This window comes from Diceros bicornis, chromosome 27, assembly GCF_020826845.1.
Source record: "Diceros bicornis minor isolate mBicDic1 chromosome 27, mDicBic1.mat.cur, whole genome shotgun sequence".
NCBI lineage: Eukaryota > Metazoa > Chordata > Mammalia > Perissodactyla > Rhinocerotidae > Diceros > Diceros bicornis.
This window is the reverse complement of record NC_080766.1, coordinates 45,292,803-45,363,084: the sequence shown is the minus strand read 5'-3', so window position 1 is coordinate 45,363,084 and position 70,282 is coordinate 45,292,803. Positions and strand designations below refer to the sequence as shown.

General features: G+C 54.3%; 2 protein-coding genes across 15 annotated transcripts in view; both read right to left on the bottom strand.

Annotated features, from left to right (window-relative positions):
* Positions 1–11,623: 11,623 nt before the first annotated feature.
* On the bottom strand, positions 11,624–35,558 carry COL6A1 (collagen type VI alpha 1 chain). Its single transcript, XM_058523308.1, has 35 exons — positions 35,383–35,558; positions 34,493–34,622; positions 32,654–32,854; positions 31,484–31,643; positions 31,189–31,317; positions 31,069–31,089; positions 30,881–30,901; positions 30,757–30,801; positions 29,885–29,938; positions 29,292–29,336; positions 29,138–29,164; positions 28,887–28,913; positions 28,750–28,794; positions 28,394–28,447; positions 28,128–28,190; positions 27,270–27,332; positions 27,111–27,164; positions 26,981–27,016; positions 26,763–26,825; positions 25,356–25,418; positions 19,609–19,671; positions 18,818–18,880; positions 18,442–18,492; positions 18,255–18,290; positions 17,529–17,591; positions 17,244–17,309; positions 16,677–16,712; positions 16,022–16,058; positions 15,718–15,726; positions 15,218–15,351; positions 14,816–14,925; positions 14,378–14,561; positions 14,098–14,278; positions 13,191–13,220; positions 11,624–13,063 (listed from the first exon to the last, which is right to left on the bottom strand). Exons 1-35 carry the CDS (start codon positions 35,477–35,479, stop codon positions 12,441–12,443), a joined length of 3,084 nt encoding a protein of 1,027 aa, XP_058379291.1. The 5' UTR covers positions 35,480–35,558; the 3' UTR covers positions 11,624–12,440.
* Positions 35,559–68,227: 32,669 nt separating this feature from the next.
* Positions 68,228–70,282, bottom strand: part of PCBP3 (poly(rC) binding protein 3) — a 263,795-nt gene continuing 261,740 nt past the window's right edge. For all 14 annotated transcript variants that reach the window (XM_058523305.1, XM_058523292.1, XM_058523293.1 and 11 more), the window contains one exon: positions 68,228–70,282. This exon is cut by the window's right edge and continues 1,888 nt beyond it. The gene's annotated coding sequence lies outside the window, so the exon portion shown is untranslated.

The window sequence follows — 70,282 nt, the reverse complement described above, 5'->3', positions numbered from 1 at the left end:
CGTCACGTTTCTAGTCTCTTTTAATCAGAAACAGTTCCTTGGCCCTTCTCTGTGTGTATGACTGTGACATCTTTGAATAATGTAGGCCAGTTATTTTGCAGAGAGTCCCTCAATTTGGGGTAGTTGGAGCTTCCTCATGATTAGATCCAGTTATGCATTTTTATCTTTATGTTATGGCAGGAGCACCACAGAGTGACATGTGTCCTTTCTATTGTGTCATACCAGAAGGCTCATGACGCCTGTAAGTTTCAGAGTTTTTTATATACGGATGTTTGGTTTTTCCTGCATCACTAGTTGAAAAGAGTTTTCTTTCCCCATTAGCTTCAATCTTTGCTTTCCTCTCCCCTTTTAGTCACTGCTTTCCTTTTGGCCTCTTGCACTCTCCCCTGAACGTGTGCAGTTCAGGGATCAGCCAAGAACCTGGAGCTAAAATGCAGATGTGTGGATGGACACCCTGCCCCCTCTGTGGCTCTCTCCTTTCACAGAGCCTCCACACAGACACACATGTCGCACACACGAAGAGTAATTTCAGGTGGATCATAGTCCTCAGTGTAAATGCTGAAGCTGTAAGTGTCAAAAGGGAGTATCCTCGTGACTTGGGGTGAGGCAAAGATCTTTTTAGGACACAAAAAGCAGTAACCATAGATAAAAACTGAATATTAGACATCATAAAATTGCAATTTCTGCTTATCAAAAGACTACATTGAGAAGATGATGACTAGACAAGTCATGGAGTAGAAAAAAACTATTTGCAAAGCACGTCTACCAAAGGACTTTATCCTGACTATTAAAAGAACTCATGGACAACCAGGTACACAGAGCCACAAAACTAAACAATCCGATGAAATTAGACAAAAGATAGCGACAGGCACTTCACAGTGGAGCAACTAGTCAATAAGTACATGGAAAAGTATTCAACTTCATTACTCAGCAGGAAAAGAAAATGAACACACCAGTGAGATACCAGTACATACTCACCAGAGTGGCTAGAATTAATAAGACTGGCAATATCAGGCGTTGGCACAGATGGAGCAGCCAACCACGTACGTTTCTGATGGAAATATAAAACGCTACAAACATTCTGGAAAACACTTAAAAAGTTAAACAGATACCACACAATCCAGTAATTTCTCTCTTAGGTATTTATCCAACAAAAATGAAAACACTGGTCTAAACCAAGACCTGTACAGAAAAGTTTACAGCGGCTTTGTTCGTAAGGGCCCAAACCTGGAAACAAATGTGCTTATCATCAATGTGTCAGAACCCCCATGCAGTGGAAACAGACTCTGCTCTGCAATAGAAAGGAATGGACTCCTGATGCATGTGACAACACGGGTGGACCTCAGAGACATTGTTATGCTGAGTGAAAGAACTAGACACAAGAGAGTACATACTATACGATTCCACTCACATACAACCCTAGCCACATCTAATCTACAGTGTCAGGAAGGAATCCGTGGCTGCCTGGGGTGTGGAGCGTGCCCGAGATTGGGGATGCTGTGGATGTTCTTGACCGTGGAGGGTGCCATGCAGGAGTACACGTTTGTCATAACTTGTCTCACTATACACTTAGAATGGGCTCACTCTATCCTATGTAGATATGTTTCAATAAAGTCGATTTAAGCAAAAGAACACAGAGGTCATGATCTTCATGTTGTACAGGATAGATTTGGAGACAAGAAAGGTTAAAGGAGAGGAAGAAGAACGTTAGAGTGTGGGCTCTTCCTCATGATGACTGCATGATGGCAACAGCTGTTGCAGCAAATGACATAGCAACGACTGTCACAAAGCAGAAACCACAGGAGATCATAGGAGAAACAGAGAGAAATCCTGCTTCTAGGAGATTTAATACTCCTCTATCAGTCCAAGACAGATCAAGTGGACGAAAGTGAGTGAGGATGCAGAAATCCCGCACAGTGCGGCTGGGCAGGTCCCATGGACAGCTGTGGAAGTCTGTGCTCTGATCAGAGAGATGCGCCTTTTCTTTCCCAGTGCACAGAGAATAGTCATGAAAACTGACCACAGATTAGCTGCCAATAAAAATCTCAGTTCCAGGTAGTAGAAGTAATGTAAACAATATGATAAAACTAGAAATCAAAACAAGAATTTTAAATGTCCTCTTGTGTGTGTGTTTTATTTTATTTTATTTTTTGTCCCCAAAGCCCCAGTGAATAGTTATATGTCATAGTTGCACATCCTCCTAGTTGCTGTATGTGGGACGCGGCCTCAGCATGGCTGGAGAAGCGGTGCGTCGGTGCGCGCCCGGGATCCGAACCCGGGCCACCAGTAGCGGAGCGCGTGCACTTAACTGCTAAGCCACGGGGCCGGCCCATGCCTGTGTATTTTAAAACTTTGTTTAAAAACTCTTATGTCAAAGGGTAAACTCAAACTAATTTCAGAATTGCTGGGAAATGCTGATAATGAGAACATATCAGAATCCAGGGAGCGTAGCTCAGGCAGTGCCTAGAGACAGACTTATATCAAGAAAAGCAAAAGAAACAAAAATAAATGAATCAAATGTTCAACTCAAAAATTTAAAGTAAGAACAACAGAGTAAACTGAAAGTAGCGATTAATAAGGCAAAGCCAGATGTTAAGTTGGATAACAGAAAAACAGTATAATTAACAAATAAAAACCTGGTCCTTTGAAAACAATGAGAAAAACAGAGAAATCACTAGCTAACCTAATCCAGAAAAAAAAGGTAAAACCGTAAATACACATAATAAAAATCATACCTAAAAGGAGGAGGAGATGACTATCAAGATGGAGAAAATTAAACAAATCTTAAGAGATTACTCATAACTCTAGGCCAAAACACTTGAAAACCTAGATGAAAAGATTATTTTCTATGATTCACCAAACTTGAGTAAGTAGATATAGAATGTCTAAGCAGATACACTCGCATAGAAAAATTAGAACTGCTCCTCTCCGCCTCCCATCCCCAAGTCACCAGGCTTCAGAGGGAGGTAAGAAGAAAATTACATGATCATCTCCATCTATGCAAAAGAAGGTTTATTCCCTCATCTTTTATGGACAATAGAAAAAAACAGCATCTTAATGGGGCGCCCTGTCGTCACCGTACTATTTAATATCCTATTGGAAGCATCGTCAAATGCAGTTACAGACACAGAGGCATAGGAATGGAAAGGAAGAGGTAAATGCTCTCTAGTGCAGATTGTAGTTCTGGTGAAATCAGTAGTCCTCAGAGAAACAATGGCCAAACAAGAGTGAAAATAGATGAACTAGTCAGGAATTAACAAGAAATATGCAAAACTAAATGAAGAAAGCTTTAATTTGAAAGACATTGAAGTAGACAAACAAATGAAAATACAGGGCATGTTCCTTGACAGGAAGACTCGGTATCACGATGAGGTCAGGTCTCCTTAAGTTAATTTATAGCTAAAAATACCAAAGGGTTCTTCCTCTCCTCCGAGGCCTAGAAAAATTGATTCTAAAGCTCAGATGAAAAAATAAATGAAGAAGAGTCAGGAAAATGCTGGAAAAGATTAGCGATGGCAGGGGGATGGACTACCCCCAGCAGAGGTTAAAGAGACTCTCAGTGTCCGTAATCAAAAGTGTGGTGCTGGTGCGTAAATTGACTGCTTAGCAGACAGACTAGAAGATCCAAAAATGGACCCACATGCATATGTGGGTTTAAGTGTGGTAAGGGCAGCATCTCAAGTTGCAGGAAAGATGGACTTTTTAATAAATGGTATTGGGTGATTGGATCGCCACTTGTAAACGTAAAGTTGGTTCCTTACATCACACTATACGCCACAGGAGAAACCCCAAATGGATGGAAGATCTAAGTATAAATCAGGAAACCATGTAAGTACTAGGAGAAAACATGTGAATTGCTTTATAACCTGGCTATAGGGAGATCCTTTCTAAACGTTGTTGAAAATTCAGTATCAACAGAGGAAATGATCAATCAATCAATAAATTCAACTATATTAAAATACAAAACATCCCCTGACCGGAAAAAAAAAAAAAAGCAGAAGACCGACAGCTGAGAACAGACACCTGCACGTTGTCACTGAGGCTGATCTGCATCAGATGAGCAGAGTCTCTGGAAACGGAGAAGAAAAGCCAAGAAGAATGGAACAGGCAAGAGCCACGAACACACCTTTTCAGAGAAATGGAGGAAAATGGGTGTCAAGGGGCCTCAGCAAGTGAATTGTGCTCAGCATCATTTATAGCGAGAGAGATGCAAACCCATGCCTCGAAACACCAGCTCTCGGCCCTCAGGTTGACAAACCCAGAGGTGTGACAGCTTCTTCTATTGGCGAAGCCATGGGGGAGGTACAGTGACATCGTTGGTCACCATGCAAACGGCACAGCCCGTGGAGGGAACTGGCCGGATCTAAACACAGTTACAGATGCGCTTCCCTTGTTCTGTGCTGAGGAGGCTCGCACGGGCAAGAGCAGGAAATGACACAAGGTCTGGAAACCACCCAGTGTCTCCCTGTGAGGTGCTGCCTGAAACCACGGCAGATCTGCAAGATGGAAACCCAATGGCCGAGAGGAAGGAAGAGTGATCAGGAGTAATCTCCAGTTTGTGCTGTTAAGTGAAAACGCGGAGTGCAGATCTGTGAATACAGTGCACTCTCTTTTGGGTAGAAATGTTGCCAAGAAAGGAAACACTGACAGAACTCACCAGAAACTGCTGAAAATGGGTGCCTGTGGGAGCCAATGGGAGTGGGAGCTGAGGGACACTGGGGAGTACAACCTCTCTAGGGGACTCTTCGACCTTTGACTTTTGAACCAGGTCAATGTTTTACCTATTTGAACAACTATATTACAAAGAAAAAATTCCTGATATGGAGAACAAACAGAAAAAGTGAACCTCACCGTGCATCTTATTGATAACATAACCCCGCAGAGGGGCAGTCATGTCAGGTACTTTTAGAACACTGTCCCTTCATCTCCCATCTTCAGTGAGATACAGGACAGAAAGGACTGGAGAGAAGCCTCAAACTTCATCCAGAGTTTAGGGGGGAAAATAGCTTGTAAAAGACAGTTTTGGAAAATTGTGGGAATTTAATTGTGTCCTGGGCGTTAGATGCTGTTTAGCACCGGTTTTTAGCTTGGTTACGTTTTGAACTTGATTCAGTGGCGGCGTTATGCTTCTGTAGAGAGCAGTCCTTAATTTTGTAGTGATGAATACTGAAGTATTTCTGTGTGAATCGTCCTAATGTCTGTAACTTACTCTAAAATTATTCAACATAAAGTAGTTAAAGCAAGAATGGCTGATGGTGACAGGCTAACACTGGGGAATGGGCACAGGGTGGTCATTGCTTCTGTGTGTCCGAAATGCTTCATAAATGAAAACCAGAATGAGGATTATGGACCGAGCGGGGAGGATCTGCTTTCGACAGGGGATGGGGGGCGGGGGGCGTTTAAGCTGATCCTTGAGAACGGAGGACTGAGGGTGAGAGGGAGGGGCTGCGTCTAGGCAGGAGCAGCCACAGGCTGCTTTGGGGCCACAGGCAGTTGACCCAACCCCTGACTGCTTATTTTTAGCGTCTTTCCTTACTAGAGAAAAGCGTCCCCTCAGAACACTAGCAAACTGTGAAGAGGCCTGTTCTCCTAAGGATCCATTCTTCTTCGCAGCCAAGTTTGAGCTCCCCTCCTACATAAACCAGATGCTCTGGGTGTTCAGCCAGCAGCTTCACTGGAAACAAGGACGATGTCTCAGAGACGGCACAGCTGCTCCCCTGACCCAGACGAGCACCCACCCACGGGGTCCCGGTACAGGAGAGGGGTGTGGGATCCTGGGCAGGGGAGAGGAGTGTGGGGTCTCAGGCAGGGGAGAGGGATGTGGGGTCGCAGGCAGGGGTGAGGGGTGTGGGGTCCCAGACGGGGGAGAGCTGTTAGGGTCTCGGGCAGGGGAGGAGAGTGTGGGGTCTCAGGCAGGGGAGAGGGGTGTGGGGGTGCCGATAGGGACGTGGGGTTGTGAGTGGGAGCAGGCCGGCAGCCTGTGGCGTTAGCTGGCAGCCCGGTTGGGTGGCGGTGGCTTGACTCTCGGGCTAGGTTCACTTTGTCATGTTATTACTTCCCTCCAAGGCTTCTCAGATGCAGACTGTAAGATCTCGAAACCAGTCGCTGGTGTGTCAACAGTGAGCTGAAAGCTCTCCTCTCTGAGTGGAACGTAAACCAAGGGCACCCCACACCACTGGTCTTGGACCCCATGAAGCACAGTCAGTAGGGCAATCCTCTGGGGATGTAGATTTCCTGAGGGAGCATCCTCTCAGCCCATCCCCAGGGCCAAGGCCTGCGTGGGGCAGGTCTCTCTTGTTCTTTTGGCCAAGTGTTTCTGAAGAATCCAGAGATTTAGAAGCCAAAGTGATATAATCCATGTTCGGGATTTGAGGAGCAAAATCAAGTTATAAGCCTTGTTTTTATAAACATGTCAATTCATCCTTCATTGACCCTGGCGCCATTTTGGAGCCCCTAGTAGATTTTCACAGGCTCAACCAGAAAATAAAGTTTCGAGGTGTGCAACCCTGGGCTGCATGGTCGCAGATGGCAGGGTTGAATATATTGCATTTCATTAGAAGTGTGTGTCCTATAGCTACTATAACAAATTACCACAAACTTGGTGGCTTAAAACAACACGAAGTTTTTCCTTTATGTTCTGGAGGTCAGAAGTCCAAAATGGGTCAGGAGGGCTAGTTCCTTCTGGAGGCTCCAGGGAAGAATCCATTTCCTGCCTTTTCCAGCTTCTAGAAGCCGCCACATTTCTTTGCTCGTGGCCCTTCCTGCGTCTTCAAAGCCAGCAGCACAGCATCTTCTGGTCTCTTGGACTCTCACCCCTTGTCTCGTGATCATACCTCCTCCCACTAATGAGGACCCTGTGTTGACCCTGGACCTGCCCAGATAATCCAGGACAATCCCCCAATTGGAGAAGATCCGAACTGTAAAGGGAGGATGGAAACCCGCAGGAGGGCACTAAGACGGGAGCGGCCCCTGCTCCAGTGCAACCTGGCAGCCCAGAGGGGCAGGTGGTCGCAGGGCCCTGACAGGAGGCCATCGGAAGGAGGATGGCCCAACGTGACCCCGAGGGGAAGAAACTGCCCCCACTCCTCCCAGGAGAAAGAAGGACTCACCATCGTGGGCTGAGGGGCCTGACTCCAGGAGTGAGGGGTGTGGAGAGGAGGAGTCCGTGAAGATATGACAGAGGTGACAAGGATTGGGGGAGGAGAAATAAAGCCCGGGTGTATGGTTTCCTAACTAACATACATGCATAACAAATTACCATCAGTGAGCAGCTTCAACAACACAAATGGACCGGTTCCCATGGGTCAGAGGTCTGGGGACCGCTCAGCGGGGTCCTGCTCACGGCCTTACAGGCTGGAACCAAGCTGTCGGCCGTCGCATCTGGGGCTCCGGGCCTCTTCAGACTTGCTGTTGTTGGTGGGATTCGGGTGCCCATTCTGCTGCTGGCCACCCCCAGGTTCTTGCTGCGTGGCCCCCTCCACGGGCAGTTCTTAGGAAGGCCAGCAGGAGAAATCTCTTGACCCACCCAGAAGAATCTTCCATTTGATTAACTCAAGTCAACTGACTAGGGACCTTATTTACTCTGCAAAATCCCTGAGCGTATAAAGTGACATAATCCCACCCTGTTCACACTCAGAGGAGGCGTATGTAGGCGTGTACACCAGGGGTGGGGTCAACGTGAATAAATAAATACCGTGCTCTACCTACAAGGGCGGTGTGGCTACATTAATAGAAGCACAAAGTGGGAGTGCCCACGGGGACTTCCCTCCAGGTGGGCAGACACATGGCCACAGGGAGCAGGAAAGGAGGATTCAGAGCTCTAGCAGCCAGTGTAGACGGGAGAGCCAGCAGCAGCGAGTCAGCCTGCTTTTAAAGGTAAAGTGTCTGTATAGAGACACGTGCAGAGCTTACACGTACAATTCTAGGAAATGCACGCCCGCATAACCCACACACCACCAAGACAGGCCACATTTCCATTATCCAGAAAGTTCCCGATGCCCCTCCAGCCAATCCCTACCCACAGAGGCCATTGCTGGCTGATTTTTACCACCACTGATTAGTTTTGCCTTCCGCCAGCTTCCTGCGAACGGGATCCCGCGTCACATGCTAGTTGGCCTCTGGCTTCTCTCACTCGGCACAATGCCCGTGAAACGCACTCGTGTCATTTGCACCTTTTTACTGCGCATAGCGCTGCGGGCGTGGACCACCGCGGCCTGCTTGTCCTTCCTGCTGTGGGTGGGCAGTCGGCTTGCTTCCAGGTTTTGACTCCTACAGATAAGGCTGCTGTGAACATTCTCCTCTGGGTCCATTTGGACGTTAAGAGTTCATTTTCTCACAGGTCTTGGCCATTGCTCAGGAGTGGAGTGGCGGGTCGTGTGGTATGTGCGTTGTCATTTTAGGAAACTGCTGACGAGATTCTAAAGAGGTTGTACCATTTCACACGGCTGCCAGCAACGTGCAGGCCTGGGGGCCACCTCCTCCTGCCGTTGTTGGTGTCAGTCTAGTATCAGATGTTCTGCGTCTCGGCATGGTTCACCTTGTATCTCCCTGAGGAGGCATCCAGTGTCAACTGGAGAGGAGGATTCCTGGGCTCTCGGGGACTCTAAGTGTCACTGTCTCAGCAGCTAAAAGACAAGGAGCTGCTGAGTTTAAAACCCTGCCTCGGGGAGGGCACCACTTTCCAGAAGTCACACCCCTGGTGTCACCACGGCCAACTCTTTAGCCCAGCAGATGGGGACTTGGGGCAGGAGATACCCCTGCAGGTCTTGGCCAGTGGACTGTGCAGCCAACAGCCCTCCGGTGGAACTGAAATGACCCAAACACTTCCCACATGCTTTCAAAAGTCATGGATGGAAAATTGTCCCTTCCTGCACCTCCTTAACATGAAAAATGCTTTATAAAGACCAAGTATCAGTTGTAGTAATAAGTGTGAATGTGTTTGATTTTTCCGTAAAAAGCAAGGACTATCAGAGAGGGTGAACAAATGCCCTACAAGCTGTTTACAAAACCTACCCCTCAGACAATGGGTCTCGACAGATTGAAAGACAATAGAGGAAACTTCACTCAATGCAAATGGAGGAAAGCAAGGGCTGCAGCCCCTCTGCTGTCCACGCAGGACTCACAGCAGAAGCCACGGGCAGCGAGGCTGTTTCCTCTGACGAAGCTGCGAGCTGGCCGGGTGGAGCCATGACCTGCCGGGCGCAGCAGCAGCAGCACTGACATGTGAACAGCACAGGGAGAAACTGGCTTCACAGAACAGTCCGGAATCCTCTGAGGATTGTGGGGTGGGTGGGAATAACGGGATCTCAGGGGTGGGCTGGGTACACCCTGGATGGCCCAGCGCTGGTGGAGGGGTCCTGGGGAGATTCCTGGATCAGCAGGGGCCTGACTTGATGGGGGAGCAGGTGGGGCTGGCAGGGGACTTCCTGAGCAGTCCCTTGGACCCCATGGCCCCCGTTCCCTTCGAAGACCACCCTTCCGTGAAGGAGGAGGGAATTGCAGCCAGAGGCTCCTAAGGGGGTGGCGGGGCTGGGGAGAGGCTGGGCATTCTCCCCCGCAATTCTGGGTGGGGACAAATGGGGTGGGGGTGGCAGGACCCCTTGACAGCGTTCTGCACCTCCCGCCGACCCCGTGGGGTGTAGCCTCAACTGTGCACAGAAAGGAGGGGATGGCGCAGGGAGCAGGTGTCAGAGCCATGCGCCGGGGGCTGTTCCCAGCCAGGAAGGGATGGGGATTACTGACCCACTTACAGTAACCCGGTAACTGGCTTCGCACCCCACTCAGTGACCTAAAACGTTGCTTTTACAGACTTGGAAGGGACACAGGCATGATGGGGCCTGAGGTTTCCTTCATGACAAACTTTTAAAAAGTTGAGTTCCGTAGAGTGAAGGAGGAGGCTTATGTTTCCCAGGGGAACGTGGGGAGGTGGGGGTGGGAAACGGAGCAAGTGTGGCCTGATTGCAGCGTGTCTCTGCCAGCCCTTCCAGGTAGAGACGATTCACACCGAAGTCGCAGAGATGAGTCCCTTCTTGAAGGGGAAACGCACATTTTTGATTTCTCACTTTCCTTCCGGCAGCTGTCCCCGGGGTGACCATCCCCAGGCTGGCAGGGAGACCTGCGGGTGAGGAGAAACCCCAGACCCGCCACCTGGCCTACCTGACCCGGGGTGCAGACCTGGGGTCACCCAGGAGGAGCCTGTGCACGGTGGGCAGGGGGACAGGGTCCTGCTAAGACTCGGGGGAGGCTGGGCACCCTCCTCACCAGGCCCAGGCTGTGTCTCCCCTAAAGCCGCCCCTCCTGGCCAGCCCTCTGGCCTCCCACGGTGGGCACGTCCAGGCCGAGCTGGCTTGGCCCAGAACGGAGGAGTGTGTTATGTCTGCCCCGGGGAGGGGCGGGTCCGCAGGCCTCACCATAGCCTCTCAGGTGGGCGTATGGTGCTATGAACCCATTATGCAGTTGATGAAACTGAGGTGAAGGGGCAGGTGATGGGCTCAAGGTCGTGCAGCCTCGGGCAGTAGGGAAGAAGCCGGGCCCTGGGGCAGCCGCTTCACGATGTGGGGGACGCCTGAAGGCTGGGGCTCGAGGGGGCGGGGGTGGTGGTGGACCGGCACGTGTTGGGTTCATGCTTCAGGACGACGGCCCGGTGGATGGAAACAACCCACCAGCAGCTGCGTGGTTCCTGTCGCATCTGTGTGACATCAGTCCAGGGGCTGAGACGAGGGGTCTCCCTGGATCCCTCTGCAGACTGTTCCTGACATGGCTAATTCTACATGCAAGTGCTGTTCTACCCTGAATCAGAAAGGTCTCAGGGCGCCCTGCCCGGCCCTGCTCATCTGCTTTCCCACAGCTCACTCTCATGGCCGTGTTTCGTGAGGCATTTGAGTGATGGGCATCCCGTCCCTCAGCCCTCTCAGGTTCCCTCCTGGCTGGGACGGCATGGAGGCCTCGCCAGCCGCTTCTCCTGGGCCTGATGCTGTTGGGTGTCCGGTCCCGTCCTTCCCTCCTGCCCTCCCTTATGCGATCCCACATCCTCCCCTCCTCCCGTGACAGGAAAGATGAGCACCCAGGATCCCGAAGGCCGCGTGTTTGCTCCCGTGAATCTGAGCCAAGCTGGGCTCTGCCACCCCATAAGCCTCCACCCTTCCCGAGGCAGAGCCCCCCCCCCGATGACTGAGTGGCCACTGCCGCCTCACGCCGAAGGTGCGAGGGCCCAATCTCCCAGGCCTCTTCCCATGTGGTCTGCTGGATCCTGACGCCCTCCAGAATTCCCAGGGTTCTTTCTGGTGCCAGAATGCTGGCCCCCTGGGGTTTAATCCGGTTGGGTCTGGCCAGCTACCCCAACCCCCCGAAACCGAATCTGCTTCTGATTCTGCCCCCCGGGGTGTCGGGGCCCCTCCCAGCACCTCCCCATCTGCAGATGGTCTTCACGCCACCGGGGTCTTTCCCCAGGCCCAGAAGAGGGGCATCACTGGCTGGCGTCCGGCCGAGGCGCCTCTCCCGACCGTCACCAAGGGGGAGATAGGCACTCCAACTGGACACTCGACCATCCCCCAGTTCTCCGCCTGTCGGTGTGCGGAGCGTGAACACGGCAGGATTTTAACTCCTCGGACAGAGGACCACAGAGAAGAGTAAAAACCTTTATTTGGAAACGTCGCCAACATGGACACAGTGAGAAAAACACAGGAAGGAGTAAAAATAAAACTAACAAGTAAAGAGAGTCTTCAAGAAAATGTAGAACCGATCTCTCCCACAAGGAAAAGGAGCTTTGCCTTGATTTTAATGAAAGACATCACTTTGTGCCACCTGATGTCGCGGGTGCCCAGGCCTCTGTAAACGGGGGCGCAGACAGGATAGCACCTTTGTTCTGGGGGTGTGCAAGGACAAGGGGTTGAGGCGTTGCTGTTTTCTGCTTTTCTCTGGAGATGTGGTCCCCGTGTCCTCTGCCCTGAGCTCTCGGCCCTGGGGCTGTGGGAACTGAGGTCCGGGGTGAGCCAGGAGAACCTCGTAAGAAGGTGTCGACTCCTCGGGGTCTATGTGTAAAACATCCTCTCGACCTCGGCTTTCCAAAAGAGACACGTTGTCCACCATCCCCCATGAATTAACTACTGGGCTCTGATGTTGAGTGTACGCGAAAGGCTAAGTGGAGAATCCTGTAGAATCAGCGAGAAAAACCAAGCTACGAGGAAAGTGGGGAGGGGAGGCAGGGCGCAGCTGACCCTCCAGAAGGGAGAGAGAAACGATGCCTCGGGGCTGGGGGCGGGACGGGGACATTAACTCCGCAGTGGGAGGGGACAGGGGCAGTTCAGGTGCAGGGGGAGGGACGCGGAGGGGTGGCAAACACAGAGCGGCTTTTCAAGCTTTTCCTTTAAAAAACTCTAGCTAATGGGTGGCCAGGAGTCCTGTCACATTTTTCCTCTCGTGGCGATGGGGAGGGCCGCCGGCTAGCCCAGCGCCACCTTCCGGGACACCGTCTGGTAGAGGACGCCGCGCAGCAGGGCCTGGTAGCTGGGCACACGGAACAGGTGGCGCTCGCCATAGGCCACGTCGTACTCGGCCGTCTTGCCCGTGACCAGGACGCGGACGTGCGGCTCGTTCACCTGGCTGCCCACCACCACCACGAAGACCTCAATGCCCGCCCGCTGGGCCTCCTGCACGGCCGTCTCGATGGCCGCCGCCGTGGCCCCCTGCGAGTTGCCGTCAGAGAAGAGCAGCAGCCTCTTCTTGGCCGCCCCGGACGAGGCCTCGCGGTAGAAGCGGGTCACGTAGCCGAGCGCGTCGACGACGTCGGTGGCATCGTTGATGAAGCCCATGCCGTCGACCGTGCTGGCCAGCACTGTGTAGTTCTGCAGGAACTGCAGCGCCGCGCGCTCCGGCCGCTGCTGCCCGGTGCCGCTGTACTGCGCCACCGAGACGCGCACGGGCTGCGCCGGGTCTGCGCGGCCCGCCGTCAGGAAGCGCTCTGCCAGCCGCTTGGCGAAGCGCTTGGTGATGTCGAAGTTGTGGCTGCCCACGCTAGCCGAGCCGTCCAGCAGGATGGTGATGTCGGCCGGGGAGGAGAACGTGACTGCGGGCGGGGTGGCCGTCAGCGCTGGGCTCCTGTCACCTCCAGACCCTCCGAAGCCCCCTCCTCCCCAGGGCCCCTCCTCCAGGAGCCCCCTCCTCCCCGGGGCCCCACACCCCCAGGCACTCACTCGGGCAGGTGTAATCTGGACACTTCTTGTCTGTAAAAGAGAAAAACCCCACACAGCGTGAACCCAGGGACCGCAGGGACCCCCGTTCCATCCAGACTCCCCAGTGAGAGGACACCAGAGCATCTCCGTGGAAGGTGCCGTGTGGTTGTGTGCACAGGGGACAGGGGACAGGGCTTACTGCCTGGCCAGCCCCTACCCAGCCCACTCTGCCCACCAGGAAAGGGTGTCCCCTTATTTAAGACTGGGCCCTTGAAGTGATGGGTTGGTCCCTCAGGAACCATTTTGTGGTCCTCACACCAACCCAGCGAGGGGTGGAGCAGAGCCTTGGCCCCTTCTGAGAAGGGGAAACCGAGGCTCAGAGAGGAGGAAGGGTGGTCTACAGACACCCTGTGCCACGCTGTCCCTGGCTGACACGACCATGCGCCCATTGGGTGGGGAGGGGGCCTGGAGTCTGAGCCCAGCAGCCCTCTCTCGCTGTCGACCTGAGCACAGAGCTGCCTGCACTGTGGACTCGGCTCTGACTGCTGGGCTGAGCCTAATGGACATGTTCTGAGGTGGGCGCCTCTGCGTGGTCCTGGGCTCCAAGGACACCACTGCACGTGTGCGTGAGTGCACATGCTCAGAACATGGTGGCACGTGTGCTCACAGGCTCTAGGACAGAGAACGAGAGACACGGTGCAGCCCACACTCCGGGGAGCACCTGCATGGACCCTGGGCCATGTGGGAGCCGGGCCATGGCATCCTAGAGGGGAGTGTGAGGCAGCTTGTGGGGAGGCAGACGTGTCTGGCCCCTGTGGCCGGGAGGTCACAGGGAGCTGAGAGTGGAGGGTGTGTCAGACACTTCGAGGCCGCCTCCTGGCACAGCTGCGTGGGGCGCTCGGCACCAGCTGCCCCTGCCCGTGCCCACCTATGCAGATCTGCGTGGTGATGTTCTTCAGGAAGGCGTCCTCCAGCAGCTCTGCGTAGTTCTCCTTGACGAGCGAGATGCCCGGCCGGCCCTGGGGTGCTAGGCCTTGGCAGGAAATGACGTTGAGCTGGTCGGAGCCTGCGACGGAGCCAAACACGTCCTTGATGCCCACGGAGACCACCTGTGGGGGAGGGACAGGTGTCGGCGCGGACCGCCGCAGAGGAGGTCCCCCTACATCCCAGGGTGCGAAGGGGACAGTGTGTGGTGTGGCTGGCCCCACCTGGATGTCAGGGCCGCAGAGCACGGTGAGCGGGGTGGTGTCCCTCTGGGTGTCTGAGCGGCCATCTGTGATGACCAGGGCGATCCGGGTGTTCTGGGTGGGCGGCAGCAGCCGGCTACGTGTGTACTGCAGGGCCTCGCCCGTGAACGTGCCCCCTGCCATCCACTGCAGCTTCTTGATGGCTCTGCGGGGCCACAGCATGGTCAGCGCCCGGGCCTGGGCCACGGCCAGGGATGGCACCAGGGTCAGGGTCAGGGCCAGGGATGGGGCAGAATCAGGCCTATTGTGGGATCAGGGGTCAGGGTTGGCCTTACCCAAGGTCAGGGGTCATGTCTGGGATCAGGGCCAGGGCCGAGTTGCACAGGGTGGGGTCAGGGGGTGGGGTGGGGTGGGGTCTTGGAGACGACACGGCTGCAGGCGTGCGCGCAGTCCACTCACTCCTTGAGCTCCTGAGCGTTCCTGATGTTGGGGTCACTCAGGACCACGTGCTCCTGCATCTGGTTGTGGCTGTACTGTACCACGCCCGCGTGCGACTGCCCGGGCTCAAACTGCGTGGGGGAGATGCTGAGGTCAGGAGCCCCCAGGGGTCCCAGTGGCCACCCGTGCCCGCTCCTCGGCCAGCCCTTCCATCCACCATCTGTCCCAGGCCGGACCGGCCCACAGGCCCTGAAAGTGACTCTCATGCTCTGGTGGGTTGGGGTTTCTGGCTTTGGAGAAACAAAGTGGCCCGTCTGCGACGGCCCCGGGGACCCGGCCCCTCTCCAGCCCACTGTCAGGACAGACCCCTGCCTCCCTGGGAACCACCACTCCCAGATGACGGTGGCTGGGGGGCCGCCTCACCTTGACCAGCTCGTCCCTGCTCAGCCGGTCAATGACCTTGATGATGAAGTCCTTGGCAATCTCGAAGTTCTGCAAGCCGATGCTCTCGGAGCTGTCCAGTACGAAGAGGATGTCGATGGGGCCGCACTTGCACTCTGGAGGGGGAGGGGTGGGGAAGGTCAGCCCTCAGGGCCTCCCAGGACCCCCACTGAGAGCAGAGCAGCCCCTCGGGATGGTGGGCTCAGCTGGGACCCCAGGCCGTGGGGAGGACGGACTGGGCAGGTCCTGTGGCTCCTCCCCACCTGTTGCTGGTCGTGTGAGTTACTGGGGAGCTGGTGGGGGCCTGTTATGGGGGACGGGGGCTGGCACCCCGGGGCCATGACAGCACAGGTGATGGTGCGAGTGCCAGCTATTGCTCCACAATGTGCACTGAGAGGCGGCAGGCCCACCGCCCGGGGGTCATTCACTCAAAGGCTAAAGACACACGAGAAACATTGTAACAAGTGAGAAGTGACACTCACCACAGCAAGCTGGAGAAAGAGGAGAAACAGGACATTACACACAGTCGAGACCCCGCATCACATCAGAAATCAGAAGGACGCACACCCTTAGCCATCCCTCACCCCTCATGGACGTCCTGACCAAGTGGACCATTCTGTCTAGCGCCTGGACCACCTTGCCGGGCCCCCACCCCCCTGGGGACTCCCTTGTGGGTGGGCCCATGTCCGCCCCTCCTGCTCGCCTCCTCCCAGCCAGTTGAATAGATGGCGGAGCTGGGGCCAGCGGGACGTTGCCCTGTCTGACTCCAGGATGGGAGATACTCACAGCACATTTTCATGATGATGTCCAGAATCTCGCATTCCTGGGGAGGGGAAGAGACACTGCTGGACCGGCTCCTCTCCAAGCCAGCGCTGCCCCAGCTCTGGGGGTGAGCCCGGCCTGTGGCCACCCTCCCCTGGGACCATGGTGGGGCCGGGTTTGGGCAGGGGGTTCCTCCTTCCCAGGGTGCCACCTGCTCTGCCTCTGGGGCCCGGGCACCTGATGTGGTCATGACATGTGGCCATCACGTGCCCCCCCATGGCCATCACGTGCCCCCCGTAACCATCACATACCCCCATGGCCATCACGTGCCCCCCGTAGCCATCACATACCCCCATGGCCATCACGTGCCCCCCGTAGCCATCACATACACCCCGTGGCCATCACGTGCCCCCCTGTAGCCGTCACATACCCACCATGGCCATCACGTGCCCCCCATGGCTATCATGTGCCCCCCTGTAGCCATCACATATCCCCCGTGGCCATCACGTGCCCCCCACGGCCATCACATGTCCCCCGTGGCCCTCACGTGCCCCCCGTGGCCATCACATGTCCCCATGGCCATCACATGTCCCCCTGTTGCCCTCACGGCTCTTCACCCCACATGAACTCTTTGGCCAGAGTGGTCGACCCCCAAGGACGTTATAGACACCCAACTTACGTCCGGCCCCGGTGGTCCTGTGTGCCCTGGGGGTCCCTGTCAGAGAAAGGATGAGAGAAAGGCTGAGGCTGGCCACGTGGCCCCGCTAGCTTCCTGGGCTGCGGGTCTGACGGGAGCCCTTGGGCTGACCCCCCAACCCTAGGAGCCGTGAATGCCAGGGCAGTCGAGGCCTCCGCACGTGAAGGGTTGGCAGAAGGGTCCGCCCACTCTGACAGCTGTCCAACACTCGCCCTTTCCTGGCAGCCAGTGGGTGGGCTGGCCGGGGCACCCACACTTGCCGCCTGGGTACAGTGTCCTCTCCAGTCTAACAGTGCTGTTAGACATCACCTCTCACCAGCTGACTGGCCCCTCCTTCTCTGCCCCCTCTTGACCCCCTACACGCCCCTCGAAACTGTGTGTTCCCTCCCATTCCACCTGTGAAAGCCCCAACCTTCCCAAGACCTTCCCAGAGACTCGCTCCCCAAATTCCTGCCCACCCCCAACCCCGCTCCAGGACCCTTCCTGCCCCCGACCCTCTGCAGCCTCAGAATCCCAGTGCCCCCACCCTAGCTGGCCACGCCGACTCACCGGGGGGCCTTCGGGTCCCCGATACCCCTTCGCTCCTTTGACGCCGCGGGGGGAAACGTCGTTGTTCTGGAAGGAAACAGTGTGGTGTTACCAGATGACCACGTGTGGCCAGACCACCCGCTGCGCGTCTGTCTGCTGTCTCCTCGTCCCTCAGTGCCCTCCCACCGCGCCTCAGTGGCCCCCACGGCACACGGCCACCTCCCTCCACGGCCCTCCGCAGCCGCAGACCCTCAGGGCCAGGGCTGACTCAGGATTTCACCACATGCTGGTGGGCTCTGCACTCACGTCCTCTCCAGGGTCCCCGGCTTCTCCTTCATCCCCTTTGAGGCCGGGGTAGCCTTTGGTGCCCTGCGGGTGACACGGGGGAGCACGCGGTTAGTGGGGTGCAGAGTCCATGGGCAGGCGCGTGTGCATGGCCGGGGGCTGCTGGGGCCCTGGGCTCCTGGGGAAGGCAGGCCTCTGGGGGGCGGCAGTCGGAGCCCACGTCTCTGCGTTTTGGCTGAGCTCCTGGGGCCGCATGAAGCAGCAGGGTGGCTTCACCCAGGAGAGGCTTCCTGGCTGTTCCTTTTCTTCACAAATTTTGTCTCTTAAATCAGCTTTACTAAGGTACCATTTACCTGCATTTCCTTCCCATTTTAAGAAGCAGAAGTTTTCAAAGGAAAAGATAAAGATAAAGGAGACGCTGTCTGCCCCCAATCCTGGCACATATCTCCTGGGGGAGAAACTGAGGCTGAGAGCGGGCCGGAGGACACCCTGAGATTTAGGGGAGCCTGGGGTGTGGTCGCTGGGAGCTGGCCCTGCCCCTGTTTGCCCAGAGGAGTGTGTGGGTCACCAGGCACCCCTGGGCCGTACGAGGCACCCACAGGCCAAGACACGAAGGGGAGGGCCCACGGCGACGAGCCTGGGCTGGGTGTGTGTGTTTGTGCATGTCCTTGGATGTGTGTGTGCGTGTCTCTGCACACGTGTGCATGTGTGTGCGCACACCAGTAGTCCAACGGCGCGTGTACTCACGTTTATCCCGGGAGGGCCCCTGCTGCCTGGATAGCCCTGCAGGGAAGGCAGGACAGTCAGGCCAGGCTCTGCCGGGGGATCCCTGCCATGGATCCCCGGGCCAGCCCTGGTCCTGGGTCCAGCCCGGCCGGCCCACGTGTGCCCGGATGGCCAGAGCGGGTGCTGGGACGGGAGTTGGGGCACTCACGGGGAAGCCGGGGAAGCCCTCAGTGCCGTTTCCAGGGGGGCCATCTTCTCCCTGGGGAGAGCAGACCGGGTCCTGTCACCAGGAACCGCCAGGCCCGGACACCGCTGGACAGCGCAGGCACAGGCGCGGAGCCCCAAGGGGCCCTCATCAGCCTGGGAGGCAGCTCCCTGCCAGGGGCTGCCTGCCGGTCCCACGCCCACCTCTCCTGGACCTCAGAGTGGGCGGGGCAGGAGAGGCGCCCCCGTGCTCAGTGCCCACAGCAACCACGGACACTGATCACGGTCACTGTCCAGCCACTGTGACCAGGACCCTCAGTTAGAGCCCAGGCCTTCCGGCAGCCCCACCCAGGCCCTGTGCCCTCAGGACGGTCACTCACCCTTGCGCCCACCAGCCCGGGGTCTCCGGGGGGTCCTGGAGGCCCTGGGGCTCCTTTGGGGCCCTAAGGAGGAGACAAGTGGGTTTGGGAAGAACATCCAGGCAACGAGCAACGCTGGCTTGGAGGCACGATGCCTCTTGGAGGGAAATGAAAGCGTGAATTAAATAAAATACCGTGTTCTCACTCATCAGCACAGCAATGATTAAAAGAAGGATTTCCAAACAGACAATCCTGGGGCTGGTGCACATGGAGCTAACCAGGACCCCGAGGGGCCTGCGGGTCCACATCTCCCGCCCAAACCCCACCCAGGGAGGGGCCCCAGGACGGGAACAGAAACGAAACCAGGACTCATGGGGTTGGCGACATTACCTATGGGGTTGGGAACTCAAACTGCCTGAGAACGAGAGCTCAGAGAAGCGCGCGGATGTGACCACAGGTGCGGCCGGGGGAGCACACGTCAATAATGTTTTGAAAAATCATTAAGATTTTAGGAAAATGCTCATAATGAAAAAATTAAAGAAAACCTCATGAAGCCAAATTTGTGAGGCATATTATTATTCATATTTTTTATCTCTGGTGGTAGTATTTTAGATTTCAATTCTCTTTTTTATTTTTTTCTGCATTTTCCAAATATTCCAAAAGACACATATACCATAAAACGAAATGAAACATTTATACGTGTAAATGGGGCGGGAGCTCTGCCCAGTCCGAAGGGCCCACCAAGGGTGGAGGCGATGGGGTCTGGTCGGGGCTGGCTGCTTCTGGGGCCGGGGGCAGGGAGGGCTACTCACCTCGAGCCCTGGGGGCCCCTCGTCGCCTCGGTATCCTTTAGGTCCAACGGGGCCAGCCTCGCCCTGCAGAGAAGACACACTGTTGGACCCTCTCTCTGCCCCACACCAGCCCTCCTGGCCCCAGACCCCGCCCTGCTGGCTGCTCCATCCACTACTCTCCGTGGGGTGGAGTTCCTGCCTCTCTGGGTCCAGGGTCTCCATCCTGCACTTCACGGACAACCCAGCCAGGCCCAGGGAGGAGGGCGAGCTTGCGTCTCACGGAGCCGGCCCCTCCACATCCCACCAGCCACCACCCTGGACTCAGAGGCCTGTCCCCTGGGCCCTGTCATTAGGTTGGCGCTTCCTCATGAGGCCTTTCTTGGCTGGCCCCTTCTCACAAATGTGGACAACTCTCCATTATCCGGCGCATTTCATCCACCAGCTGTCAGCCAGGAGGCTGCTACCATACTGCTGCCCCTGCCAATACCCTGCAAGAGCCCAGCTGCGGCTGTGTTCTCACGGGCCTCAGGCAGCGTCAGTGTCGCACACTTAACCCGGGGCTGCACACAGTGGACTTGGGGTTCACAGACTGGGGCCCTGAGACCCTACCTTGGGGACACAGAAAGGGGGGACAGGAAGGAAGATGAAAGAGTGAGGCCCTCAGTGCCCCAAGCCAGGCCAGCAGGAGGCCAGAGGCCATGTCTGACAGTGCCTCTTGGTCCCCCCCACTCACCCCGAGAAACAGGAAAACCACGACCCGCAGAGAGCTGACCAGCCTCTGGCAGAGTTTCTGCAGAGCTGCCTCAGCAGGGGGTGGGGTCACCTGGGACCCAGCCCGAGGCCCTCACTCCTGGTGGGCAGCACTGGCGTCCACACGGGGAGGGAGGGGTGGTCCCCTCTATGGGGCGGGGAGGAGCAGTGGGGGTAGGCCTGCAGAGCGCCGAGGTTCAACCAAAGGAGAACGGGAACCCTTTCCTCCATTTCTGGATTGCTCAGCCGCTTTTTCTTGGGATTTGGAAAAATGCGTTTCCCAGAAACTTCCCCATGGACACTCTGGCGTCGGAGCCGACAGCCTGCAGGGCCTGGAGTCGTGGGGGCTGTGACAGGCTCAGCAGGACGTGAGAGTCCTGGGGGCAGAAGTGGCACTGAGGCTGGGAAGCTGAATGTCCAGTGTGGACAAACCTGGGTCCAAAGCTGCCTGACTGCCCCCCCGGCCCCCCAGGTGAACAAGTGCCCCTGGGCCGGGCAGCAAGAGCTGGGTCACAGGCGGGAGGGCCAGAGCCTCCTCTGCAGTGAAGCTCAGGGCAGCTTCCTGCAGGGCGCCCCCAGCAACACTGGGGTCCCACTGCCCGGGGGGCCTCCCTCTCCCTCACACTCGGGCAGTCCCCTTTTCACAGCGACTGTCAATTGCTCTGAGAACTGGAGACACAAACAAGCAGGTGCTGTCGGGCTGCTCAGAGGGAACCCCAGTGACGGCTCCTGCTCCTAGTGTTTTATGCTGTCAGTGTCGTGAACGACTTCCCGAGTGACCCGCAGGGGAAGGACCAGCACCCGGGCTTGTCCTGGCAGCATGGCCACTGAGGGAGAGCAGTCAGCCGCCTTGGGTTCCTGCCCTCCCGTCCGAGAAAGGCCGGAGGGCAGGGAAACGTCACGGGCAGCAGGATAGGCCGGCCTGATGTGCACCCACCACGAGGCCACCATGATTACTGTCATTGGAACTGGGGCAGGACTGGGAGGAGAGAGGGCATCAGCAGCTGCTCCAGAAGGAGACGTGCAGATAAGGGGGTTCAAAATATGATGAAAGTGCATTTTAATCCCCGGGAAAGACCGCTTCTGCCACCAATTGTGTTGTGACAAGGGGCTCACTATTCACAGAAAAAGTCAAGCCAGGTCAAGCCCACCTCACTTCCAACCCTACAACTTTACTCCAAATGCATCAAAGAAATAAGCAAAAACTGCAGTAAACCGGGGGAATGCACTTGGAAACTTGTAAAGGAGCGGGACCTCCTACCAACCAAATGCCACAGACAAAGTCAGCACGCAGATGACAAGCAGAGAGATAGCTGCACCCAGGACAGGGGCCTCATGCCCATCAACACGGGAAACACGGGCTCCCCAGGAAAATGAACAACCGTGGAATAGACAGAAAGAGCACACCACAGCCTGGAAACCATGAGACCATGCTCGGCCTTTCCCACCAATAGTCGAGCAAACCAAGAGAGGACACGGTTTTCACCAGGGCGGAGCAAAAACATACGTTTGAAGTTTGATAACATCTCATGTTGGCAAAGGTGTGGGTACTGTCTATTTTACACTCTCAGGGGGGAATGTACGTTGGGCCTGTGTAGACAGACAGGTAGAATTATTTGGCAAATATCAACACACACACACACCCCGATTGGCCAAGAAATTCTGCTGCTAAGAATGTATATTCTGGATATAGCCTTGAAAGTATTTCAAGATGGATGGGTGGGTGGATGGATGAGTGGATGGATGGATGGATACACATACACATACATAGATGACGGGTGGATGGATGGATGATAGATAGATAGACGATAGAGATGGACGGATGGATGGATGGAGAGAGAGATGACAGAAAAAGGGTAGAGACAGATGATAGATAAATGATAGAAATAGTTAGATGATGGATGGATGGATGGGTAGATGAGTGACTGGCTGGGTGGATGGATAGATAGATAATAGATAATGGATAGATGGATGACAGATGATAGATGATAGACAGATACATAGATACATGGATAAATAGATGATAGATAGATGATGGATGTATGGATGATAGATGGATGACAGCTGGATGGGTGGATAAGTGGGTGGGTGGGTGGATGGTTAGATGATAGAGAAAGATAAATAGATTGATGATAGTTAGATAGATAGATGATAGATAGATGATACATAGATGAATGATGGGAGGATAGGTGGATGGATGGATAGAGATAGATGGGGAGACAGATAGATGAGCTAACAGAGAGGCAGATGGACGTTGGTATTTATTACAGTATTTTTCTGTGAAGCAAAATACCAGAGACAATCTATACACACGTTGAGGGGGACAGATGGGCACGTCGAGTAAGCTCACACAGTGGGAATCATGGAAGTGCGAAGGAGTGCCGGCTCTGTGAGCGCCGACCCGGACAATCTCCAGGATGAATCAGACATCACAGTTGGATGCTGTTTGCGTAAACTGCAGGCATACGCCCCACTCTCACACACGCCATGCTCTTCTAGAAGGATTCTAGAAGAAACTAAATTTTAGAAGAAACTAAACATTGCTACCTGGGTGGGGGAGGGGACGGGAGAATCCTGCTTTTCCATGAGTGCCCTCCTCCTGTCGGAGTTACTAATTTTAACCTTTTCTCTCCTGAAACAAAATGAGGTGGGACAACTCCATTTACAGGAGTCTTTGAGCCCAAAGAACTTCTAAGTCTTATCTTATTTGAGAGGCGTCATCCTCCCTTACTGCCAAGAGGGAGGAGCGCCAGAGAAAGTCAGGAGCCCGTGGCGCGGCGGCAGCTCCAGGCCCACCAGGGGCCTCCTCGGCTCCCACGGGCCCCACCGCCCCTGGAGACACCGTGCTCCCCAGACAGAGGGCTCCCGGCCAGTTCAACTGGGATTACGTGAGAGGAAAGTGTTCCACTGAGCTGGGCCCTGCCATCCCCAGATGGTCCGTGTTATTGCATAAACGGGTCCACGCCCGCCCCTTTCCACCCCACCCTGGAATGGGCCCGAGGTGCATTTTTAATGCTCCATCAGGAGACCTGGCAAAACATCTCTGCCCTACTGTGGATGCTTCTTTTCTCTTATTTTTTAAAATTCCTTTTTTGCTAAAACTCCAATTTCAAATTTCTCTCCACAAAAAAAGCCACCAAAGAACTGGAAGCCACGAGCCAAGCCCCACCAGAGCCCGCGGCCTGGCCGCCTGGACCCGGCCCCATCTCCCAGCCCGCTACTTGGAGCTCTCCGACCCCTACGCGGTGTTGTCCCCTCCTCCTGCCCACTGGGGAGTCCCCAGGCCCAGTTCAGAGGTCACTCCTTGTGGTCTGCCCGGACCCCGCCCTGCACAGTCCAGCAGGAGGACCTTACCTCATCCCCAGTAGGAGGGAAATGGGGACGCCCAGCGAGTGGCCCCACCCGGGAAACCCCCATCGTAGGAGCACTGGGCACACAGGCCGGGGTCCAGGCCGAGGTGAGAGGATCCGGCCATCTGAGAGGGAGGTGGTCCCCGGAGAGGGAGGTGCGGGGAGGAGGAGGAGGAGGCAGGGTCACAGAGGGGCCCCTGGACGCTGCAGACGTCCCCCACTCTGCCCCCGTGCGTGGTATCCCTCATGGGGTCCTTGCAGGAAGGAGACAGAGATGAAGCCCCCAGCCCTGGTGACGTGACGCTGCGCTCTGGAACCAGGGGCCCAAGGCTGGCCGGCATCCTTGCTCCCCCATCTCGGCACAGCCAGGGTGACAACCCCCCAGGGCCACGGTGCCCAGGCGGGGGCTTCCCTCAGAGCCCTCAGAGCTGCACAGTCACCCCAGGTCCCCGAGGCCCGGTGAGCCCCTCTTTGCAGAGGCTTCAGGGCACAAGAACCCTGGCTGGAGGCCTGAACAACAACCGTCTCCCAGCGACAAGGGGCAGGAAACAGACCCTTCAGAACAAGGAGAGGACGAAGCCTCCATCTAAGGCCACGAGCCCAGTGACTGAAGATGCCCAGGCCTGATGTGAAGGTGGCCCCCAGGCAGGGCAGCACCCCGAAACGCAGGGCCTCCAGGGGCACATGGACCCTGGGGCAGCCCCACCCTGTGGGGACCCTGGGTTTTCAAAGAAGAGCGGTCCCCACCAGCTCCACGGGAGGCGGCCAGGTGGGGCTGGGCCCTTGCTGGACCCACCGGTGGGAGCCCCCGCCTGTGGCCTCGTCAGCCCCACATCCTCACCACACACAGGGTTCAGTTCATGCCTGGTGTTTATTTGTGCATCATGTCTTCCCATCGGACTGTGGGCCCCTGAGGGCAGGACCAGGCTCGCCTTCCAGCACTCCCCCTGGGGTTGGCCCAGGGCTCCAGGGGGACCCCAGACCTCTGCCACAAGGCAGCTGGCCCCCAAGGGCTCCATGACACAACAGAATGTGGCCACTTCAACAAACCTGCCAGCCAGGTTTGACACTAGCAAATCTACCTCCAACCCGGATCTCACACTTGGGGTCCACATGCTGAGCCACCCTCTCCCTTGCCTGCTGTCTCCTGGGGACTCAAATGCCCCGCCCCCACTTTGGGGTCTCTGATGTCGCGGGCTCAGTCCTCCGTGACCCCACCTCACACGCACCTCCACCTCGATGGCTCGCTGCCTCCATTCCCCACTGCCCTCCTCCAGCGCCAGCCCAGCCAGGTTACCCTCCCCACCCCCCTGGGGACAGAGCCCTGGGGCAGCACAGGCTCCTGCCCACTCAGCTCCGTGCCCTGGTGGGTGCTCCCTGGATGACAAAGGGGTCCCTCTGTGAGTGCTGGGCGTCTGAGAGCCCCAGGCGCTGGGCCTGCCCTCACTAGTCTGCATCCAGCCACCCTGGATGGCCCCAGCCCCCAACCCTGCCACCCGTGCGGTCTCCCGGGTTTACCCCCTGCAGGGAGCCCCCCGAGTCAGAGGTGGAGAGAGATGTCCCCCTAAATTCATGAGCTGCTGGGAGCATTTCCGCTCCAAGATCCACATGGCAGACCTGGCTCACACGTGGATGCCCCCCAACCCCCCAGACAGCCGGGCTTCCTACCGGGTCTCCGGGGACGCCGACAGGGCCTTCTCGCCCCTGGTCACCTTGGGGTCCAGCTTCACCCTGGAGAGGAACCAGCGGTGAGTGTGGATGCCGGGGGAGAGCGGCTGCCCCGGGCGAGTGGCCATTGCGGGAGGCCTGGGGGGTCCCAGAGCTGGGAGCAGCCTCTACCCACGGTGGGTCAAGGCCTTGTGCTTCCTGCTCCCACTTCTCCACATTTTTACCACATTTGGTCGGCCCTCAAGCGACTCGTGTGGTTTCTGGAGGCCGCAGTGAGGAGCCAGCCACTCCTCCTAAGGTGCGGCTGCAGCTCCCTACTTTGCCTCCTGTCCAGCGAGGCTCAGGAACCTCCCGCCCGCCCGGCCTCGGGGCCAGAGCTGCAGGCGGCCTGCCATCTAGGAGGCCCGGCCTGGCCTTCAGTCTCATCTCCTGACCTTGGCGTGGGGGGCCTTGGAAGGGCGTTGAAGCCATGTTATCCCTGCTTGGACGTCCCTCCAACCCCTGCATGGGGGCCATGGGGCTCTGGGGACCCCCAGGGAATGGGTGGGGTCAGAAAGCCAGATCTCTCTCCCTGTCACCTTGGCTTAGGGCTAAGCTCACTCTCCCCATTGGGACACCCTGGACAGGTGTCCAGAGGAGGTGCGTTCTGCCCGAGTGGTCACAGCGAGAGGGACCGCACGGCCTCTGCAGTGTCCTGTTCCGAGGACGAGAGGTGGCTTCACCTGTGTCTGCAGTGGGTAGAGGGCCGGCCCCCATCTGGGGTTGGGAGATGGCGTCTTTCCTCCTGACTCCCAGAGGGGCAGGGCCTGTCCCCCCCACCTGCCCCGGGTCCAGCAAAACCTTCCCAGTGACCCACGGGGCCAGCTTGGCTCCAGGACAGTGAGGCTGGGCTGCTGGGCCATCGAGACGAAGGAGCAGCAGCCATGGGGCCACCACGGCCTCTCCGCCGCTTCCCAACATTCCCTCTTGAAGTTTTAACAAAGGAAAGTTCTTCCAAAGAAGAATGCGAGCTCCGTCTGCAGAAATGTTTACGGAGTTGGTGGGGGGAATCGAAGCATTTAGAAGAGCCAGATGTGCGACGGGGAGGGCCTGGCTAAGTAAATTGTGTCACGCATGCAGCTGAAGAAATGACAGGCGTGCAGCTCGGTGAAAGACGTGGACAGGGAATGAACACACTGTGGGATGGGCTGTTGCAGATACTGCAACCGCGATCCTGCAGAACACGCCTTCACACGGGGACGAAACCTCACGGGCTCAGGGGCAGACTGTCTGTCTCGGTGACGATTTTAGGCGGTGGTGATGAGGGAGGGGGAGAGGCCTTGGCCCAGGACCCGGGCAGGAGTGCAACTCAGAGGTCTGGGGGGGCCCTCAGGGGACGGGGTCCCAGCTTTAGGAACAGTAACTCACCGGGTCTCCTCTCGGGCCCCGCACGCCCGGCGTCCCCCGTGGTCCCCTTTCCCCAGGGCCGCCCTGTGTGGAGAGAAGCAGAGGGAGGTGTGGGAGAGACTCAGACGGAAGCTCTGGATGTGTCAGCCCGAGACAACCAGCGCCGGCCACACCTCCACGTCCCCCACTAGGTGGTGGCGCCCAGAGCCCAGAGCGCCAGCCCCCGACTCACGACTCACTCTTTCTCCAGGGGGACCATCTGGTCCTGAGTTTCCCTGGGATCAAGAGGAACAAACACAAGTGTTAATTTGGAGGGAACTCTGCTTCGGTCTCCGGAATGGGGGCAGGAGGCCAGCCGTGGGTACTCACCTCGTCACCAGCCTCGCCTTTCTCTCCCGGGGGACCAGGCTCTCCCGGCTGACCCTGGGGGGAGCAAGATAGAATGGTCCACCTCTGACCTGAGCAGGACCTGGGGCTGCGCCTGGTGGCCCCTCCCCGGCTGCGTCGGGGGGCTGCACGCATGCTCACCTCATCTCCGGGTGGCCCTGTGTTCCCTGGCCTCCCAGGCTCCCCGTCAGCTCCAGGTTCACCCTGAAAAGATCAGAAGGGTCACGGGAGGCCATGCCCGGCCCAGTGACCCCACATCAGCACTCCTCACCCAGATTTCAGGCCGCTCTCCCTGACCAACCGCATGAGCCTTGGACACCGAGGACCCTCCCCAACCACCCACACCTCTCCACGAATCCTCGAATCCTCCAATCGCCTCCCCTTGTTGCCGAGACACCGCTCATGGCAGAGGCAAGCCCAGTTCTGGAAGGCGAGATTCCGAAAATCCGTTCCAGGAAATCGGACTTGTTAAGACGCATTTGGGGCAGAGTCAAGTTACCACTCCATCTTTCCTAGCACTTCCTGTTGCTGAAAACCCCAGAAAAATACTAGCAACAGAAAATTCTGCTTTAAATTAGACCCAAAACATCGTCTCCTCATGTTCCTTCTCTGTCAGCTTGCAAGGCCAACAGCATCACTGTTCATTCTAAGTTTTGATTTCCACGTGAGCAGATGGATTCTGGGACAGGATGGGAGCTGGGCTGTGGGGACGCTGCCTCAGAGACGCCGAGGGCGGTCTCCCCGTGCTGGACCGCCAGGCGTGGTACGGACGGGAAGTGTCTGAGGCTCAGCACTCCCCTAGGCAGACGCGCCTGCCAGCGGCTGTGGATGTCCCACCCAAACCTGTGTTTTCCGCTGTTCCCACCCTGGTCCCCGCCTGCCCAGGCGGAGGCCTGGCTCTCAGGGCGAGGGGAGAATCTGCTTCCAGAGGGATTTCTGATTCGATGCTCAGTGGACAAGGAAGCCCTGGCCCAGCTCCGGGGGGCTCATGTCACTAACCTTTTCTCCTTTCAGTCCAAATGCGCCTGCGTCGCCCTTGGGCCCAGGGGGTCCTTGAATGCCCTGGCGAGAAGACGGCAGAGGTCAGCCCAGGAGCTTACATGAGAGCCATCAGGCTGCACATAAACATGTCAAAACCCAAAAGGGCAGGTCTGCACGGGGTCCAGCCCGCAGCGGCTGCTCAGAGCGTGAGAAGAAGGGTGTGAGCCAGCGTTCACTCCAGTGAACTTCCAGTCTTAACTCGTGTGTGAGGAAAAGCAACTTACGTCAAATCCGGGCGAGCCCTTGCAGCCTGGCAGGCCAGGGTACCCCGTCTCCCCCTGGAAGGAGGAAGGCAGAGGAAGGTCAAGGCTTTTGGCTCCGGCTCACCCATCCCCCTCCCAGACAAGCCCCACCCTGGAGGATGCACTGAGCTGGGCCAGGCAGCTGGGGGTCCACTGGGACCTCGAGTTTGGCAGGACATGTCTCCTGCCTTTTACACCACCTCTGAGTCTCCCGGGAGGGTCCACACAGGAGACCCCTACCTGCCCGGCTCCAGGGTGGTACCTGGCTTTGCCCACCATCCCTTCCCTGAACCATGTGCCCCAGCCGCCAGCCCTCTCGACCACAGGGAGGGTGTTACCTTCATGCCGTCCACACCGTCGATGCCACGCTTGCCTTTCTCGCCCTGCCAGGTGCAAACAAAAGAAGGGTCAGACAAAGGGCAGACAGCACCCCTGCCCCCAGGGGGCAGAACACAGACCCGCCTGCCACACTCACCTTGTAGCCCTTGGGTCCCCTGGAGCCCTGCAGAGACAGGAAGGGAGGGTGAGGGGGGTGGTCCCCGTCGTGGGATGGGCTCCCCGGAAATCCCAGGGAGGTGGAGGAGGACCAGGGTATGGCAAGGAGGGGTCCCCCCACCAGCGCATCGTGGCCCAGCCTGGGGGGGGGCCGGGCAGCGTCGTCCTTGCACAGGTGAGGGGGCGGCTCCACGCCCCGAGGGACATGTCCCGAGGCTGCTCCTTACTCACCTTGTCCCCTCGGCTCCCTTTTTCTCCCTACACAGCAAACAGAGGAGGAAAGGGGGGCTGTTACAGTGTCCAGCGCCCGACGCCCCAGGACAGCTGTGATGGGTTTCCAATCAGCCCCAGGAAAGGCCGCCCTGGAAGAGGAGGGCAGACATACCTTCATCCCCTGGTAGCCGACGGGTCCGAGGTCCCCGGGCCTTCCCTGAAACAGAGGAGGGGGCGTGTCAGACACCCCAGGCAGGGGCAGCCCCCACACAGCCCGCCTCACCCCCCACCCCACTCAGGCCTGGTCAGCCAGAGAGAGGGGGCTGGCTGACCACTGGCCTAGGCTGGACCCTGGCCTCCCTGCTCTGAAGGCCCCCCAACTCCTGGGGGCCCCTCAGAGAAGCCCCAGGGAAGGGGGAGGTCAAGGGCCCCCAGGAGGAGGGGGGTTTGTGGGGAGACTGGCCGTGGCTGAAGCAGAGGCCCTGGGACTTTGCTGGCCGAGCCCCCCACCTGTGGCCCCACTGAGAGCAGGCCAGCCCGTGCAGAGGCCCAAAGGGCGAGGGGTCCGCCTGGTGGGATGAGCTAGAAGGAATGGCTGTGCCACGCGGCCCTGGCCCTCACCACCCACAGGGCCATGTCATCCGAGGGTCAGGCAGTAAGACCAAGGCTCTCAGAGACCAGACATCCTTCTGGAAACTTCCTCAGCCGACTTCCCAGCCTCAGGCTTAGTGCCCCCGCCCCTGTGGTCAGGCACCCAACACTCACGGGTTCTCCAGCTTCTCCTTTCTCTCCAGGAAGCCCCGGCTTCCCTCTCTCTCCCTGGAACACAGAGCGATCAAGGTTTATTACCAGATAAAGCTGGTGAAACAGACCCCCTACTTGCTCACAAAAAAAGCTTTAAAAAGACATTCCATCCTGCCTTCACCGTTCACGTGGTTTTCGGGCACCTTCCTCGTCGCCCGTGGCCCATCGTGGGGTCTGCGAGGTCACGTCTGCTCATCCAATGGGTCCCCTCCCTTACAACCCACCCGGCAGTGGGGCTGCCCTGCGCCTGCCCCACTAACCCCTGAATCCTTCCTTTCTGTCCATGCTGAGCCCTGTTCCTGTGCTGTTCTGGGCTCCCAGGCGGGCGGACAGGGTGGATCAGCACAGAAGCCCCCCCAGGGGAGGGGGCCACGGATTAGCTCCTGCGGTCGGTGGCCACATGGTTCCACGGCCACTGGACCTGATATTTTTTAGGAGAGGCCAGAAATCTGGACTTTCGTGAGCAATCTCCCAAGCTGTAAATATTGGCAACTATTTGATTTTCAAAACCTCCTTGTGTGAGCCACAGGGGCTCTCACTCCTCCACCTCGGGGAGGAGGCTGGACACGGTTGGACACCAAGCCCCACACCGCATCGGCCAAGGGGTCACCGACGCGGGGTCACCATGCCTGGACTCTCCCCGCGGCTGGGGGCGCCTGCTCAGCGAGGGGCCACTTTGCAGTCCCCACGCCCAGCCCAGAGCAGGTGCAGCAGGTGCTCAGGACAGCCCGTCATGTCCCTAACACTCGGGGGCCAGGCTGCAGGAACGTTCCTCCCACAGTCTACTCCATACCTCTGTCCCTCCCGCAGTGAGGCGGAAGGCGGCCACTCACCTCGTACCCGGGGTCGCCCCGTGGCCCGGGAGGTCCTCTGGCTGGCTGCAAGACACAAGGGAACAGTGAGCCCAAGAGGCCGTAGGGGGGCGGCCCCGGGGGCGGGCAGGGGGCCCACACTCACCTGGCACTCGAAGGAGCAGCACTGCGGGAGGAGGGACAGAGGAACACGTCAGAAACGAGGGCCCTGCGGACGCCCCGACCGCCCGCCCTGCCCTGCGCTCAGACTCCTGGCCTGGACGTGCAGGTGCAGACACCCGAGGAGGGTCCGGCGAGGAAGCCCTGGGGGGTTTGGGGGGATGGAGCTCTTACCACTTGCTCCACATTGTTTTTCTAAAAAGTGAAACGGAAAAGTTGAATTAATTTTTATTCACGGCCACAGGATTTCCCAGCACGCGGACCCCGGAGGCCAAGGCTGGACGGGCCACTCACGATCATGTCCGTGATGGTGTCGATGGTCTGGCTGATGACCTCCTCCGCGTCACGGCTCTGCCCCCAGTCGGCTGCCGTGAAGTTGCGCCGGTACGTGTGGTCCGTGGCGATGATGCTCAGACGCGGCTCCTGGGGTGGATGGACCGGAACGGGGATGACGTCCACACCGGCAGGGAGCCCCAGGCCCCCATCTCTGCCCCTCCCCAGGCCCTGTCCTGCGGTACTGCCTGTGTCTCTGTGCCCCCCAGCTGGGTCCTGGGCCCCCTCCCCAGCCATAGCCCCGTGGGGACCCTACCAGGTGGTCGGGCGTGATGGCCACGGAGAAGACTTTGATGCCCAGGTGCTTGGCCTCATTCACAGCGTCCTCCAGGCCCCCGCATGGCTCTTTGTAGCCCTCCAGGGGGTGCCCATCGGTCACCACGATCAGGTACTTGTTCTCCTTCAGGTGGGAGCCCCTGCAGGGCGGTGGGTGGCGGTGAGACCCGCCCCTCCTGGCTCCTGAGGCCGCCTCTGGCCCTGACCGCTCAGGGCCCTTGGGCCGCAGAGCCGAGACCCCCGAGACCACGGGCTCGATGGATAGCGAGGAAACCCTGGAGAGACCCAGCCCCAGCACGGCTCTCCAAGCACATCTCCTGTTACTCTGGACAATCTGTTTCTCTTTGTTAATCCAGGCAATAAAGTGGGCTTATCAAAAAGGATATGAAAACAGAGAGTTTTGTGGGATCACATTTCTCTAAAACACTATTTTGGAAAACTCACATATACCAGGGGAGGCAGGGTCCTCACCCAGCCTGGGGAGTCCCACCCGCGGGACCCCGGCACAGGCAGGTGGAGGGGCCAGCTGCAGACCTGCCCACCCCTGCGGGCGGGGCCCCGGGGCTGCGGCTACAGCCGGGAACTAATTCTCTTTCTGGATTAACCAGGCTGCTGCTGCTGCTCACTGCGGGAAGATTCGACTTGATGTGCGAAGACAGCAATGGGGGCATCGACTCCCCCACAGGAAACCCTTTCCCTCTGTGTCTCTCTCTCTGTCTCTCCATCTCTGTCTGTCTCTCTGTCTCTGACTGTGACGTCATCTCTGCTTGGCCAAAAGGGAGGCAGTGACTGGGCATTTCAGGCCGCCCCCACTCCCTCTGCTTTCACTGGTTGAGGAGACAGTGGACAGCTCGAGGGAGGGACAGAGAGGGACCCTTGGCAGCCATGGGGCAGGCAGGGTGGTGGTCACCAGCATGACCCCTTCGGCCACTGGGACTGGTCCCCGGGATCTTGGGCACCAGAGCTTGGTTTGCCAGTGGTCAGCCCCCAGGGCCTGGCGGGTTTGGTCGACCAGCAGATGGTCAGAAGGTGGAGCTCCCTCCCAGGGATGTGGGGCCTGTGGCCTCCCCACAGGCAGGAGCCACGCGTGGAGCCCGAGGCGAAGCCCAGGCCACGAGGGAGCCGTGCGTGGTCGGCCTGGGGCGCTCACCCGACGAGCAGCTCCTCCAGCCCCTTCTTGATGGCGCAGTCCGTGTAGGTGCCCTTGCCGAAGTACTTGACCCCGTCTATGCTGGCCTTGAGGGCGTCACGGTCGCTGGGCATGCGTGTGAGCCCACGGATGATCTCCACCTCGTCGCTGTAGTGCAGCGCGCCCGCGTTCCACACCAGGTTGCGGTCACACCGGTAGTACCTGTGAGCCACGCGGCGGGTGAGCAGCGGCCCTCCCAGGCCCCCAGCCCGTGTTCATGGCTGGCCTCCCCCGGGGTGGCCCCTCCTGTCCCCCGAGCACAGTCCACCAGAGGGCACGATGGCCACCATTTCACAGTGGACACACTGCCCAGCACCATCGCGCCCGAGTGGGGGGAGCTGGAGAGCCACCGGCTGGACTTCCCGAGTGGCCCTAAGACGCTGGGTCCCTGCCCTGGGGCCGCGCGTGGGCTAGGGGTGGGGCGTGGGGCGGGGGACCAGGAGGGCCGGGCTTCAGCCAGCGAGTGAGCAGCACGTCCCCTGATCTCCATGGACCTTGGGTGAGAGCAGTGTGCACTGAGACCCTGCTCCAGGACAGCAGGGTGGAGGCCACGGGGGCAGACCCTGTGTGGACGGCAGTGGGGCTGGGTGATGGGGTGGAAGGGAGGCCAGTTCTAAGGGACACCCTGGTGGAAGGTCCCCATGTATCTGACTGGCCACCCCTCTCTGCCCCGTGCACTGGCCTGGGGCTCTCAGAGGCTTGCTCTTCCAGGGCCTGGGGGGGGCAGTGCCTGCAGCCCCTCTAGCACTGGGGGGACCAAGGCCTCTGAGGTGATGCTAACAGCAGCAGTCACAGGACAAGCCCACCCATTTCACAGGTGGAGAGACTGAGGCACAGGGAGCTGGGTGATGGGGCCAAAGGCACCTGGAGGGGGACACTGGGCCACGCGACTCCCCAGCGCCCCCTCCGGAGGTGCGAGGCACACCTGGGCCTCCCCACACAGCGTCATGGACCCAGTCATTTCGGGTGAGTTTGAGGTTTCAGGTCCCATAGTGCCCCACATTGGGCAGTCCCCACCCTCCATCCCTGCGGCCCTTTCTGGTAGGCAGGAGGCTCAGGACCTGGCTCAGCCAGTCAGCGGGTCAGCGGGTCAGCAGGGACAGGGCGGGACTAGGGGTGGGGCCCTGCACAGGTGATGGGTGGCCATCCCCCAACAGCCCTGCCCCCCCGCCACGGGTGAGTCCTGTCCTGGGCCACACCCACCGCCCAAGGCTCCCCTTCCCCCCCATGCTGTGGATTCATCAGACAGACGAATGAGTGAGTGAAGGAATGAATGAAGTGAATCCCAGGAGCAAGCCCGGCCGTCCCTCCAGGCCCCTCTGATGGGGATGTTGGGACATCGGGGACATTGGGACATTGGATCCAGGATGTAGGCACTGACCATCACGTGGGCAGTGGTCAGTGTCCTAGTGGTTGACGAGGGGCGCCCCCTCCGGGCACCAGGGGGAGCTGCATGGCCTTGGGCCTACCCCCAAAACCCACTCCATTTGGGCCACAGACATGTTCCCTCGGCTGCATTTGGGGAACCGGAGCCCCACGTTGCAGCACTGTTCCCTCGGCCCTCCCGCTGACCAGAGCCCCCCAGTCTGCTCTACCACCAACTCAGCCCTTCTCTGGCCCATCTGAACCCCGCAGACACAGGAGACGACCTGAGTTGCCAGGCCAGCACCCGCCCTTCTCAGGTGGGGAAGCTGAGGCCACAGCAGGGGCGACACCCTGCTGGCCCGCCCCCTGGGCCCCCGGCCCCCCTCGACAGACTCCGAGAAACGCAGCAGACAAGGTCCAGGGCGCCCATCCTACCTGTCCCTCAGGTTGTCGATGAAGCGCTTGGTGAAGGACTTGACCTTGTCTACCAGGGCCCCATAGGGCTTCAGCCTCAAGGCCACGCTCTCGGAGGTGTCCAGCACAAAGAACAGGTCCACGGGGCAGTCTGGGCCAAGGAGGGGGGGAGGGAGGGCCTGCGGCTCACGTCCTGCACCCTTGCGGGCACACCGAGGCCACCTCTGCCCACCTTCCCCCAGGTGAGCCTCCCATCGGCCCTACTGGCCACCTCCTGGGCGGGTGAGCCAGGGCCCAGCAACCCCCACTACGCCGACCGTCTCTTGTCAAGGAAACTTGCCAGCCCCAGGACGGGCGGGTGACCGAGAGCCCCCCATGCGTCCTGAGTCCTGCTGGCTCAGTTCCACCACCCACTGGTCTGGAAGGGCAGGGCCCCGCCCTGGTCTGGAGACTAAGACTGTTCCCACTGCGCTTCAAGTTGAATTCAAACTACAGGGGCAGGACCTTCAGCAAAAGGTGCCCGAGGCCAGGTAATGACCGACTGCCAGGCCCGGAACCAGAGAGAGTTAACTGAGGTGGAGAAAGAGCGGCCTCCGCCTGTCGGGACAGCCGCTCCAGCTCTGAAAGCTGAGCCCAGGGTCATGTCCATGCTCCACCTCGCCAGGGTCCCTGTGGCCTCGCCCAGCCTGACTTCCCCTCAGGGACGAGAAGGGTGAGATCACACGAGCCTGGGGGAGCCCCTGGGAACTGGGAACAGAGTTGGCGAATTCTGAGCACCCCCAAGGCCCCCAACCCCACGTCAAGGGAAGGGGCCGAGGTCCCACTCAGGCATCACGGCTGGACGCGTATGGCCCCGGGCCCATCGCGCGGCAGCCAACAGCACAGAGTCCGAGATGCAGGAGTCCACTCACCTTGGAAAGCGACGGCCCTCACGGCCGCCAGCTCGTCCTGCGCGGTGGCCCAGCAGACCTGCAGCAGCAGGAGGAGCAGAGCACGGGCCAGCCTCATGTCACCGGCCTGCGTGTCACCATCGAGCAAGGGCAGGGGTCGGGTGGGCCGGCGACGACCGATGACGGACAGAGAGTTGTCTCTGCTCTTCTGCGGGCCTGGAGTTAAGCGGGAGGGACGAGGGCGGAGCAGGCGGGGGAGGAGGTGGGCGGGGGCCGGGAGGAGGGCCGGGAGGAGGGCGGGGGTCCCTGCTGCTCGGCGCTGAGTCACTGGCCAGGGAGCAGCTTGGAGCCCTGGACGCTGCTCGGCTAACGGGTCTCTTTTCCCCAGTTTGTGGGGACGTTTTCGCTCACAGAGCGCTGTGGCTCTCGTGCTAAGTAGAACAAAACTGCAGTCGAGTTTAAGAAAGAATGTGCGGCCCCAAACGGATGTCCTCGGCACATCGGGTTGTTCCCAACCCGGACATCTTCATGTGGGATTCATGAGCTGTGTCCACCCCAGCCCTACACTGACCGCTTGTGTCATGGCTGTTTGTCCAAATGTATCAATTCCATTGCTTGCTCGGATTTCCGAATTATTTTTCATGTAAATATTTCCTCACAGTTCAGTCAAATACATATCTGGAAAAGATATTTCACTTTTCACTGTGGGAAAACAAAATCAGCAACAACACCTACACGCGTCTGTTTGTGGCGTATGTTTTAAAGATGTGAACAGTGAGAGAGGGGAGCACCCGGGGCCCCGCGGGGGTGGGCTCCAGACGTGGCCAACCCACCCCTGCCCCAGAGAGGGTTCCAGAAGACCTTTCCCAGAGCCGGAGCTGTTGACACTTGTCCAATATCAGCCTAAATGTTTTATAAATTGTATGACCATAATAAAGAAACTTTCAAGAACACCTTCAGAAATCATACTTCTCAATGACTGCTCTAGGGTTTCCTCCACCATTTCCCACATCCGCTTCATGGGATTTTTGTAAACTAGCTGTCTGGGTGGTTTTGCCGGCCCCTGATTTCATCTGGACCTTGCCGTGGGCATTTCTCTCCGGGCTCCGGGGTTCGGTGCTGTGTGTCAGCTCACAGGCCTGCAGTCCAGACAAAGGGGGTTCAGAGCCTCACGGACAGATGTCACCTGCTCACTGGCTTCTCAAGCAGGACTGGGTTTGTCTGCAGACAGTGGCAGCTCTAATGTTCTCGCAGGTTTAGAAGAAGAACTGGGAATAAGTAAAACCCTGAGCACTGAGAACGGGGCCCAGCTGCCAGGCGCGGATTCCCGACACTCTGGAGCCTGAGACGGGGGGCCTGGGCCGTGCCGGGCCTGGGAGTGCAGGAGTCATTTGTTACGCAGCGGCGGCAGCTATCACAGCGTCTGTAAGATGGGAAGAACCGGCAAGGTTGTTTTTATGTCTCAGTTTGCAGGACACCATGTTGCTCCAGTCAGCGGGTCCCCAATGTGTGACAGTTCAAACTGAGGCTGTGGGTGTGACGGTGGGGCAGCCCATGCTCGGACACAGCCTGGTGTCTCCAAGGCAGGCCCGGACCACAAGGCCCAAAGTGGAAGGAGGTGCAGGGTCGTCCTAGCCCCAGACGGGCCCAGAGGCGCCCTTCACCTCATGAGAGCGCAGCAGTGATGTCCTGGAAAATTTACATTTTTCCTCCTACAAAAAAGATACATGCTCATCATAGAAAGATCATAAAAATAGAAAAAAATCATCTGGTTGCACTACTCGGAGGTGATCAGAGCCAACATTCCTGGGAATCTCTAATCTTTCCACTGTAAACATCTTTGCACCCGTTTACAACTGTTTACACACATATCTGTTTACATACCCCTGTCCGTGGGCTTTTCTGATGATAAAAGTGATACAAATGTGCTGGAAAAAATATGAAAAATTCAGAAAATATAAAAAGAAAATAGAAACCATTCTGGACCCCGGCACATGCGCGCTGGGCAGATGAGCGCTGGGCACATGCGCGCTGAGCATGGCTGCGTCTTCGCCGGGCGGAGGAGGGCTGTCTGCCTTTGACCCCTCAGTCTCCATATCATTCTCTCTCCAGCAGCCCTCCAAGGGCCCCCGGGAGGTGGGGTCTCCTCTGGCACAGTGTCAACCTCCCCTCAAACCCTGGGAAATCTGGACCCATCGACTGCCAGTGTTCATGCAGAAAACCCACTCCTGCTCCTGCGGGGGCTGCCAGTTCTGGCGCGGGATGAACCCCCGAGCAGGCAGCTGCCCTAAGGGGTCGCTGGTCGGAGTGAGGGGAGGTTTGAGGTCAGGTCCTCTGCTGTGGAGAAAGAGGAGAGCCAGCAGCAAGGTGTGGGCTTTCTCAGGCTCCCCCCGCAGCCGTGCTGCCCAGGCCTTGCTGATCCCTCCATGGGGTGAGGGGGGCGTCTGGGCCCAGGGGTCCCTCGTCTGAGGTCCCAGAACCAGCCCTGGGGAGCGGGTCTTTGCCCCAGCGCCCACCGCCCACAGCGCCTCAGGCCCCAGGAGGGAGCCCCGCCGGCCGGAGCCCCGGGGAACCCACGGGGAGGAGGCTGCGTCTGCAGAGGGAGGGGCCACAGGAAGATGCCGGGCCCCCTGCGTGGCGCATCCGAGAAAGGCCCCCCGGGAGCTCGGAGGGAGCTGGGGGAGACGGGCCTGAGGTCCGGCAGGGGTCAGGGGCTGGGAGGGGCCGCAGGGCTCCCCTCTGGAGCAGCTGGCGGGCGTGGCCGGGTGACGCTGGCAGGGCCTGCCGCAGGTGAGAGGTCAGGCCGGGGGGGGGGGGGGGGGGGGGGCGGTCCGGGAGGCTTGGGGGCCTGGGCTGTCCCCCAGGACCTGCAGGAAGGGCAGGGCCAGTGACGGGGAGACGGCCCCTCTCATCTCTGGGGCCCCGGCTCCCACGCTGGACGGCTGTCTCAGGGAAGCATCGGTCACCTGCCTCGGGGGACCCACAGGCCGGGGGCGGAGGTCAGACGGCACCGGGGCCCAGAGCAGGGCTTTCCTCCGACTGACTGCCCGCAGCGTGTGTGTGCGCGCGTGTGAGTGCGTGTGTGTGTGAGACCCTGAGGGTGCCGGAGGGCGGACGGCACCCCGGAGGCCGGGCAGCCCGCATTCGGCCCTGGGCCGGGCGCGGAGGGGGTGGGGCGGGGATGGGCGCTCGCGGCGCTGCGACCTGGGTCCCCGGACAGGAGCCCCCGGGAGCCCCGCGGAACGGCTCCTCTCGCCGCCCTGTTCCCACGTCCCTGCGACTCTTGGTGCCTCGAAAAGTCGGCGGGAAAAGGGGCAGCTATCCACCGGACTCTGCTGTTGGGTCTAAAAAGCCATGAAAGTGGGTGGAGGCTGGAAGGAAGGCTGTCCCAACGGAGACGCCTCTGCCCCTGCCCCCACGGAAGCGGCGAGAGGAGACTTTGGTGCTGACCAGGCCGGAGCGCAGCCGGGGGGGGGGGGGGGGGGGGGGCACAGCCAGCGGGAGCCCGGGCCTCCCCCTCCCCTCCCCCCCTCCCCCTCCCCCCTCTCCCCTCTCCCCTCTCCCTGTCCGTAGAGCAACAGCGCCCCCTCTGCCGTGCAGGCCTCCTAAGCCCAGTCCCAGGGCGGTGCCTTCTTCCTCCTTAAAAAATTCCTTTTTCCCCCACTCCCCTCTGCTCCCTCCGCCCTCCGTCTGCTGTGAGGGAACCTCAGGGCAGCTGAGTGGGCTGAGCGAGGCCGTGGATGGACCCGCCTCCTGCTGGCTCCTCTGGCCAGTCAGGGCCTGGGTTGTGCCCGGCGGACCCTCTGCTGGGGCCAGTCGGGCGTGTCCAGCCTCCCCTGGCCCACGGTCAGGGTCCCACAGCTGCAGGGTTTGCTCCAGGAAGGACAGCAGGGCGATGACCGAGGGCCTTTATGGAGGGGCCGTGGGGGAGAGTGTCAGGGGAGAGAAGGTGAGGACCCAGCAGGGGGGTGGGCTCTGACCAGACCCCTGCTCTGGTCTCCAGGCCAGGGTGCCTGGACGGGAGATGCCCCTGTGGGTGAAGGCCCCCATGAGTGAAGCCCCCCAGCAGGGACGCACCATCTGGCCTCGGCACAGTGCGGCCTGTGGACAATGTGACACACCCAGTGGGCAGCAGGGACACAGCCAGGCCTCGATGTCTTAGGCCCCCCGACCCCATAGGACAAGTCCAGCCCTGCAGAGGAGGGGCATTGGGGATGTTCCTTGCTGTGGGCTGTGGATCCCCGGTCACTCTCCACATGCTCAGCCCCCGTTTCCGGTAAGTCCTGTGGCCTCGCAGCACTGTGTCCGCACGGTAAGGTGGCCGGCAGAGTGACCCCACGCTGCCAACCAGCTGGCGGCACCCCATGCACGTGGTCCGTGCAACGTCTGGGACGCATGGCCCACCATCCCAGATCTGGCTTTGCTCCGACCGTCCCCGGGCCCTGGTGGGAGCTGGTGCCCCCGGCCAACTCTGGGCAGCTGCAGAGCCCCCACCTGACCACGCTCTTCATGGGTCCTCTGACGGTTCACACAGCCGGCGGTGCAGGCCCAGACGTGGACCCCCTTGCTGACGAGGCTACCCTGCCACATGGACTTTCTGGTTGAAAGTGACTGGTGTGGATGGAATCCGAGGTGGCTGCCCTCAGTCTCCAGGCTGGAGCAAGAGTCTCCAGGGCCTGGTGGCCAGTGGACCGTGCGGATGGCACTGCCCTTGGGAGCAGAGTCCACTTAGCCAAGTACTGGTTCTGGGGTCTGAAAGGAAATTTCAGGGTTAAAACTGCATTTATTCGCAAACACATTTTTTCTGCTCACAAAGGGCTCTGTCCGCCTTTCTGGCCTTTCTTCCTCAGGTGCGGGGTAGGTGGGCAGAGCTCACCCTCACTGTCCATGTGGGGAAGCTGAGGGGGGTCATTGTGCCCATATCCACATGGCCCGTGAGCGAGCGGTGGAGACAGACCCAGGCTGCTGGCCACAGCTGAGCCCTCGCCGCTGGGCCGGGCTCCTCCATGCCCACCCAGGGCAGCGCGGACATGGCAAGTTGTCCTCCGCGGGCTCTGAAAACTCGAGCTCCACCTGATAGAAATTTCTAGACAAGGAGGGCACGTGCAGCTGGGGATCAGTGTCAGGACTTGGGGGCACGGCGCTCCCAGGCCTCTGGGTGTCTGGGTGTCTCTCCCAGGTAGGGACAGGCCGCCCGTCTGGGGCCTGAGTTGTGAACCGCCTGCTACACGTGGGCCGAATGGTCACAGCCGCTGGATGCTCCGGGCCCTTCCAGGAACCTCCAGGTGCCTCTTCCTGCTCTGACACTGGGCAAGCCTGGAATTTTCTCTGGACAGTAAGTCTGTCCTCCATCCTCAAGGGAAGTCATGGGGAGGGCGATTCCCATCCCAGAAGGTTCTCTTCCCATTTCCACAAAAAAGGCCACGTGACTTCAGGGAGGGGGGTGACAGCTGAGCCTGGGGGCAGGGGACAGGCACCAAGCCCCACAGTCGGAGTGATGGGGAGTCCAAGTGAGTGGGTGACACTGAAGGCCCAGAGGACAAGGTGACACGGGGCCCAGAAGACAGAGTAACATAGGGCCCAGAGGACCGGTTGATGGGGGATCCAGGTGATGGGGGCCCAGAGGATGGGGCGACTCTGGGTGGGATGTCTGAGGCCCCCCTGAGTGACTGCAGTGTTTCTGGAGTGTCCAGCTCCTTTCCAGGGCGTGGGTGACAGAGGCTGCCTTCATTCATAAACACCAAAGAGCCAAACCCTGTGACCATCAGTGAACAAAGCTCTACTTGATTTCTTTTGAATGCCTCAACTATCGAGTAAATTTTCCTCCTGAATTAGAACATGATTCATCAAGGAAAATAATGTTTTCCGTGGGCTACACATGTGGTTTCCATGGCGGTGTGACTGCGTGGACTTTGGAGCTGGCGCAGATGCTGAACTGGCTGGCTGCCCGCCCTCAGCAGGGCACAGGCCCCGCACGGTGGACTCCATCCTGGGCTCCTGTCCCTGCCCCCACCTCGGACAGGCCTCTTCCTCCCTTCCTTGTCACCAGGTGAGCCCTACTGGCCAGCTGGACAGTGAGGTGTCGGGTGGTCTGGGCCCAGCATCCAGGACGGGGCGGTCCTGTCTTCCAGACCGTTTGCTGACATTTGCAAAATAAGTCAGCTGGGCAGGAGGCCGTGGTCAGATCCACTGCAGAGGTTGGTGGGCAGGGACCCTCCCCAGGGGCCAAGAGGTGTAGGGCAGGCCTTGGGGGTAGACTGGTCACAGCCAGGCTGGCCACCAGCAGGACAGTGCTGGGCACGTGGGGGTGTCTGACCTGCACTGTCTGGCAGGTGGAGTCCCTCAGGTGATGGCTCAGGTCCTAAGTGACAGGGAACTGGCACCAGTCTGCAGTAAGAAGGCAAAAACCTAGCAGAAAAGCATCCGGATGGGAAAGGCAGTTCCCACAGAAGCACACATGCACCGATGCACCAGGAGGGAAGTTGACGGCGAGATCCAAGGAAGGAAGACCCGGGCTTTAGTGCCCAGACTGGAAATGCTGCACACAGCGCTGGGCCTGCTGCTGGCGGGGGCGGGGGCGGGGGCTGGGGGCTCGCACGCCTGTCAGAGAGCATGAGTTAGAACGAGTCCATTGCCAGGAATGCATCTTACAGACTTATTTGCAAAAATTACAGCAAAATGCATGGTTTTCTGACTGAAAAAATGTAGTAACACCCCAAAGACTCAACAGTAGGGGATTGTTCAGTAAATTATGGGGCCATGGGACAGTCCCACCGTCCACAAGTCCACAGTGAAAAGAAGGAGTGGGGCGTGCAGGCCTGGGGGAGCGAGGCCACAGGACGGACAGACAGCACCGCCAAGAGGGACACCCCCTTGGAGGAGCAGAAGCCTTGTGCAGAACCAGCAGTGGTGCCCGGTTCGTCTGGGGACGAACCCTGGAACCCAGCCTCTGGTTATGGGGGGGACCGGGGCCAGGAGGGGACCCTCATTCTCGTCATGGACCCGTGTCCTGATCCTCATGTTAGTGATCAGTGCGTGAACCTGCACTGAGATGCTGTCGGCCGTCCTCCCCCCCACAACTGCTCTAGTGAGACTCCGGTCTGTCTGGCCGCCTCCCAGGGCCACGTGTGGCCACCTCATTTGAGCTCGTTCTACTGCCCAAACGCGGAGAGCTGTGTCCTCTGGTCAGAATCAGATGTGGAGGCTCTGGTGGTGGGCACCACCATTTGAGCCCCAGGTCACCCAGGCCGTCCATGGGGGGTGGGAGCCGGCTGGCCTGTGGTAGGGATTTCCCCCACCCCCGTTGGAGGCCGTCAGACCCCAACCCTCCATAATGTTTTGTTTCTCGAAGTTCCTAGCATCCTCAGCAGCATCATGTCTTTGGGGGGCCCCCACCCACCTTTGTAAAAAGAAGGTATTTGTTTGCCCCGAGTGGGCTGGAGGAGGGGTGGGCGAAAGGACCCCGTGGAGAAGAGGCCGAGGGACCCTCCGGGGAAGTGGGCAAGCGGGTGCCAGACGCCATGGGCTGGGTGCGGGGTGGGGGCCAGGGCGGGGGCTGCAGACGTAGGGCTCCCCTCGACGGCCACCAGGCAGGGGACCCAGTCCCGCACTGCCCGGTCAGGGTGACTCGGGCTGTGGGTCTGGATGGGTTAATCTTTTTCCAGTTACCTCACAGTGGCCTCTGGTTCTACGGAAAAAGCAGAACATCTGGCAATGATATTTCTTTAATGGCCGTCTGAGCCTGCGGGAGACGCTTGGCTGCTTTCCTCGGAGCCGGAGCCGGGTGCAGATTTGATGGGATTGGGGAGCCAGGGGGAGGGCCAGCTGGGGGGAGGGAGCTTACCGGACAGCGACAGCCCCCAGGCCGCCCACCACGGGCCCCCAGAGCCCACCCAGTAGGGTCCCCAGGGGGGTGGAGGGCAGCTGGAGCATTCTTGTGAACAAGAGTCACTTCCTGTGCTGCCGACCGGGGGCTGCAGGGGGAGCTGGCCGGCCCTGGGTTGGCCCCTTGGGTGGTGCAGAGAGGCTCCAAAAGGGACATTGAGGGTCATCTGGGACCTGGCCATCTGGGGACACGCCCCAGATGACCCCGCCTCCTCACCCTCCTGCCCCCTGCGCCCGCCTCTCCCGGCCTCCGGGGTAGGGGACTCGATGGGGGTTCTGTGGGACCCTGCCCCACTGGGCTACCTTCCTCAGGGTTGGGGGCTGGGGAGTACCTGCAGGGACTTTTCCCTCTGCCCAGCTTCCTTGAAAGGGGGCTGAACAGGACATTAGCTCTTGACGGAGGGCCTGGGGCCTGGTCCCCGAGATCACTTTGCGTTAATTGCACATACTCCTCTGGGGCGCGTGACAAGGGGACTCGGCCACAGGGCTGCCTTGGCCGGGGTCCACGGCCTGTCCGCCCTGAGTCATGCAGCAGTTCTGACAAGGCCCTGTTAGTAGGGAAGAGACAGAAGGTGGGCCAGGGGTCCCTCACAGACCAACAGCCCCTGTCCCGCCCTGGACGGCTCCTCCAGACCGCTGGACCCTGAGAGGAGAGGGAACGCTCCTTCCCGCTCAGCAGGGCAGGCAAAGAGTGATCTCAGTCCCAGGTCATCGTGGCCCCATCCCAGTAAGCCCCAACCCTTGCTTCCTTCCCTGAGGCTCTCCAGGACACGGCATCTGCAGGGGGCCACTCAGATCCTCCGTCCTTCAGCCTGACCACACCGGCTCAGGGAAGCTCCGGGCATCCCCATGTGTCCCCCGAGGCCCAGTGCCCCAGGAAAGCAGGGCCAGTGAGTTGGGGTTAGGCCCCAGCTCCACCACCTACCAGCTGTGTGACATTAGGCCAGGTGAGCTCCCTGTGAGGTGGAGGGAGACTGGACATTGGTCCTCATGGACCCGCCCACTGAGCCCCACTTTCCACATTTGGTTTCAATTTCCCCAGTAAGTGTCACATCCCAGGATGAGAAGTGCCAGCACCGGCAGATGTGCGCTCTGGAGAACATCTGGGTTCTCAGGAACAGCCTGGGGCCTGCTTGGCCTCGACCCTCTCAACCAAACCCCAAGGAGAGTGTGTGGGGAGAGCACCGCTGTTCCTGGAAGAGGGGTGACATTTGGCCCGTGCCTCCAGGGGCCCACAGTTTAAGGTTATTCTGAAGAAGCCTCATTGGACCCCATGGACGCTCCCATGGACCCTGGAGGTAGGACAGGGGTGGGGGTGGGGTCCCTGTTCTGGGCCATGGTGGGCGCCCCGTCTGGGGTTCCAGGGGTGCCGGCCCCAGCAGAGGGAGGCCGAGAAGGAAGCCCCTCCCAAAGGTGGGGGAGAATAAGGTGTGTGGGGGCGGGAGTGAGGAGCACCTTATCTGATCCCGCACCCAGGGGAGGCCGACCCCTCAGGGTGCTGCACGAGGACTGAGGGAGTGGGTCTCCGTGGGTCCAGGACACGATACCAAGTGCATCAGGCTCTGATGGTTCAGGACAGAGGGAGCTCAGATGAGTGTGGCAGCCCCAGGCTGCTGGTGTGTCCTGAGGCCGGGGCCTCTCCCAGGAGCCTCTGGAGGTCAGGACAGGCCCGCCCTTCCATCCAGGCCAGTAGCCCCTGCAGGCCCAGGGTCCCAGCCCGGGGTCTAAGGCCAGCCCTGCAGTGAGAGGGTTAGGACAACAGGGCTTTGAGGACAGTGGTGAGGTAAGGGTGGGCAGCCCGGCTCTGGGACCCCCGCCCCCAGGGACACAGCCGGCAGCAAGATGTAGCCTCTGTCCCTGGGGACCCACGGCCAGTGCAGGCGGAGCTCAGGAGTGGAGCCTGGGAATGGGCTCCTGGGGAGAACAGATGGACAGAAGGTGGGCAGTGAGCGGGAGGGGGTCGGGGTTGCAGGACGTCCCTGTTTCCACTCCACCCAGAGGGTCAGCCTGGCTGGGCGCCCGTGGTGCCTCCTCTCCCTCTCCCAAACCTGCCCTGACACCCTGGACATGCAGACCGGAGAAGCGGTGCGGCGGCATCGGCATGGGGCGCCCTCTGCTGCCTGTTGGGGCACTCGCGCTGGACAGCCGGCCCTGGGGGAGGGGCCGCCCTGGAACCACCGACCGTGGGTCTGCCCAGCCTGGAGATGTGGAGGCGGGACAAGGCTTCCACTGGGGACGGGGACTCGTGTGACCCCCGACGGCCCCCGGGGACCTAGTCCTGCCAGATGTGCAGCGTGGCAGGGTCAGGGGGCTCGGCGTCCATGTGCTGGGCCCAAAGCGGTTTTCCTGCCAGAGGCGGTCCTCGGGCAGTGGGGCCTTCTGACCCCACCTGGCCCCGGGGCGGTGGGCCACGCAGCCCAGGCCAGCGGTGGGGACATGGGGACGCGGAGACGTGGGTCAGCCCTGCCAGCTCTGGTCAGCCCGCCCAGCCCTGCCTCCAGCCGTTGCCCCGGGAGTTTCCAGCCTGGTTCCTAAGGCCTCAGCCTGAGCCCTGAGCCAGCGCTGGCCACACCAGGCCTCCCTTTTCATCTTTTACCGTGATCCTGGACTGCAAGGACGCTCAGGACCGAGGAGGAGCACTGGAGCCTCACGCAGCACCTGAGCCCCGAGGCTGTGGGGCAGGTGGGCACCCAGGACATTGGAGGTGGCCCCTGCCAGCCCCAGGAGCAGGTCACAGCCCCAGAGCAGCGGCGAGGGCTTTTGTGAGCTCTTTGTGTTCATCACAGGCCTCGAGTGATGGTGAGTGCCAGTCAGAGCCCACGTGGTGGTCACCATGGAGGGGACATGTCCTTCACTTCCTGCTTCACAGATGAGAAGACAGGAGTCGGAGAAGGCCAGTGCTGCCTCCAGGCCAAGGCTGGGACCCCAGGGGGCTGATACTTGCCCCTCTTCTCCTGCCTGGGTTCCGAGCCCCTGAGGAGAGCAGGGTCAGCAGGTGGCAGGGAGGCCTGCACGGCGGTGACCCCGGGCTCCCCATGATGCCGTCCCGGGAAGAGCAGGGCAAAATGCCGCTGCTGGCAGGCAGGCTGGCTCCGGAGGAAAAGGGGGAGGGAGGTGGGCGTAAGGTCTGGGGCTACTGGTTTCTCCTCCCCACAGGCCAGGCCGCACAGCACAGGACGCCTTCCTGTGAGCTCGTTGGTCCTCATGACTTTGCGAGTCGGTATCACCGCCATCACCTCCCCTTTCAGACAAGAAACCTAGACAGAGAGGCCTTGCAACTGCCCACAGACACCCAGAGCCAGACTCGGACCCGGCTCCACGGAGGAGAGAGGGCCCAGGGGACAGCCCTCCACGAGGATGGTCCCCTTGGGAGGTTTATGGTTTTCCTCATATATATTCTGGACAGTTTTTGTGAAGTTTGTGCCTACAGGTCTTATCGTTTTATTTTACTTTGCTCTATTTTGTATTATTTTACTACTGCAAATAGGATTACCTCATCCACTTCTAAATGTGATCGTTTGTATGGAAAGTTGTGATATTTTATGAAATTATTCTATTTTCTGTGGTCATTTACCCATTGAGTCTTTTGGGCTTACAGATATATAATCAAATCATGTGTTACGGCTTCTTTTCCAATTCTTATGTCTCTAGTAGCTTTTTCCTATCTAATTACATTGGCATCCTGCACAACTTGAAGTGGAGACAGTGGATACAGCAGACATTGATGATGCCCCTCTCAGATCCCCTTCATCAGGCCGGGGTGTGGTCCCCAGTGGCTGGGCCCACATGTGCACACTCCTTCACAGAATTGCCCTTGACCCAGAAGAGCGGCCTCATGCAACACCTGGGAGGTGATGCCCACTCCGTGGGACAGCCTGCAGCCATGACAGACGGGTTCAGGGGTCACATAGGTAGATACCCTTCCCTTGGAGGGACACCTCTTGGTAACATTCACCATCCAGAGCAACCTGTGGGATCAGGCTGATGTCAGACTTCATCATGTATTTCCTAAAATCAAGGGCATGCTCCTACTTAACCAGAGTATAATCATTAAAATCAGGAAATCAACATTGAACGGATAACACTATCTAATCTACAAAACATATTCAAATGTTATCAGTTGTCCCACTAATGTCCTTTATAGCAAAAGAAAAAGTATATATACACATGCAGAGATGGCCCAGGATCTAGTCCAGGATCACACGTTACATTTGGCTGTCATGCCTCTTTAGTCTTTAATCTGTCTTTCTTGCCTTTCCTGACTTGACATTTCTGAAGAGTACAGGCCACATAATTATTAAAATTCATTTCAATTTGGGTTTGTCCAATGTTTCTTCATGATCAGATTCAGGTTACACATTTTTGGCAGGAATTCCGTAGCCCGTCCCACTGAGCCGTTTTTAAGACACGGAGTCAGGAGGCTCATGAATCAGCTTGTCTCTGGGAACACCAGCTTTGACCATCACTCTGTTCTGCTGACATCTACCGTTTCTCCCCTGAGAAGTTACCATCTTCTGGGGATGTTCTTGGGGAATATGTAAATTTACTATTTCTCATTAAGCTTTCACCCATTAGTTTTAACATCACTGGATGATTCTTGACTGAAACAATTACTACTGTGACTTTTGTAACTTCATCATTCCTTCTACTGTTCTTAGTTTGCATTCTACTCTAAGGAAGAGCTTTCTCCTTTACTCTTTATTTTTTCATGTCCTTATTTCAGTGGGAGCTCATGGATTCCTATCTCATTCTATAGATTATAATCTAACTATCATGACAATTCATTTAGATGCTCAAATTGTCCCATAGATGGCCGACAAGAGTCTTTTTGAACCAGTTTGTTTTTTCCTTTTGAAGTGTTTCTGTCATTCTTTGAATGCTGTCCTTGCTTTCTGACACAGCAATGTGTTCCATGCCTTTACTTTCCCTGCTCCAGTCCTGGAACTGGTCATTTCCCCACGGAGCCCTGATTCCTTTCGAAGCCAGTAGAGATGGTATTTAGAAACCAAGGTCTGGGTGATAGGTGCTCAGTGCTCCTGGGCTGTTGTTGCTTCTAGGTCCTCTCAGAGGATGAAGCTGGGAAGTCTATTATATCTCTATATATCATCTATCTACCTTCCCTATAGAGCTATTTATTTCTTTATCTATCTGTCTGTCTATCTATCTATCTATCTATCTATCTATCTATCTATCTATCTATCTATCATCTATCTATCATCTACCTACCGACACATCTCTCAGGCATCCATCACAGGCTTATTCTAGCTGTCCTCATGTCCACACCTGTAACTCCTTCTCTGATAGTGGGGAACCTGGCTCCCATTAGCCACAATAGATTTATCTATTTGCTCAATCCTAGAATACACATAAAGTAGTTTCTGAGTTGTTAATCCACACCTAGGTGAAAAGCAAACCTACTAACTAAAGTTTCACATTTGTTCAATTGTTTTTGGTTTTTAGCCTGAGAATATATAGTCAAAATACTCAGTTCAAAAGTTTCTTAGGTTAATTCTCATCCCTTTCCCTCACCTGCAGTGTGTTTGTATTATTAATTTGAAGAACAATTAGGTATATATTCCATTTCAGTTCCCCCTTCCTTTTTTATTTCAGTTATTATGTCTTTGAGTATATGAAACAATAATGCAGTTTTGAAACCTAGAGCTGCAGAGCAGGTGCGCTCATACAGGCTGCTCCCCCAGCCCCTGCCCTCCACCCACCTCCTGTCCGTGATCGACCACGTCCATGTCTGATTCGGCCTTCCTGTGCTTTTTTTTTTTTGCAAAAATAAACACACACACACACACACACACATATATGTGTATATATATATATATATATATTTCTCTTCTTTCTTGCCCCAAAAGCTAGCATACTATAATCTCTTGTGCTTTGCTTTTTTCACTTAACAGTATACATTGAAATCACTCTCTCAGTCAGCGCGGGCTGCCATAACAAAATACCACAGACTGGGCAGCTTAAACAACTAACATTTATTTCTCCCAGCTCTGAAGGCTGGGAAGGCCAAGATCAAGGTTCTGGCTGATTTGGTTCTGGTGAGAACTCATTTCCTGATTTGTAGGTGTCTGTCTTCTCTGTGTCTTCACGTGGTGGAGAGACAGAGAAGAAGCAAGCTCTTTGCAGTCCCTCATAAGGCCACTAATCCCAGTCTCGAGGGCTCCACCCTCATGATCTAATCACCTCTCAAAGGCCCTACTTCCTGATACCATTACAATGGGAGTTAGGGTTTCAACATTTTTTAAAATTGATATACAATTTTAAAAGAGATACAATTGATATAACATTATATGTTTCAAGTGTATGACATATGATTCAATATATTTATATATTGTGAAAGGATCACCACAATCAGTCTAGTTAACATCCATCACTACACATAGTTAACCTCTGACAACTTGAAAATATGTATGCACAAGGTTATTCATTCCAGTGTTATTTGTGATTGCAGATTACTGGAAAGTGATTAAATGCCCATACAAAGGAGAGTGGTTGAAGAAATTATGGTACTTCTACACACTGGAGTACTATGCAGCCATACAAAGAATGAGGATGGTCTCTATGAACTTATATAGAATGATCAATGCTATGGACTGGATGTTTGTGTCCCCCCCAAAATTCACACGTTGAAATCCTGTGAAAAGCTGAAAAGCTGTGCCACACACTGTGGCCCCATCAGAGGAGACCCCTGGGGCAGGGCCGCCTGGACAGGTCACATGCCTCACCCTCCTCCCCTCCTAGTGCTCCCCCACGAGGCTCAGGCTCATTGTCCTGGGAGGACAACGTAACCCACACAGCCCTTCCTGTGGGTCTTTATTACCCACAACTCTCAGAACTCTGCCCCTCAGCTACCTCCACCGTGTCCTTGGGTGCTGGGAAATGCACTGTTTATTCCTCCTCCTTTACACACCTGCTGCCTTCCCTTGTCATCCCTCCCCAATCCTCCAGTTAATCCTCCATTCTCCCTCTAGAGGAACTTTCTAGAACACAGACCTCATCAGGGAATTTCCTTGACTGAAAGCATCAGGTGGTGCCTGGAGCCTGTGGAACTCATTTCAAACCCTCAAGTGGGAGTTTTCCCAAGCTGGGCATGGCCCCTTTGCCACCCCCACCTCCTACACAAGCCCCCCATGCCCTCGGCTACTCACGGCAGACAGCTGGGCATCCTTCTCCCCAGTTTTATGGGATATGAGGGAATCGCATCAGGTTTACAGAACAATTTAAAGAAAACCAACATCTTTACACTATAGAACCCCCCAATCCAAGAACAAAGTGTGACTTTTCCAAACCGTTTTTACATTATTTAGTGTTTGGTCGAGTTGTGGGAGATTTTGCTGATGGTCTCTGTGTAACCGAGCAAAAAGGGGCTCATTCTGCTCACTGCAATCCAGTGGCAATCAATTGCAAACAAGTCAGTGGCTGAGAAAGGAAAGTTTATACTATTAGCTAGCATAATCAGAAGATGGCGGACTAGTGTCCAAAAGAAGCATCTTAAAGTCATACAGAGGCTTGAGGCAGTTATATAGGGGAAATGGGCAGGGAAGGAGGGGATTTAGGGATGTCAACCATCCAGTGTGTCACACTTCAAGGTGCCACATTATCTCTTTCTTCTGTTATCCGTGATGGGTACCAACACAAAGTTTTTCTTTCTGGAGGTCATCATGTTTCTGGGGAACTCAGAGAACAAAGTCATCATCTTATCACAGCTGGGAGATATATGTAAGCAAGAGTCAGAACTAGCAGATCATGTATTTTGTAAAAGTGAGAGGTGCTTAATCATCTAGGCTACATGCAGGCTAGAGTGAGTTCTCAGAGACTAGTGAGTCAGGGTCATAGTTACAATATTGATTCCTTTCCCTAAGACGACTTCCCTCATGCTAACCTAAGATCTAGCTGTTACATCTGGACCTTGAGCTCGTTCTGGCAATCCAGGTGCCTAAAGTTGTCTTCTTTCCCGTTTTGTGTGTTGTGCCTCTGTGCTGTTTCATGGAATCCAGTCTGTTCCTTCCACCTTTACAACACTCTCCATCAAAAGTCCCAATGGGCAGTGACCCATGGCCTGTTCTAATTAACCCTGTCGTCCACTCAGCATGCTGTAGCCCTCTGCCCATTTGAAGCCCATTTGAAAATCCTGGAAATCACAGGTTTTCCAGTATCCCCTGCCCTGAACCCAAACTTCTGCCTCAAACTCCTTCTTTGTGTCTGCACGTGTTAAGAGGTGGCCTCACTTGTGATAAGATGTGGGCACAGCATAGCTGTCAGGTACTGAAACAGGATCCTTGTCCTGTGCCTCCTTCTAGAAAGCAACGTTCATGGCATATTTCCACGTGATAGAGAATAATACATCATCATTGCACAAACTACAGGGGAACGTAATCTCCCCCACAATCTCATTGCAGCATCCAGAGGAAACATGTTGGAGTTTGTGCTTCCGACCTCATTTATGTAAAAAGTAGGTGACAGAAAAGCTGGGACAGCCAGTTGAGTGTAGATTCTAACCTGTTTTGAGAGGTTTGGGGGATTTGATCTGAGACGTAAAAGAAACCTTCCACTCCAAACAAATGGACTGAAGGTATATTTTATTATATAGAGGAGAGTAAAGGCGATAGTCTGCAAACAGATCCAAGTAGGTCAAATAATAAGAGCGAAAAACACCAGCTCCACTGGAAAGGGAAACATCCACATCGACTGAGATAGCAGCAGATTCGAATAGATCATATAATGAGAGGGAAAAACATCTGATCAATTGGAAAGGGAAACATCCACATCAACTGAAGGGAAATGACACAAATCAACTGGAAAGAGAATCACCAGGTTGGCCAAAAAGAGAACACATCAGATTGGTTACTCACAACATCCACGCCCCACTTCTGGGGAGAGCCCCTTCAATTGACACGGCTAGGCGGGAATCCAATCATCAGAGGTCCTGGGCAAGGCATCCCCTCCACAGGTAAGACTCTCACCAGGCCTCAGTTTCCAGCAGTTTATATAGCATCAATAATTTCCAGAGTAAGCAGTTACAGAGTTTGCAAGCAAGCATTTAGTGTTCCCATGAACAAATGGTTATCAGTGGCGTACGTGTACTGAGCCCCCTGGCTATCGTCCCAGCCCAGCAGTTGTGTACGTGCATTGTTTTCTCTGGTTATCGTCCCAGCCCAGCACAGATGGCCAGTCCGTCTCATGCTACAATGCCCAAAGAGCCTTGAAATGTTACAACTTGCAACTCTCTCCATGGGAGAAGGGCCAGTTCCCACTACACAGAAAGCAGTTTTATATTTGTGTGCTGGTGGCTATAGGTCAATGGAACGGCCAGACATGGCTGTACTCATGTCAAGACATAACCTGAATCATGGGCTCTAACAGAGTGTGACGACTAACACAATTGTGCTCAAAATGCACATACTTTTTAGAACAAACGTGGGACCACATTGCACAGGCTCCTTTGTCACTTGCGTTTTTCAAAGAACGAATCACTAGCATCTTCTTCTATTATTGAGGAAGGTGGTTTCCGGCGGCAGCACTGTCCCACCATGTCAGCGCATTACAATTTGCTCCCACAGCCTTGTTATTCATGTCATCTTTTTCACTGCTATAAAAATAATTCATGACCATCTTTGCATATAAATATTTGAGCCCATTTGTGGTTGTTTTCTCGTGATACGTTCCTAACAGAGGAATTGCTGTTCCGTGCCCTGAGTTGATGTTGGCATGAGACTGTGCAAGAAGAATCACAAAGGAAGCCATTGGTGGAGCTCACTGGACAAGACACACATCCGCCTTGCTGGCCCAGGCCCGGCTCAGGAGGCCCATGCAGTCGGTCCCCGTGGGTCACGGGTCAGTGCCCTCTCAGCTCAGCTGGGGACAGCTCAGCAGGCTTGGTTTCTTCTGAGCTTCTCTCCCTGGCTTGCAGATGGCCGTCTTCTCCCTGTCTCTTTGCATGGTTGTCCCTCTGTGTACCCACTTGTCTAGTGTCTCTCCCCGTGCGTCCTAATCTCTGCTTATAAGGACAACAGTCACATTGGATTAGAGGTCACCACAAAGGCCTAATCTTAATTTAATCATCTCTTTAAAGCCCTTATCTCCAAATATGCTCACATTCTGAGGTACTGGGGGTTGGGGCTTCAACACATGAATTATTAGAGTGGGATGTTAGGTCATCAATTTGAGATCTTTCTTATTTTTTTAATATAGATATATAGCTATAACTTTCCTTCTAAGTAGTGCTTTTTTGGTATATTGTGTTTTCATTTTCATTCATCTCAACGTATTTTCTAACTTCTCTTGTGACTTCCCCTTTGACCTGAAGATTATTTAGGAGTGTGTTGCTGAGCTTCTACATGTTTATGAATTTACCAACCTTTTTTTCTGTTGTTGATTTCTAATTTAATTCCACTGTGGTCAGAGAACGTGCTTTATACGATTTCAATCCTCTTAAATTTATTGAGGCTGTTTTTATGGCCTAGCCTGTGATCTATCCTGGAGAATGTTCCATGTGCACATGAGAAGAACGTGTATTCCTTCTGCTGCTGTTGGGGGAGGGTCTATGATGTCTGTTAGGTATAGCTGGTTTGTAGTGTTGTGCAAGGTTTTTTATATCCTTGTTGATTTATTACCTAGTTTTTCTATCCTTTGCTGAAAGTGGGGTATTGAAGTCTCCAACCATCATTGTTGAATTGTCTATTTCTCCTTTAACTTTTTCAGTTTACACTGCACGTATTTTGGGGCTCTGTTATTAGTTAAATATATGTTTATAATTGCTATATCTTCCCGACAGATTGCCTTTTTATCAATATAAACTGTCCCTCTTCGTGTCTAGTAAATTTCTTTGTTTAAAAGTCTACGTTGTCTTGTATTAGCATAGCCACTCCAGCTCTCTTATAATTGCTATTTGCATGGCATAACTTTTCCATCCCTTTACTTTTTAATTTCAATTTATTTGTATCTTTGAATCTAATGTGTGTCTCTTGTAGAGAGCATCTATTTGGATCTTGTGTTTTATCCAGTCTGACAATCTCTGCCTATTCATTGGATTGTTTAATCCACTTACATTTAATTTTATGACTGATACGGTTGGGTTTACGCCTGCCATTTTGTTTTCTGTTCTTTATGTCTCACGGTTTTTTTGGTCCTCTATTCTTACTTACTGTCTTTTTTTCCCCAATTAAGTGAATATCTTCCAGTGTATTATTTACATTCTTTAATGATTTTTAAAACATATTTTACATTATTCTCTTATTAGTTGCTCTAGGGCTTACAATATATATTTTAGGTTATCATAACCTACTTCAGATTTTTACTAACTTAATTCTATTAAGATATAGACACTTTATTTCTATATAGCTTCATTTCTTTTTCCTTTATTTTTTATACATATTATAATTATATATGTTACAAACCTAACAATACATTGTCTCAATTATTGTTATATATAATTTATGTCTTTTAAAGAAACAGAGAAGAAAGGAAGCAAATATGTTTATTGATTTTTTATATTAACCCAATTATTCTTTATTATTTTTCAATCTCTTCATTTCTCCCTGTGGATTTGAGGCATCCTCAGGTGTCACTTCCAATAGAGCTCATTCCCACTCTCCTCCTTTGTGTTCTTATTGTCAAATATCATACATTTATATATATTATAGGCCCAACAGTACAATTGTATAGATATTGTTTTATGTAATTGCATTTCAAGTCAGTTAGGAGAAGATACATGTAATTATACTGTTTTTATAATTACCCAAATAAATACTTTTACTGACACTGTTTTTGTGTGTGTGTGAATTTGAATTACTGTTTGGGATCACGTACCTTCAGCTCAAAGAAATTCCTTTAGTATTTCTTGTACAGCAGGTCTTCTAGCAACAAAATTTCTCAGTTTTTGTTTACCTGCAAATATCTTTATTTTATCTTCATTTCTGAATGATAGTTATGCTGGATATAAGATTCTTGGTTGATAGTTTTTTTTTTACTTTCAGTACTTTGAACACATCATCTGACTGCTTTCTGCCTGCCATTGTTTCTGATGCAAAGGCAAATGTTAATATTATTGGGCTTCCTTTGTACGTGACAAGTCATGTTTCTCCTACTGCTTTCAAGATTTTCTCATTATCTTTGGACTTCAATATTTTGACTATAATGTGTCTGGATGTGGATCTCTTTGTTTTTATCCTTTTAGGAATTTGTTGAGCTTGTTGGATATGTAGATTATTGTTTTTCATCAAATTTGGGAAGTTTTCAGCCATTATTTCTTTGTATATTTTTTCTATTTCTTTTTATCATCTTTTCTGGTACTCCCATTACTCACATTTTGGTGCATTTACTAGCGTCCCACATCTTCCTGAGGCTCTGTTCATTCTCCATTCTTTTTTCTTTCAGTTCTCCAGATTAAATCATCTCTATTGATCTATCTTCAAGTTCACTCATTGTTTTCTCCTGTCAGCTCAAATCTACTGTTGAGTTCCTCTAGTGAATTTTTCATTTCAGTTACTATACTTCCAAACTCCCGAATTTCCATTTTCTTCTTTCTGATCATTTCTATTTATATCACTATTTGATGAGTCAATGCCATAATATCTTCCTTTACTTCTTTAAACATGGGTTCCTTTAGTTCCTTGAATATATTTACAATGCCTGCTTTCAAATCTTTGTCTGCTAAGTTCAACATCTGGGCCCCCTCAAAGACAATTTCTGTTGCCTGCTTTTCCCCACTCTGTATAGGTCACATTTTTCTGTTTCTGTGCATGTTTCATAATTTTTTGCTGAAAACTGGGCATTTTAGTGAATATGTTGTAGAAACTCCTCTGAATACTGATTGCATCCCCCACCCACTTGTTTGTTTAGTGATGTGGTTGGACTGTCCATGAAGACTATTCCTCCACAGTGTCAGCCTCCATGTCCACACTCAGAATTTCCCCTATTTTTATCTCCAAGCCTGGGTTCCAAGGGGTTCCCTGTGGGTCAGCAGAGCTTCAAAGTCAGCCGTGGTTCCTCAGAGGTTGTGTTTAAGCCCCCGAGCCAGCAAGGTTTCATTCTTTATTGTTGGATCTGCACTGGCTTGAAGGTTGCTCTCACAGTTCAGGGACTTGACCACTTTGCCCCATGTTCAGCTAGGAAACAGTAGCTCAGAAGTTCACTCTCTGGTTGCTCCTGGAAGTGCACAGCCTTGAGCACATGCACAGTCCTATGACCACCAGGAATGACAGTGACTTTGCCAGCCTCCTTGACTGTCTCTTTCCTTTATCTCCCTGCTCAACTTCTGGCTGGTGTGCCTCTCTTAGTATTATGCCCAGCTGTTACCTTCCATTGATTGCTAATGATTGCTCTATGGTTTCTGGCAATGCCCTAGGACATAAATTCCTCCCCAGTCTGACCAAATAATGTCAAACCCCTCAGGCAGGGCCAGGGTGTTACCAATGTTTGTGGCTTGCTCTGACTCCCTGCCCCAGAAGACCTTCTGCACTTTGGAACAGAAGCTGGTGGGGGGACTCGCTCTTCACCAGCTGTTCCACCTGTATTCTCCCCATGGAGTGGGAGCTATGAGAGTGGGGGATATGGGCACCCCACCTGGCTGCCACCACCCACACATATAGTTCTCCCATGACACATAGTGGGAAAACAGGAAAGGCCAAAGTTCACTGGCTGCCATGCTGGCTTTTCCAACCTGGGACCTGGAGAGAGGGGTGTTGCCATTTATCTGCTGAGCCCACCAGAATGGTGTATACACAACCCAGTTGGTTATACCCCTAGCTCAAATGCCATAGCTCCCACTGATTTTACTGAGTTTCTCTAAATTTCGCAGAATAAATGCTTCTAAATTTGTCTTGAGCCCTTTGGTTAATCTCCAGAGACTTTAAATGACTCCTTTAACCATATTGGGTGTTTTTTTGGGGAGGCTTTGCTAAGTGCTCACACTGCCATTTCATGAGGCCCTCTCCCCCAGGTCATATGTTTTTAAAAGGAAAGAAAACAAAGGATGGGCTATCTCTGCAGGAGGAATAATATTTAGCTTGGTTTCTCTCCTTTTTGCTTATCTCTATTTTCTGAATTTTAAAATGAACATACATTGTTTATACAATAGAAAAGAAACAATAAAATCTCACTTAAAAATGTTAGAATGAGTGGTGCTAAAGCACTAGTCTTGACCTACCTTCCCCTGTATGTAACTCTATGCGGCCGATGTTAAAGAACAAAAACTCAACCAAGTAAATGTAAAGACCTAATAGGCTTTATTCAGCAATTCATGAATCGGGCAGCATCCCATCCAGCAGAGAGATAGGAGCTACGAGGAGGTGTACCAAAGGGAAGGCTTTTATAGGCAGAATGAGGGTGGGACAAATAAGTTAAAAGACTGGTTTATTTCAGGCAAGGTCACCTTCCCTCAGAGGACGGCAGGGGTCTATAAGGCAGATGATCTCAGTAGTGCTGACCAGGAAATTCCAGACCCAATGGGTTAAAAGTCCACTCCTAGGAGAGGCTGAAACTGCAGTTGGGTTAGGCATTAAGTCTTGTGGGGCTTAGCACAAGTGACTCCATTTTAGGCCTATTGTTTTTCACACTGGCTCCCTCTTCTTGCTGGCAGAGGTTCCCACGCCTGACAACCATTCCCCACTCCAGCCCCACTTATTTGAGACATTTCTTCACAATTTTTATCCTCCAAGCCCCTGTGTTTCCTTGGAGTCTCTTTGTGTCAGACGACGGGTCTCTTGGATGCCCTCCTTCTCCCTGGGTGGACCTGAAGTCAGGTTGACATGTCTCTACATCTTGGGCAGTTGGCTGCAGGTGCATTTTCAGCTGTGTGGTTGGTGTTGCGAGGCGAGGCCACTGCAGGAGGCTCCCTGCCTTTCTGGGGCTCCACCGAGGCAGGGGCAATGCATCCTCCTCCTCCCTGGCTGGGAGGCCTTGGGGTCTCTGGAGTGGAGTGGTCTGTTCTCCAACTGCCTGTGTGGATGTGCCTGATGGTTGTCAGATATTCTCCCAACAGACGATTCACTCTCTCCCTCCAGGAGAACAGGCAACTCCCGGTCCCTAATTAACAGAGTCCGCCTGGCCTGGAGCTGCTCAGAAACAGGAATCAGCCCATCTGGTGGATGCTGCAGAGAGCGTTTGATGAGGGCAGTACTGCTGAGGGAGGGCCCGGCTCAAGCTAATTCTGAACCCCGTCCAGCACCCCGTGGCCTCTGGGAATCCTGCCCTTCCATCCCTGGTGGGAGGGATGCTGCTCTTCAGGGGAAGCCATGGGAAGAGCCCCGTCCTGCTCTGCCCTGTCTTCAGGTCACCTTTCACTTGAGGTATTTGTATCATGGGTATTTTCTCTCCTGGTCCTCACTACACGCATTTCAGACCTTGTTTATTTGAAATCAGGAACACGCCCAGAGAGCCCAGCAATTTGGGAGCCTTCCCTCCTCCTGTCAGCTCACAGGCTCCCACTGAGAGCTTGTGTAGCTGAAAGTGGTGGCTGGGTTTTTGCCAAGTTTTCAGACAAAGTCAGACCCAAATTTACATGCTGCCTGGATCTCATTTTGAACAGTCCTTAGGGCATAAATAGAAACAAACAGAGCCCAGGAAAGCTTGTGAAAAAGGAACATAAATGGTCCCAGGATTAAATAACAGGTAAAATTCTTTCTTTGTGGGCTCAGAGAATTAACCAGAAACACGTGGGCAGGATTTGTGTAAAAGCCACAAGGACTTCACAGCCAGGCACTCAACAGCAACTTCCAGGGCGCCCAGTGACTGGAAACAGAAAAGGGTTGACCCCTGGAGGGCCCTGCGCAGTCTCTGAGCTGTTCTGATCGCTGATGCTTTCTTTCCTGTGTGTGCGGGGGTGGCTCTGCCCCAGCTGGAGAGCAGATTTCTTCAAGGGCTGTCCCGGGCCGAACCCTGGAGCAGAGAACATTCCCACCCACTTCGGTGAGCGCACTTATCCACCTCAGGGGAAGAGCAGGCAAACCATGTCCACCTAACCAGCTTTCCTTCTGCACGGGGGGGGGTCAGCAGGATCGTGGCTCTGGGGTCCCATCCTCCTCCTGGCTTTTCCAGCTTGTTTCCTGGCCTCCTGTCACCTGGTGCTGGTCACAAGTCTTCCGGGGAAGTTCTAGTCATTTTCCAGGATCAGGACACTTGGGGCAGCCGTAGGGGGCTGTTGCCCAGTCTCCCGAGTGGCCCAGGACCCCCGTCCACCTCCAGGCGGCTGTGGTAGGAATCTAGGTGGTCAGCCCTGGGAGATTTGACCTTTGACCCTCTGCACTCTCATCCTGCTGGGCTTGGAGTGCTGTCTGCCTCCTGGAAGCCAATTCTCCATCCAGCCTGGGCCCACCTCTCTCGGCTTGCTGTCCTCAGATGTGATGGACACGTGTGATTGTGGGCCAGACAGGACGTGGTCAGGGGTCATGGGTGCCTGCTCTGGCTCCTGGGGCAGCCCCCGAGGGGACCTCCATGGACCCTCTGCTTCCTCCTGAGGTGGGGAAGTCGGGGGGGGGCAGCATCCACACTCCCAGGGCATCTGGAAAATGTGGCCAGAGACGCCCTGCCAGGGGTGTGTGTGGAAAGTGGCAGAGTGGGCACTGGGCTGAAAGCTCAGTGACGGGACATCTGTGTGACCCTAAGTGGCGGCCACCCAATCAGGCCGAGCCAGGGCCCATACCCAGGACAGCAGGAGCTGTAGCCACCGCTCCTGAGTCGCCAGGTCACTGTCTGAGGTTCCCAACCCTCTTGATATCAAAGCTCATTTGTCTGGGGTTGAGGTGCTCCTGCCAGGGGCAAGCTGGGTGTCCCCGTCTGTAAAATGGGTGGATGGGCTCCAATTCCTCAGGCTGCTCTACCTTGAATGTCTGTGTGCTCATATGTGTGTCTGAAAGGGGGGTCAGCACGCACTGTGTGAAAGGGTGGGGTGCAGGGGTCTGCTCTGAAGGCACTGGCCAGCCTGGCCCTGCACATGGCCTCGCTGTGCCCATACCTGTCACTGTGAGAGCAGATGCCACTTGGAGTCCATCCATCATGTGTAGGAGCTTCCGTGTGTAATAAAGATCAGACACTGAAGGCCACAGGGAAGTAGGGAGGAGCTGCCTGTCCAGGGGCCGCAGGGGAGCCCTGGGGTGTGTTTGGACTGGGTGGCCCCCATGGGCATGGGGACAGGAGGCAGGAGGTGGGGGGTGCCGTGGGTGGTGTGGCTGACCAGTATGGCTGTTCTCGGAAGGTGGCAAGACCACAGCCTCAGCCTGACTCAGCGGGGTTTATGCAGAATTCCACCACAGGGCCTCGCCCCCTCTGCCTCCCCCAGATTTCCCATCAGAATCCCCAAAGCTGGGCCTCGCCATGAGCAGTCGGGTGGCTCTGCCAGGTCTGGGCACCCTGCCCCGACCGCTTGGAGCAGAACCCTGCCTGCCCAGACGGACATGGGGGCCACGTGCCAGCTGCCTCTGCCCAGTCTGGGCTGGGCTTCCCCCAGACCTTGGCGCCAGCCCCACCCACTCGTTGCTATTTGGGAAGGAAGGAAACAGATTTTCCTCTGAAGCCCTGTTCTCTCTCCTCCTTCTTTCCTTCCTTGGGAGCTCTGGCAGCACTGGTTGGACGGCCATTTCCGGAGTCAGACTTAGGCCAGAACCTGGCCATTCTCCAGAGGTCCTGCTGGGTGGGGAGCTGGCTGAGGCTCACGGACACCTCCAGGGGCCTTCTTCTGGGTGACACAACCCCCACTCCTGGCAACCCCAAGGGGACGCTGAGGCCTGTGGAGATTCCTGGCCTCCAGACATACACTGAGTGCTGCCCCCTCCCACCCACCTCATCTCACCCCATTCCAGGGAGAACTGAGGCATGAGGCCTGGGCCTCGTCTCTCATTGACGGGAGCTGCCTCCACACTCGCAGGCAAGCTGCTAGTGGAGCCCAGCATCCCTCAGGATCCAGTCTCCGGGGCATGTGGAGCCCCTTGGGCCAGATGTAGCCCACAGGTGGCCCAGCCTGGTGGTAAAAATATTCAGTTAGGTACAAATGTGAGTTTTCACATAAAAATCCCAATTTCCACACGTCGGCATTGCGTGGTCTCTGCCCTGAATGAGTGTGTTCTGAAGATACCCTGGACTTCATCTGCTATACACACACCCGAGCCCAGGCCCCACCTACTGAATTCACACCTGAACCCAAGCCCCACTCACTGAATTCACACCTGAGCCCAGGCCCCACCTGCTGAGTTCACATCTGATCCAAAGCCCTACCTGCTGAGTGCATAGCAGAACCCAGGCCCTACCTGCTGAATTCACACCTGAGCCCAGGCCCCACCTGCTGAGTTCACATCTGATCCAAAGCCCTACCTGCTGAGTGCATAGCAGAACCCAGGCCCTACCTGCTGAATTCACACCTGAGCCCAGGCCCCACCTGCTGAATTCACACCTGAGCCCAGGCCCCACCTGCTGAATTCACACCTGAGCCCAGGCCCCACCTGCTGAGTGCACACCTGAGCCTGGGCCCCACCTGCTGAGTGCACATCTGCGCCCAGGCCCCACCTGCTGAGTTCACATCTGCACCTGGGCCCCACCTACTGAGTTCACACCAGAGCCCAGGAATGCTTGCAGGGTCTACCTGCTAGGCGGCTCTTGCTCCCTGGGAGTGGATGAGCTGTTTCCAGGTGGATGGTAGCGTGTGGCCATTGGATCAAATCCCTTTTCCACTGATGAGACAGGGCAAGTCAGGGGAAGGCCTCTGGAGACTGGGCCTCTGGCCAAGCCCCATGGCCAGCTGTATGGAGGGACAGGAGGCCCATTGCTCATTGGACCTGCTGGCTTTGTGCAGGGAGGGTGAGGACCCACAATGGCCCAGGCAGCCTGGCAGAGGGGCTGCTTTGTAAGGTTGGGAAGACAGAAGCAAAAATGTACAGGGGACTGACTCTGAGTCCCAGGTTCTTGGGGGTGTTAAATGTCTTTCAGTTCATCTCAGGTGGAGACCAAGAAACTAAGCGATAATCCTAAACCTTTTGCAAGTCTTCAGTAGACACGGGACGATACTTGGCCCTTCAAACCACGGCCCCCAGTCCTCGAGCCTGAGGGCAGCCAGAGAACGTGGCCTGGAGAGAAGGGGACACAGTCAGTTCTGTTTCCAGAGGTGGAGTAAAAAGAAGTTGTCCTCTGGGTGATGCTGAATGTAGCCAGAAACTTCAGGACAGCTTAAGATGCCAAACACAGCTGCTCATACTTTGCATAATATAGGCACGAAGACCTGCTCAGGTGAGATTGGTTTTTATTTGTTGCCATGGTAATACATCCCTTAATCAATCTACCAAAGCCTCTTCTTAATTCTTTTAGCAGGAAACTTTTTATTCTTGTCAAAATAGTATTTTCCTACCTTTATGCTATATATTTTCAGCACATTGTGCATTTTAGGATCAAAATTGGAAGTTATCACTACTTATGGCAACAGATTTCACAATGCAGTAAGAGTAATCACTAACCTATATCCCAGATAAATGTGAAATTACTCAAGGAAGTGGCTTGTCCACGGCTCCTGACCAATATCATCCCAAAAACGTGGGCTGTGCCTGTGTGACGAGCAATTTCTTTAGAACTGCTTCCCTCTTTTTGGAAAGGTGAGTCTCGAGTGCCACCTCATTTTAGGTCAAGGTGAATGCACACTAAGTTGGAGTAAACTAGGGATTGGTCGGGGCAGAGAACTCTTATTTCTCGGCTTGCTGCCCAGGTTGTCCCTCCTCAGTCCTTTTCACCCCAGGCCAAGGCGCCCTCTGCCGAGCTCTCAGTGTCCACACGTAGAGACGTATCCCAGGATTACACTGAGGATCAATGCATACAGCAAGCACAAACTGGAGCCTGTGAGTTTGGAGGTGCTGCTGTGTGATGTGGAGCTGGTTACATATTGGGCATTTCCTCAACTGCTGTTGGTCCTTTCAATGGAAACATCTAAAAATACAAAATGATACTTGCAGCAAAGTTCTAGTCCACACTGTCTACTTGAAACCCATCCATCGCAGACTCAGGGGAGCCAGACTCCTCCTCCATCTTCCTCCTCCCCCGTCCTTCTTGCCCTCCTTCCCACCTTGTCTAAAGGCTTCACAAGACAGCTGGGCCCAGAAAGGTGTAGTTAATCAAGTATTAGCCCCAAAGGAGTGCATCTGAGCTCATTCACATCCTCGGATAAATCAGAGTGGGAGCTAAGTGCCCATAACAAACCTAAAGTTGCTTCTGATTTTGAGTATATGTTTAAACCCAGGGCAATTCTGGGGTCTAACTAGCTCTGTGAAATTATACTTTCTTTTATAGAACTGCTGAAACTGATGCTAAAGGATAAAGGATGTCCATCTGGAATAACTGGACTAACTAAACCTGTTGCAAGTCTTCGTTGACTAACTAGATATTCCCACAGCTCCCACGAAGAGTTTAATCTACTGAATATTAGTATCTTCACTGCATTAACTTAAAAAAAAATCCTGCCTCCCAAGATTTTCATATCAACCATGAGATTCTTTGAAAGCCCTCAAGTTTATGGGCAGGGACTCCTATTTCCAGCTATGACAAATACTCCCACCAAGAACAATTAGAAAAGTTGGGTTAAAAAAACCCACTGAAGGTACTAAAGAGCTTCTCAAGCAGCCCAAAATGGAGGGGCTGGGACCCCGGAGAGAAGGGAAGTCTATGAGGTAAGGTCAGCATTCTCTGCACTTCCCCTGTGGAAAGAGGCGCAGAGAACTGATCCCACTTCATCACACTGGCTCTCGCTTCAGGACATTTGCCAACTCTTGATCTTCACACAGCAAAAGGCTAAGAAGCCAAGCAGAAAACTGTCCAAAGCTGGGCAAAGCTTTCAGTAGTCTCATGGTGCCGAACAATAATTCAAGTTCACAACCTTCCAAGGAGGAAGGACCTTGGTAAACACCCTAGGCTTCCAGTGGGACATCTGAGGGCCATACCCTAAGAGAGGACTGAACCAGAAGCAGACGAAGTCCTACAGAATCTGTAAGCCAACCTTTATTAGGGAGAGGTGCTCCATCCCTACTGCAGCCAGAGGACAAGGTGAAATGTCTCTGGAGGAAAATCAACCATCCAGAGCCTCCGCAACCAGCCGCTCACCATGTTCATACACCACAGGGCGTCTGACATTCAGTCAAACTCATCAGGCACACCAAGACACAGGAGAAAAAACAGACAAAAGAAACAGACCCACAGGTGTTCCAGATTATACAGTTGCCAGACAAAAACTTTAAACCGTGATTGAAATCTATGAAAATAATCAAATGGACATTTTAGAATTGAAAAATTGAAAATGAAGTTAAGAACTCAATAGATGGGTTTGACAGCAGATTGGACCAAAAGAAATGAATGATTAATAAACTGGAAGATAGAGACAAAAGGATGGAAAGAACATAAAAGAGCGTAAGAGAGATGAGACGATGAAAAATATCTGACGCACATTATTATTATTATTATTACCATCAAGATGAGAGAGCAGATCCTTTAAGTCCTTCTAACAGAACAAGGAGTGGAAGTGCCTGGCAGCAGAATATGTGAGCAGTGGAGAAGAAACAAATTTTGAATGGGTCAGCCATTGGTAGAAAAGCCAATAGATGGAAAATTCTCCCAATCCTCAGGTGTGTAAATGTGTAAGCAAATGACTGAGTTCTCACTGTTCTCTGGTCAAAGGAGGAGCCCTCTCCCATTTGGAAAATGCCAATAATGCAGAGCATGCCATTACTCAGGCAGCATGCAGTGTGGGTTCATGCCTGTTGCAGCACTATGAGGAGGGTGCACCCACGGGAGGCCACAGGTTCTGTGTACCTCAACACACCTGCTGCATCTCCCCATCACATATTCTGGCAGCTCCAGATGAAATGGTAGCAAACCTGCCACCACACATGGCACACCACGTGGCCTGAAGAAGCAAATGTCTTGGTGACAAAACTCCCACACACACACACCAATTGGTGCATGAAAACAGTCAGATGTAATTGGATTCCTGGCATGCAGTCCAAAATAATGTAGCAGCAATTTAAAAATTCATTTGAATTGTTCTTATATATGACTTCATAGACAAACACACACAAAATAGCACGTCTATTTTCAGAATTATTTTCCATGCTACATTCTAGCAGAGGCAAATGTGTAACTAAAAGAAAAAGACTGGTGCAAGCCTCAAAACACTAAAAACAACAACAGAAAGCTTTCTTACTATATAAAAAGAGAAATGAATGACTCTGATGGTCAAGATCACAACAATACAAAAAAGAATCATAATTGCTAAGAGAATATAAATAATTACAATAACAACAAGGAAGACACAGAAGATTATGAGAAAGAGGACACTCGTATTCTGGAAACTACAAAGCAGGAAGAAGATACAGGTACCACACATGAAGGAAACCCAGCTGTGTGGTCCACAGGCTTGCAGGAATGTCAGCGGCACCTCTGTGGGATGAACGGGATTTGTCACAGGTTGGTTCTCTCCTGGTGCCGTGATAATGAGCAACAATAAAAGAAGGCAGTTTGATTTTACAAAACCATGATCTCCCGTAACATTTTCAGAGATTTCAACAATGGACAAAAGAGATGCTTCTTGAACAGATAATTTGAGAAAAGTTAAAAATGGTCAAACTATCACGAGATCCCAACTGCTCATTCCAGGACTAATGGCTGCTTATATTGTTTTCTGTGTAAATTGTGTTCAACAGGTCAGACTTGCTTATGTCAGCAGGCTTTCAGACTGAGAGCCCTCACACATCAGGTAAATTTGGCAAGCAGAAGTCTATGTTTACCTGAATGACACACATGCCAAATAAAAATGCACTGGACCTCAGTCTTGAGAAGTGGAAAGAATATCCAGTGCTAACATGAGTTGTTGCAATTACTACATCTTAAAGAGGTTTACCTTTCAAGAGTCATGATAAAAAACTGGCAGTTTTCAAGTAATTGAAATTACTAAACTAACTCTGAATTTGATACAATTTTGGCAGAGCACTTAGAAAAATGTAAGCATGAAATAAACAATGTGATTGACTTATTCAAAACAATTTATGAAGAATGAACCAAAATAATGGGAAAATGTACGTAAAATGCAATGGTAAATAAAATAAATAAACCAGGGGACTTCTGCTTCCCACTAAGATGGGATAACAAAGAATGAATTTATCCTTCCATCTGAAACAAGAAAAAACAAAACAAAAACAGAAAACAGAAAATATATGAAACAATGATTCTCAACACATTGAACATGGGGCAATGAAAGAGCATGATCCCAGAGAGAGAGGAAACGAACCAGATAAGCCCTACAACTGTCCCAGTTAACTGCCTCGAGAGTGTCCAGGTTGTGGTGCAGGCAGAGAGAGTGCAGGCAAAGCTTGTAGGATTCCCTTAACTGAGGAGACTTAACTAAAACTCTGGTGAGACCAAGGCAGTGAGAGTTTGCAGGAGAGAATACTGGGAAGGACAGAACTGCAGAGAGAGAAAGAACCTCAGATCTGCAGAGGGCCCCTCTTCAGCATTCAACAGAGTCCTGATCAATGCATGTATGTAAGGGAAGTACTCAAGGAAAGGAAAAGAACCATCTGGAAGGATTAGAGGGAATGGCAGATTGGTCATTCCAGTAGAAAAGATGATGAACTTGAAAGCATCTCTATAAACTATCCAAAATGAAACACTCAGAGAAAAAAGAATTTAAAAAAATAAAAAGAGCAGCACTGAGCTGTGGGACAACTTCAAGTGGTCTAATAAATGTGTAATTGGAGACCTTGAAGGAGAAGAGGAGGCGAGGTGGGGGGCAGGAAATATATTTGAAGAAATAATGGCTGAAAAATTCCCCAATTTGATGAAAACTATCAACCCAGGTAGGTTCCAGCAGCTCAAGAAATCCCAAGCACAAGATACAGGAGAAAAGTATACCAAGGCACACCATAATCAAAGGGCTCAAAACTAGCAATAAAGAGAAAAATCTTAAAGCAGCCAGTAAAAAAAGAGACACATTACATCAGAGAAACAAAGATAAGAACAATTACAGATTTCTTGTTGGAAACAATGCAAGTGAGAAGACAGTGGACATTAACATTTTTAAAGCGTTGAACAAACAAAACCCAAACAAACCTGTCAAACAGGGATTCTAAACCCAGAAAAAATTCTTTCAAAAACAAAGATTAAATAAAGATATTTTCACACATATAATACTTGAAAGAATTCACCACCAGCAGACCTGCACTATAAGAAATGTTAAAGAATGTCCCTCAGGCAGAAGGAAAATGATACTAGGCAGAAATCTGGATCTACACAAAGAAATGAAAAGCACTGAAAATGGTAACTATATGTGTAAATATGTAAGATTTTTTTCTTAGATAAATCTCTTTTAAAAATAGATAAATTTTTACACAAAAATAATAACAATGTAACATAAAGTTTATAACATATGTATAAGTAAAATGTGCGACAATAGTACAAAGGCCAGGAGGGGAGAGATGAAAGTATACTCTTTTAAGGTTCTTATACCATATGTGTAGTGGTATATCACTTGAAGTAGATTGTGAAAAGTGTACAAACCTTAAATCAAAAATAACAAAATAAAGAGTTATAGCTAATAAGCCAACAAAGGAGATATAATGGAATCATAAAAATACTAAGTGAATCCAGAAAAAGTCAGAAAATGAAGAAAAAGACAATAAAGAATATGTGGGACAAATAGAAAACAAACAGCTATATGATAGACTTAACTCTAAACATATCAAGAATCACACTGAATGTAAATTATCTAAATATCCCAATGGAAAGGGAGAGATCATCAGATTGGATTAAAAACCCCCAGACCTACAAAAAATTAATTTTAAATAAGACACAAATAAGTTAAAAGTAAAAGGATGGAAAAAACATACCATGCTAACACTAATCTAAAGAAAGCTAGAGTGGTTATGTTAATATCAGACAAAGTAGATATCAGAAAAGAATAGTACTAGAGATAAAGAAGGCAATTTCATAATAATAAAGAAGTCAGTTGATCTGGAGGACATAAAAATACTAAACATTTATGCATCTTACAATAGAGTTTCAAAACAAATCTAAAATGGATAGAACTGCAAGGAGAAACAGACAAATCCACAATTATACTGAGTTGCACAGGTTGTCAGATACAAGATAAATAGACACAAATCAATTGTATTTCTATATATTAGCAATGAACAATTGTAAAGTTAAAGCAGTTTAAAACAGTATAGCACATACGAAATACTTCAGGATAAGGCTGACAAAAGATCTGCAAACCTGTTCACTGAGAACTACAAAACACTGCTGAAAGAAATTAAATAAGACATAAATAAATGGAGAGATATACCTTGTCCATGGGTCAAATGACTCCATATCGTTAAGCTGTCAATTATCATGAAATTAATCAGTAGGTTCCACACCATCCCAATCAAAACCCCAGCATTTTTGTTGTTGTTGAAAATTACCAGCTGATTCTAAAATTCACACGGAAATACAAAAACGACCTAGAATAGTCAAAACAACTTTGGAAAAGAAGAACAACATTGGAGGACTAACACTACCTGATCTGAAGACTTATTATAAGGCTATGGTAATCAAGACTCTGTGCTGTTGGCATAAAGATAGACAAATAGATCAACAGAACAGAATAGATACCAGAAATAAACCTGCATAAATATGGAGAACTGATTTTTGATAAAGGTGCAAAGGCAATTTAGTAGGGGAATAAAATCACAAAACTTCTAGAAGAAAACATACGAGACAATCTGTGTGATCTTGAGTTAGTCAAAGATTTCTTAGATATGACACTAAAAGCACAATCCATAAAAGAACAAATTGATAATACGGACTTCATCAAACTTATAAACTTCTGCTCTTCAAAAGACATCATTGAGAGAATGAAAAGACAAGCCACAGACTGGAAGAAAATATTTGCAAGGCAAATATCTGATAAAAGTCTCACATCCTGAATATATAAAGAACTCTCAAAACTCAATAATAAGAAAACCAAATTAAAAAATGGGCAAAAGATTTGAACAAACACTTCAGCAAAGAGGGTACAGATGGCAAATAAGCCCATGAAAAGATGCTCAACATCATTAGTGATAAGGGAAATGCCAATTAAAACCACAATGAGATACCATTTCACATCCACTAGGATGGCTACAGTTAAAAAGACTGGGCGTACCAAATGTTGCTGAGGATGTGGAGTAACTGCAACTCCCATGCACTGTGGAGAGAATGTAAAATGGTACAACCACTTTAGAAAAGTTTAGAAGTTTCTTAAAAAGTTAAACATATACCTATCACATGATCCAGTCATTTCAGCCCTAGGTATTTACCCAGGAAAATGAAAGCATGCATCCATACAGGCTTGTATACGAGTGTTCATAGCCGTGTGATTTCTCAACACTCAAGTGTGAGCCTGCCCCGACCCACAGCTCCTCCCTGTGGTTTGTGGCCGCTCCCTGGGGGCCCAGCTGCTCAGGGTGCCAGGCATCACCTGGGGCAAGTGACATGCCCAACACACAGCATCCTGTCCAGGCCTCACGCCGGGCCCCGAGGCGGTCAGCACAGGTGCAGAACCCTCTTTCCTGACTCCCTGTGTGGAGCTCCCTCAGTGCACCCCAAATGGCTGCTGGGCTGCTGCTTCTAGGTCTCCCACTCAGACTGCTCTCAAATCGCAGACCTCAGAGCCCACACCTCCACAGTGAGGCCAGCGTATCTCAACCCCACCAGTCCCAACCTGAGCTCCCGTCTTCCCCACCCTCACAGAGGGCAAGTCGTCTTTCCAGAGCTCAGACCGAGAGCCTTCGTGTCCCTCCCCCTGGACCCTCTTTCTTTCAAAGCCCACATCCCGTCTGTCGGGAATCCTGCAAGTCCTTTCTTCAACAGGCTTTCAGAACCCGACGCTCCACCTGAGCCCCACCTTCTGTCAGCTCCTGCAGCCTCCAGCACTCAGCCGCCCCACCCCATCCTCCTGCCCCCTCCTGCCCTCCTCTTGTTACCTGCACCAACTCCGGTGCTCCAGCCCTGGCTCTGGCCACCCCTCCACCTGCTGTTCTTCTCCACT

What these genes read in the sequence shown, in the direction of transcription:
- COL6A1 (XM_058523308.1), bottom strand. Translation starts at nt 35,479, where the DNA reads ATGAGGCTGGCCCGTGCTCTGCTCCTCCTGCTGCTGCAGGTCTGCTGG. An exon ending in AAGGGAGCCGAGGGGACAAG is followed by an intron (nt 28,914 to 29,137) that starts GTGAGTAAGGAG and finishes CTGTCTCTGCAG; the next exon opens with GGCTCCAGGGGACCCAAGGG. An exon ending in ATGGTCCCCCTGGAGAAAGA is followed by an intron (nt 26,826 to 26,980) that starts GTGAGTCGTGAG and finishes CTCTCCACACAG; the next exon opens with GGCGGCCCTGGGGAAAGGGG.